Raw genomic sequence first — 71410 nt, 5'->3', positions numbered from 1 at the left:
CTGAATTGTCACAGAACAGAGGGATTGCGGCCCATTGTCCACCGATGTTCTGGCCACTTTAACTCCGTTACTGTTGGTGCTGCTCAACCCTGTAGCGTCCCGGGATGTGCGCCCCACACCCGGCGTCCCTGCCCTCCCTTCCAGGGCAGGCGCGTCTCTGTCCTTTGTGTTTCTAATGCCGCCAGCCGCCAGCCGCCAGCCGCCCCCGCGCGCTCCCGGATCTCCCGGTCTCAGTCTGGATCCCGTGAGCACACCAGGATTCCGGAGTTCCGTGAGAAGCCTGGTGGCGCGCGCACCCGGTTCAGGGTCTCGGTCTGCTGTTTCGTGGGTGCCGACCGCGAGTCCGCCCGCTCCCCCGTGCAGGTGGCCCGCCAACCGCCAGCCGCCCTGCGCGCGCTCCAGAAGCTCCTGGTCTCAGTCTGGATCCCGTGAGCACACCGGGATTCAGGAATTCCGTGAGAAGCCTGGTGGCGCGCGCACCCGGTTCAGGGTCTCAGTCTGCTGTTTCGCGGGTGCCGACCGTGAGTCCGCCCGCTCCCCCGTGCAGGTGGCCTGCCAGCTGCCAGCTGCCCCGCATGCGCTCCGGGAGCTCCCGGTCTCAGTCTGGATCCCGTGAGCACACGGGATTCCCGGGTTCCGCGAGATGCCTGGTGGCGCGCGCTCCCGGCTCACCGGTCTCAGTCCGCTCTCTCGCGGGTGCCCTCTGTGAGTGCGCCCGCTCCCCCCGTGCAGGTGGCTGCCGCTTCCCGGCGCCCGAACGCGGCGGCTCCCTCCCCCTTCCGTTTATCTTCCGATATCTGTGCCCGGTTTCACGGCTCCCCGCTTCGTACCTCAATACTCAGCGCTGGAGATGTTCATTTGTAGAGATCCAGATGTATCTTCCTGCGTCTCAGGCTGATTCCGTGGTTGTTTAGGCTGGTCTGGTACCTATCCAGCTCGACTCAGGGGACCTGTGAAAAAGGGGTCCCCTACTCCTCCGCCATCTTAACTCGTCTCTTGTACCTGAAATAGTATTTAAAAACACTCAGCTCAGCCTCTTCTACAAAGTGAGCCAATGCTTATAAACAAGGCTAAAATATTCCCTTACCGGCGATGACTTCCCAGCCATCGTAGTGTTTAACTGGTATGACTGTGACTTACATTAGTCAACATTTGCAGAGAAAGAACTTAGTGCATCCAGGGGGCACTTCATGTTGAAATTAGTTTGTGACAATGAGCTACTGTGTTTTATACTGTAGTCCAAGGGAACGGTGCCAGACATCTCTAAGGTGTCTAGCAGTTCTACAATTCTGATTTTAAGTGGTCTGTGTGCTTCAGAGATTTGGGCAGGAGAAGGGCAGGAGTCCAGAGACTGTGAACACTTCTGTTACCTGTGCTGACCATGGAGCAGGTAGCCTTCTGTGGGCATCATTTTGATTTCTTGGTACTCTTGTGAAAGGTGCTTTTGTCTCAAATTCCTCCATTTAGGAGCAATTATAATGATAAAAGTAATGTTTATCTTATATCATCTGTGGGCCCTGATCCTGGGCTCCCAGGGAAGCTATCCTTTAACATTTTACCCGGCTCAAAATGACTGGGCAAAACCTCAAAGCATGGGCCCTATTTCTGCCCCAAGCACATGTTGTACATCTGTTTCGAGAAGAAAACAATAACCAAAAATGCCAACATGAAGATAAGAAAAAATCAAGAACCTCTTTGGCTCCCATAAGATTAAAGTCATACTGACATGTACATACTGAAAATGCATGAAATCATTGCATGTCCTAAAGCCCAAGCCTTGGAGGGTCTGAGAGCCACTGACCTTGCCCAGAACCAGGCACACCCCAGCAGGGAGGGCTGGTGCAGAAAGGGAAGGGGCAGGACGCTGAGGGTGGTCTGCCGCTAGAGGGGTCCCTGGAAGGGGCCAGGTGTGTGGGGGGAGCCCGGCCCACGACCCCACCCATGCCTGTGCTGGGTGTTGAGTAGAGGAGGCGCCTCTTGGACCCCCTGCACTTTCAGGGTTCCAGGGGCTTGAGGGCGGGTTGCCCGGCATCCAAGGGGCTAGGGCACCACCCTCCCCGACCAATCACCGCTTGGGGGTGGAGCTACGTCTCTGTGGGCGGTCCCAGAGTTGCAGCGGGTTGCAGACCTGGGGCAGAAGAAGGGGCACTGGGAGAGAGAGAGTTGCCCTGCGGAGGTCCGGGCTGGTGAGTGAGCAGCATGCCCCGGGGTGGGGGTCGGGGGGTAGGGTGCGCCCCAGGTGGGAGGCAGGGTTCTGGAAGGGCACGTGGAGAGGGTTCATTGTGGGGACTCAGGTGAGTTTTCTTTTTCCCTTTAAAGTCTCTTCCGCCCCATGTCCTCAACTGGCCTTATTCCCCATACCCGTGAACTCCAGGGCGCCCACTCACCTGAGCTTTTGTGGGATGGGTTGCAGAATTTCAGGGTTTCCCCTGTTCCCCGGGAAGAGTGCGGGCAAGGACCTCACAGAATCCCCACCTTCAGTGGGGTGTCCCCCGGTTCTCTGACACAGTGCAGGTGATGCATCTTGAGCAGTACCCCGAGTTCAGCAGGGTGTGCCCTGGTCCCCCAGGCACAGGTGTGGCAGTAGCAAGCCCCAGAGCCATCCCCCAACTTCAGCATTATGCCCCGTGTGCCCCCGAGTTAGTGGTAATTGGCTGTTAGAATCATGCAGGAAAATCCTCCAGGTGGGGGCCTGGAGGCGGGCGTAAACCAGACCCCACTCTAGTTGCATTGGGAATAGACGAATTGAGGGTTTCTTTAGAAGAGTAAGTCTGCTTTCCAGAAAAGGCAAGGTCATTGGTCTATTGAGAATGAAGATAATTAGTGCTAAACAACAAGTATGTGTTGCCCCTTCGTCCAGAAACCGAAGCAGGTGTGCAGGCTTTAGGTCAGAGGTGCCTTCTTCTCCCCAGCTGACAGCACTTCTCTGCTCTGGCTCCATGAGACTCGAGGTTTTGAACGTCAGCATCTGAGTCAGGGAGGCAGCTTGTCACAGGACGCCAGTGTTCAGAGAAAACACAGCTATTTTGGCATAATGTCCTATCTATGTCAGGACTGGAGGTAAAACCTCTCATTATCCCAAAACCTCCTGGGCTTTTCTCTTTTCTCTAGTTGAGCCACAAAGTAAAATTGAAGTAGCTGTCAGCATTCTGGGTTTGGTGCAAGAATTACTTAGTTTCCCTGCAGGTAGAACTTTGCAGGGGATCACAATTTCTCTGTCCATTTATTGCTTACAAATGTATTTTGACTATCTGTTTCCTAGGAACCCTCTTTTATTAGAAAGGGAAGGTGAGATTCACTCTGTGCCTGTTTGTAACATCTAATTTGTTCCTTCGTCTAACAATGTTTATTCAATTGGGCCTAAGATATGGTTGAGTGGCCAGCATCTAGAGTTAGGTGGCTTTTTTTCATCTGATACAGACTTGGATGATGTCATTTGACAAAGGTGATGTTTCATCATTGATTAGTTTATTCACCAGAAGAGTTAAAATTAGGGTGGAGGGAAAATTCAAAATTATCCAAATGGGCCTGTTCCTGTTTAAAAGTTGAGCTTGACTTTCTAGTTTTACTATTATCTCGATATGTTGAGGTGCCATATTCTGTCTGTAGTTTCTTTGGTGGTGGAGTCAGAAGGAGAGTCTGGGAATTCTTTTGGATAGTGGCATGCTGGTGGCTTCAAGGGGCTTGGCGTCAGGAGCCTTGGGGTGAATTCTGCAACTGCTTGCCTGACCCTGGGTGCATCTCGCAGAGGTTTTGTTTCCTCTTATGAAATTGCCAGCAGATAATGTTCTGCTTAAAGGGGAACCCTCCCATCCTGTTGGTGGGAATGCAGAGTGGTGCAGACAGTCTGGGAAACAGTGTGGGGGTTCCTCAAAAAGTTAAACATTGAACAACCACATGATCCAGCAATTGCTCTCCTAGGTGCTTACCCAAAAGATACAAAAATGCACATTCGAAGGGGGTACATGCACCATGATGTTTATAGCAACAATGTCCACAGTAGCCAAACTATGGAGAGAATCCCAAAGTCCATGCACTGATGAATGGATAAAGCAGATGTGGGATACGTATATATATGTATATGTGTGTGTATATATATATATATATGGGAATATGACCCAGCTTCAAAAAGAATGAAATCTTACCATTTGCAAGGATGTGGATGGATCTAGAGTGTATTAAGCTAAGCAAAATTAGTGAGGAAAGACAAATATCCTATGCTCTCACGCTTGTGGAATTTCAGAAAGAAAACAGATGAACAGAGTTGAGGGGTGATGAGAAAGGCAAACAAGGAAATAGACTCAACCTTGGAGAACAAACTGAGTGTTGCTGCAGGACAGGGGCGTGGGGGGAAGAGTTAAGTGGGTGAGGGGTATTAAGGAGGGCGCTTGTGATGAGCACTGGGTACTGTATGCAGGTGAGGAATCACTAAATCCTACCCCTGAAGCGAATATTCCATGGCATGTGAACTAACTGGAATTTAAGTAAAAGAAGAAAGGAAAAAGTGTTCTGCTTCATGAAGAGTGAGGTAAAATTGTAGTGATTTGGGCTGTACTGTTCTATAGATGATAGTTGTAAAACACCCTGTTGTAAGATACACTAGTTTCTTATGACATAAGGAGTCCTCAGAAAGCTGCAATGAAAGATTCAGATCTCAGAGCATGTTCATGTTCCACTGATATGTTACAGTTTGCACAGGTAGGACCGAAGGAGAGAAAGGCAACAGAAGGGGAAAGTAGGTGTGAACCTTTCATTAGTTAGCATTATAGCTTTCTCATGAAAGCCTTGCGCCAGTGTGATTTTGCAAGAAGAGGGGGAATCCGGGAGCTTTGCAGGAGACGGGGGAGTTCCAGGTCTGGGTAAAGCTGACAGGGGTCCCAGAGGAGAGCTGAATGCATTCTGCAGCAGGGTGTGGGCAGGGTGGGCTCCAGGGGTGGCTGTGGGTCTCCTGTGTGAGAGTTGTGACAGGTGAGGGCTGTGTGCAAGTTCCTGGCTGAGGACAAGTGAGGCACAGGTGGAGAGCTGGCAGAAAACCTTTTTCTGGGCCTCCAGCCTCACCCAACACACACAGCCTCACCTTCTGTCCCTGTCACTCCAATTCAGACTTCTCAGAAGGCGAGTGAGAACACATCAAGAGCATTCTAAACAGAAGGGAAAGCATGTGCAAAGGCTCTGGGGCAGGAGAATTCCAGATATGTCCAGGAGCAGCAAGAAGGCCCTGTGGCCACAGGGGACAGCTTAGGACATGACCTCAGGGAGGTGACAGAGGGCGACAGAAAGCCATTCCAGGGCTATAACCCCATGAGACCCTGTTTCACTAGGCCATCGTGGCTACAGCGTTGAGAACAGATGACAGAGGGTTGAAGATGGCAAGGCAGGTCAATGACGAAGCTTTTCCAGGAACTCAGGCACTGTGGACCAGACAGGTGGCCTTGGATGGAGTGGTTAGACCTATTCTGGGTCCATTTTGAAGATGGAGCTCACAGGATTTGCTGATGAGTTAGCTATTAGGAGCAGGAGAACGGAGGAATTGGGGTAACTCCCAGCTGTTGTGGGTTGTCCTGATCGAGGGGAAGGAGAGGGTTTCTGGGGGTAAGGAGGTAGTCCGTGTTCCGCATGCTGAGGAAGGTGCCTTTCCCGGTGGATCTGCTGAGGTTTGTGTCTGGGAGAACCTTTCACATCTCCTCCCTCAGCAATGCTCAAGTACAAGTATCCCCCAGCTTTTAAACGTTCACAGTAAGACGCTTGGCTTTCTTGAAAGAACTACGTTATTACCCAGCTTCAGTGAGAGGAAGAGACCTAAAGAGGATTTCCCTCTTATGAAAAAAGGTGAACAGTGAGAATCGCGTTCAGCATCTGTTTTGGGGAGAAGCACGACAGAGGCGGCGTGCACCCCAACCAGCTCCTTCCGCTGGGAACCGCTCTCCGCATCCAGCCACCAGCACTTTGAATTGTGTCTGTGAGCCTCTGCTGTGCTTTATCTTCATTTATGCTGGGCCTCCGTTAGAAACTTGTGTCCTGAGGCCTAAGAAAAGCCAAAGAGAAGGAATCTTGGAGTCTGAGCACACTGTCCAATTTTTCCGTGTAAATGAACGGTCATCCCTTCTTTACACCATTTCTGCTGTGCAAGGTTTCTCAGAAGCCCTGTACTTTCAAAGAGCAGGGAAACCTATACCCCATGCTGCGGGGTTAGTTTTAGTCTCCATGCTGGACAGAACATTTCATGACTGTCGGATTTTCTCACTCAAACATTGAGACTTGGACCACCTTCACCCGTTTCTACCACCCCATCCCCGAATCTGGCACCTACCAATCTGCTCTCAGTATCTATGTGTTCAGTATTTGTTTATTCCACGTGGAATGTACATGAGAGCATCTGGTATTTGTCTTTCTGTGTCTGAGTTACTTGGCATAAGGCCCCCAAGGTCTGTGTTTCCATGTCTGGTTATTGTGAATAATGCTGCAGTGAACGTGGGAGTGCATCTGTCTTTTTGAGGCAGTATTTTTGTGTTCTCCAAATCAATACTCAGTAGAGCCATTACTGGGTCATGTGGTAGTTGTATTTATTTTTTCAGGAACCTCCATACCGTTTGTCACAGTGGCTGCACCAATTTCCATTCCCACCAACAGCGCACAGTGTCTCCTCGTCTGCACGCCCTTGACCCCACCTGGTGTCTGTCTCTGGGACAATTGCTGTTCCAACAGTTGTGAGGGGATAGCCGATTGTGGGTTTGACTGATGTTTCCCTGACGATGCTCAGTGATGTCGAACAACTTTTTCTGTCTGTTGGCACCTGTGTGCCATCTTTGGACAGTATCTATTCACATATTCACCCCATTTTTTATACAGTTTTTTTTTGTTTTGATTTGTATGAGTGTTGTGTGCATTTTGGATATTAGCCTCTTCTCACACATATGATTCGCAGATATTTTTTTCTTATTGGGTCAGTGGCCTTTTAAGTTTTTGATGGTTTCTTTTGCCGTGTGGAAGATTTCAGTTTGATGTTGTTCCACTTGTTTATTTTTGCTTTTGTTGCCTTTGCATTTGGTGTCCGATCTGAAGACTCTTTGCCAAAACCAATGTCGAGAGACTTAGTACCTGTGTCTTCTTGGAGGTTTATGGATTCGGGTCTTATGTTCAAATCATTCATCCATTAAAAATTTTGTGTGTGGTGTAAGAAAGTGACCCAGTTATATTCTTCTGCATTTAGTGTCCAGTTTGCCTGTTACCGCTCACTGAAGAGACAGTCCTTCCCTCATGGCATATCTTCTGCTGCTGTGTCGTAAGTTAGGGTCATCTACGTGTGGGTAAGTTTCTGAGCTTTCTGTTCTGTTCCACTGACCTGGTGTCTGTGTTTCTGCCAGTACCATCCTGTTTAGATGACAACAGCTTTGTAATCTAGCTTGAAATCCAGGAGTGTGTTGACTGCACCTTTCTTTCTCCAGGTTGCTTTGGGTATTTGGGGTCTTTTGTGATTCCATACAAGTTTGAGGACTGTTTTCTATTTCCTCGAATAATGCCACTGGAATTCAGATGGGGATTTCATCACATCTGTCGATTGCTTTGGGTGCGATGGACATGTTCACATAATTAACTCTTCCAGTTAAGGAGCATGGCGTATGCTTCCATTTGTTTGTGTTGCCTTCCAAATCTTTGACCCATACATTCTGCCCCCCTCGACACACATGTTTTTCATTTCTTTTCTGCCATGTGTTGAGTGTACTATGTCTTTCTCATTGTTGGTTACTTTTATTCCTAGATTTTTTTTTTGATGCAATTGTAAATGGCATTGCTTTTTTAATTTCTCTTTGCGAAAGTGTGTCATCAGTATACAGAAATGCAAGAAGTTGGGTCATCTGGGTGGCTCCATAGGTGAAGCGTCTGCCTTCTGCTCAGGTCAGAGTTCTGGGATCGAGCCCCGTGTTGGGCTCCCCGCTTAGCGAGGGTCTGCTTCTCCGTCTTTCTGACACTCCCCCGGCTCGTGCTTTTTCTCTTCCTGTCAAATAAATAAATAAAATCTGAAAAAAAATAAAGACAACAGGTCTCTGTATATTGACTTTATATCCTGCAGCTTTCTTGAATTTGTTTATTCTAACAGTTTTTTTTTGTTTTTTTTTTTGTGGAATCTTTTGGGATTTCATGTCATTTGCAAATAGTGACCGTTTTCCTGTATGGATTTCATATCTTTCTCTTTTTTTAAAATGATGTTAGTCACCCTACAGTACTTCATTTGTTTTTGATGTAGTGTTCCAGGATTCATCGTTTGCATATAACACCTAGTGCTCATTATGACACGTGCCCTCCTTAATACCCATCACCAGGATAACCCATTCCCCTACCCCTCCCTTTCTGCAACCTTCAGTTTGTTTCCCAGTGTCAATAGTCTCTCATGGTTCATCTCCCCCTCTCATTCCCCAACTTCACTTTTCCCTTCCTTCTCCTAATGTCCTCCATGCTATTCCTTCCATTCCACATAGGAGTGAAACCATATGATAATTGTCTTTCTCTGCTTGACTTAATTTCACTTAGCATAATCCCCTCCTGGTCCATCCACGTTGGTGCAAATGGTGGGTATTCATCCTTTCTGATGACTGAGTAATATTCCATTGTATAGATGAACCACATCTTCTTTGTCCATTCATCTGCTGAAGGACATCTTGGCTCCTTCCACAGTTTGGCTATTAGGGACATTGCTGCTATGAACATTGGGATACAGGTGCCCCTTCTTTTCATTACTCTGTGTCTATGGGGTAAATACCCAGTAGTGCAATTGGTGGGTCGTAGGATAGCTCTGTGTTCAACGTCTTGAGGAATCTCCATATTGTTTTCAAAAGTGGCTGTACCAGCTTGAATTCTCACGAGTAGTGGTAGAGGGCTCCCCTTTCTCCACATCCTCTCTGACTTTTTTTTATTTCCTGTCTTGTTAATTTCTTCTCAAGATTTTATTTATTTATTCCACAGAGATAGAGACAGCCAGCGAGAGAGGGAACACAAGCAGGGGGAGTGGGAGAGGAAGAAGCAGGCTCATAGCGGAGGAGCCTGATGTGGGGCTCCATCCCATAATGCTGGGATCACGCCCTGAGCCGATGGCAGACGCTTAACTGCTGTGCCACCCAGGTGCCCCCGGCCTTGTTAATTTTAACCATTCTAACTGGTGTAAGGTGGTATCTCATTGTAGTTTTGATTTGTATTTGCCTGATGGCAAGTGATGTGGAGCATTTTTTCATGTGTCTGTTGGCCATTTGTATGTCTTCTCTGGACAAGTATCTCTTTGTGTCTTCTGCCCATTTTTTGGGTGTCGAGTTTGAGGAGTTCTTTATAGATCTTGGATACCAGCCCTTTATCTGTAATATCATTTGCAGATATCTTCTTCGATTCCATAGGTTGCCTTTTTGTTTTGTTGATCGTTTGCTTTGCCGTGCAGAAACTTTTTATCTTGATGAAGTGCCAATAGTTCATTTTTGCTTTTATTTCCTTTGCCTTTAGAGACGTGGCTTGCAAGAAGTTGTTGTGTCCAAGGTTGAAGAGTTCTTTTGATTTTGATATGAGACAGGAATCCATTATCTTTCTTTCCTGATTGCATTCGAGTCCTCTGTCTTTCTTGGTGAGTCTAGCTAAGTTTGTCAGTTTTGTTTATCTTTCCAAAAAAGGCAGCTCTCATTTTCATTGTGTGTGTTTTTTTTTTTTTGTCTTTTTAGTCTCTGTTGGATTTATTTATGCATTCCTTTTTGTTATTTCCTTATTTCTACTAATTTGGGGCTTTGTTTGCTGTTTTTTTTTTTCTACTTCTTTACCACAGAAATCAGGTTGTTTATTGGAGAGCATTCTCATGGATTGATGAAGACTTGAATTTCTATGAACGTCCCCCCCGTAGAGCTACTTTTGCTGCATCCCATAAGTTTTTGTAGGTTGTCTTTTTCATCAGTGTCAAGGTACTTCTAAATTTTTTTTGATTTCTTCTTTGACTGTTGGTTGTTCAGTAGCATGTTGTTAAATCTCCACATATATTTTTAAGATTATTTAAGTATCTGGCAGAGAGTGAGACAGCGAGAGAGGGAACGCAAGCAGGGGGGTGGGAGAGGGAGAAGCGGGCTTCCCACTGAGCAAGGAGCCTGATTCGGGGCTAGATCCCAGGCTCCTGGGATCACGACCTGAGCTGAAGGCAGATCCTTAATGACTGAGCCACCCAGGCCCCCCAATCTCCACCTGTTTTTGACTGTCCCATTTTTTTCTTGAGACTGATTTCTAGTTTCATATCATTGTGGTTGGACAAGATTTGTAGCAGAAGGTGAAGAGAGCATTCAGATGAAAGGTTTGTTTCCTGGAGGGTTTTCTGAGGGCAGACCATGAGTTCCGTGGGGACGGAGGAAGGTTTTGTGAGACGGGGGGGTGGGGTTAACCCTTGTTAGAATTACTGACTACTACCATGCAGGCTGTGTGCTACCGTTCACACCGTAGTCCTGATGGGCTTGTACTTCATTAGAAATATTTTCTAGGAGGTGTAGGCATAGGCTTCTCTAAAAGAAAGGTGCCATGTGGGTTCATGGCATGACCCCAGGTCAGCAACCAGGATGTATGGTATTGTGGGGGATCAGAACCAGGCTTTCTGTGGGAAGTGACGGAAATAGGGTATGGTGAGCTCCATGACCTCATAGGTGAGGTCCCGAGTGACCCACTGGGTGTTGGGTTCCGTGGATCTGTTTCATCAGGTGCTGTGGAATTCAGGGACACCCTCCTGTCTGTGGATTTGTGTGGAGACAGGTAGACATCAGTGTCTGGCCAGGCACGAGGGTCGCACTGGACCACCACCAGAGGTGCAGCATGCGGGGGAGCCACTGCTTGGTTTCCACGAAAGCTGACCAGGGTCTGTGACCGTGATTCCTAGCAGCTGCAAGGGGAGAGGAGGCCGGGGGTGGTGCACACTTCCTAGACTTGTGGTCAGGACTAGTCTGGAGCCCACTGAAGTCAGCCACACCTGGCACAGAAGGCCCCCAGTCAGTGTAGCTGTGGGCACTGCTCCCATGGCACTTTCGGGCCGGCTCCATGCTGCCACCTCCTGCTTTTCATCATCATCTTCAAGGTCGTGTGCCTCTGCTCTTGCCCCATGGCCTCCGGGGTATTGTCCGTCCTCCATCTGGCCCTCGTCCCTGGTGCCCTGTGCAGTCCGATGCCAGGGTAGCCTTCTGGAGACAAACATCTGGCCCTGATGGAACACTTCAATGGATCTCGTGTGATGCGAGGATGATGTCCTGCCCTGGAAGGGGGCTGCAGGTCCCCAATCAGGAGAGCCATGTCTCCCTTTTCAGCATGGCCTGCCCTCCCCTCAGTCTTCTTCAGGGAAGCTCTCCCCACTTCCTGAGATGACAGCTCTGAACTTAAAAGTGAATGTTATTTTACATATCCCTATGCCTTAGTTCATCCATGGCATGTCTTTCAACGCCGTTAGTGGTTTTTTTTTTTTTTTTTTTTTTTTTTTTTTTTTTAGCAGTTCCGAAGGGCTGTCTGCTCAAGGAGGGGATGACCTGGGTGGGGCAGCTTTCCCTCTCATCTCCCTCAGCCTGTCCCTGAGCCCTGGGGCCAGCTGTCCCACTGAGGATTGAGGGACCCGAGCCAGCCCATCCTGAGCCCAGGCTGTGTGTCAGCTGTGTAGACTGATGCGTGTCGGAGCGGTGGGCAGCTGGCATAGGCCAGGGGCAGGCAGTGTCTCCCCATTCCTTCCCTCCCTTCCTCCCAGAGGTAGCTCAGAGCAGCCTTCAACCCCTGCATCTCCAGATCCCTTGACCTATGCCTCCTGTGTTCAGCTGGTGACCTTGGAGTTTCGCATGGATTCTACCTCCCATACCCTCTCCTGTAGCAGTTCCTGGATCAGGGGAGGGGTCGGACCCTTGTCTGATTTTGGTCTTCTTCCTGTCCCGCACCAAGCCCACTCACCTTTGCATCTTCCATGTATGTGCTTGGAAGCAAGTCCATCCACAGGGAACCTATTAGCCAAATGGATCCAGGTAATGAACATTGAAGTAGAGATCCAGGATCCATAATAAACCTGCTCTGAAACCTGTCCCAAAGTCTGTGACTCTCTCACACTGAAACAGAAACAATAATAGCTTTCTGGACTGTGAAGTGACATGTGTCTCTACTTCCAATCTTGAAGGCATAGGTGCTGAGCCTGGACAGAAAAGGACCATGGCTCCCGTGGGCTGGGATCCACAGTAAGAACTCAGTGAAATCTGAATTCGAGGCATAGAATGAATAATTATTGTAGAGTGAATCCTCCCAAGTAGGGCTTATGCACATTGCAGAGGAAAAGCTTTTTCAAAGAGGTTCCTGAAAGAAAAATCTTTTTAAAAAATTTATTTTAATTCCAGTAGAGCTAACATACAGTGTTACATTCGTTTCAGGTGTACAAGAGAGTGATTCAGTAATTCTATATATTACTCAGTGGTCATCCAGAAAAGTGTCCTCTTCATCCGCTTCATCTATTTCACTCATCCCTCTATGCACCTCCTCCTCTCTGGTAACCATCCGTTTGTTTTCTCTTGTTAAGAGTTTGTATTTTGGTGTGTCTCCTTTTTCTCTTTTATTTATTTAGTTTTGTTTGTTTTTTAAGTTCCGTATAAGAGTGACATCATATGGGATTTGTCTTTCTCTGACTGACTGATTTCAGTTAGTATAATACTCTCTAGCTCCATCCATGTGGCTGCAAATGGCAAGGTTTCATTCAAGCCTAGTAATACTCCATTGTGTGTGTGTGTGTGTGTGTGTGTGTGTGTGTGTGTGTGTGTGAATACACACATCTTTTTTTTTTTTAATAATGATTTTTTATTATATTATGTTAGTCACCATACAGTACATCCCCGGTTTTCGATGTAAGGCTCGATGATTCATTAGTTGTGTATAACACCCAGTGCACCATGCAATACGTGCCCTCCTTACTACCCATCACCAGTCTATCCCATTCCCCCACCCCCCTCCCCTCTGTAGCCCTCAGTTTGTTTCTCATAGTCCATAGTCTCTCATGTTTCATTCCCCCTTCTGATTACCCCCCTTTTCTTTATCCCTTTCTTCCCCTACTGATCATTCTAGTTCTTATGTTCCATAGATGAGAGAAATCATATGATAGTTGTCTTTCTCTGTTTGACTTATTTCACTAAGCATTATCTCCTCCAGTGCCGTCCATGTTGTAGCAAATGTTGAGAACTCATTCTTTCTGATTGCTGAGTAATATTCCATTGTATATATGGACCACAACTTCTTAATCCAGTCATCTGTTGAAGGGCATCTCGGCTCCTTCCACGATTTAGCTATTGTGGACGTTGCTGCTATGAACATTGGGGTGCATATGGCCCTTCTCTTCACTACGTCTGTATCTTTGGGGTAAACACCCAGTAGTGCAATGGCTGGATCATAGGGTAGCTCAATTTTTAACTTTTTAAGGGACCTCAACACGGTTTACCAGAGTGGCTGTACCAACTTGCATTCCCACCAACAATGTAGGAGGGATCCCCTTTCTCCACATCCTCTCCAACATTTGTTGTTTCTTGCCTTGTCTATTTTTGCCATTCTAACTGGCGTAAGGTGGTATCTCAGTGTGGTTTTGATTTGAATTTCCTTGATGGCTAATGATTTTGAACATTTTTTCATGTGTCTGTTAGCCATTTGTATGTCTTCATTGGAAAAGTGTCTGTTCATATCTTCTGCCCATTTTTTGATTTGTTTATTTGTTTCTCGTGTATTGAGTTTGAGAAGTTCTTTGTAGATCTTGGATACCAGTCCTTTATCTGTAGTGTCATTTGCAAATATCTTCTCCCATTCCGTGGGCTGCCTCTTAGTTTTTCTGACTCTTTCCTTGGCTGTGCAGAAACTTTTAATCTTGATGAAGTCCCATAAATTCATCGTATCTTTTGTTTCTCTTGCCTTTGGGGATGTATCATGAAAAAGGTTGCTTTGGCCGATGTCGTAGAGGTTGCTGCCTATGTTCTCCTCTAGAATTTTGATGGATTCGAGGTCTTCATCCATCGAGGTCTTTCATCCATTTGGAGTTTATTTTTGTGTATGGTGTGAGATAGTGGTCAAGTTTCTTTCTTTTGCATGTAGCTGTCCAATTTTCCCAGCACCATTTATTGAAGAGACTGTCTTTTTCCCACCGGATGTTTTTTCCTGCTTTATCAAATATTAGTTGCCCAAAGAGCTGAGGGTCCATTTCTGGGCTCTCTATTCTTTTTTTTTTTTTTTTTTTTTTTTTTTTTTTTTTAAAGATTTTATTTATTTATTTGACAGAGAGAGAGAGACAGCCAGCGAGAGAGGGAACACAAGCAGGGGGAGTGGGAGAGGAAGAAGCAGGCTCCTAGTGGAGGAGCCTGATGTGGGGCTCGATCCCATAACGGCAGGATCACGCCCTGAGCCAAAGGCAGACGCTTAACCGCTGTGCCACCCAGGCGCCCCTGGGCTCTCTATTCTGATCCATTGGTCTATGTGTCTGTTTTTGTGCCAGTACCATGCTGTCTTTGTGATCACAGCTTTGTAGTACAGCTCGAAATCCGGCATTGTGATGCCCCCAGCTTTGTTTTTCCTTTTCAACAGTTCCTTGGAGATTCGGGGTCTTTTCTGGTTCCATACAAATTTAAGGACTATTTGTTCCAGTTCTTTGAAAAACGTTCTCGATATTTTGATCGGGATAGCATTGAAAGTGTAGATTGCTCTGGGTAGCGTGGACATTTTAACTATGTTAATTCTTCCAATCCATGAGCATGGAATATCTTTCCATCTTTTTATGTCTTCCTCAATGTCTTTTGAGAGTGATTTATAGTTTCTAGAATAAAGGTCCTTTACATCTCTGGTTAAGTTAATTCCAAGGTAACGTATGGTTTTTGGTGCTATTGTAAATGGGATGGATTCCCTGATTTCTCTTTCTTCGTTCTCGTTATTCGTGTACAGAAATGCAACTGATTTCTGAGCATTGATTTTGTATCCCGCCACGTTACTGAATTGCTCTATAACTTCTAATAGTTTGGGAGTGGCTTCTTTTGGGTTTTCCATATAGAGTATCATGTCATCTGCGAAGAGAGACATTTTGACTTCTTCTTTGCTGATTTGAATACCTTTGATCCCTTTTTGTCGTCTGATTGCTGTTGCAAGGACTTCTAGTACTATGTTGAATAATAGTGGCGAGAGTGGGCATCCTTGTCGTGTTCCTGATCTTAAGGGAAAGGCTTCCAGCTTTTCCCCATTGAGAATAATATTTGCAGTAGGCTTTTCATAGATGGCTTTTATGAGATTGAGAAATGTACCTTCTATTCCTACACTCTGAAGGGTTCTAATCAGGAAAGATGCTGTATTTTGTCAAATGCTTTTTTGGCATCGATTGAGAGGATCATATGGTTCTTGAGTCTTTTCTTGTTGATATGATGTATCATGCTGATTGATTTGCGAATATTGAAACACGCTTGCATCCCAGGTATGAATCCCACTTGATCGTGGTGGATAATCCTTTTAATGAACTGTTGGATTCTATTAGCAAGTATCTTGTTGAGGATTTTGGCGTCCATATTCATTAGGGAAATCGGTCTGTCATTCTCCTTTTTGAGGGGGTCTTTGCCTGGTTTGGGGATCAAGGTAATATTGGCCTCATAGAATGAGTTTGGTAGCTTTCCTTCTGTTTCTATTTTTTGAAATAGCTTTAGGAGAATAGGTATTATTTCTTCTTTGAATGTTTGGTAGAATTCCCCAGGAAAACCGTCCGGGCCTGAAGTTTTGTTATTTGGAAGGTTGTTTATCACTGACTCAATTTCTTCATCATTAATTGGCCTGTTTAAGAAATCAATTTCTTCCTCTTTCAATCTTGGTAGTTTATAGGTTTCCAGGAAGGATTCCATCTCTTCCAGATTGCTTAGTTTATTGGCATATAGCTGTTGATAAAAATTTCTAATAATCCTTCCAATTTCAATGGTGTTCGTCGTGACCTCTCCTTTTTCATTCATAATTTTAATAATCTGGGTCCTTTCTTTTTTCTTTTGGATAAGTCTTGCCAGTGGTCTGTCAATTTTATTGATTCTCTCCAAGAACCAGCTTCTAGTCCTGTTGATCTGCTCTACTGTACTTCTGGTTTCTGCTTGATTGATTTCAGCTCTAATTTTGGTCAACTGCTTCCTCGTGCGTGGATTAGGCCTGGCCCTCTGTTGCTGTTCCAGCTTCTTGAGGTGAGAATATAAAAACTGCATTTTAGATTTTTCTATTCTTTTGAGTGAGGCTTGGATGGCTATGTATTTCCCCCTTAGGACTGCCTTTGCAGTATCCCATAGGTTTTGGACTATTGTATTTTCATTCTCATTGGTCTCCATAAATTGTTTAATTTGATTTTTGATTTCCTGGTTTATCGAGTCATTCCTGAGCAGGATGGTTCTTAGTCTCCAAGTGTTTGAGTTTCTTCCAAATTTTTACTTGTGGTTGAGTTCCAATTTCAGAGCGTTGTGGTCTGAGAATATGCAGGGGATAATTTCAATGTTTTGGTATCGGCTGAGACCTGTTTTGTGTCCCAGAACATGGTCTATTCTTGAGAATGTTTCATGGGCATTAGAATAGAATGAGTATTCTTTGGTTCTGGGGTGTAGTGTTCTATATATATCTAAGAGGTCCAACTCGTCGAGTATGGAATTCAAAGCCTTTGATTCTTTGCTTAGTTTTTGCCAGGGTGTTCTGTCTATTTCTGAGAGCAGAGTGTTGAAGTCCCCTACTATTAATGTATTTTTATCTATATGTCTCTTTATTCTGGTTAAGAGTTGGCTTGTGTATCTTGCTGCTCCTCTGTTGGGGGCATATATATTTATAATTGTCATATCCACTTGTTGAATACTTCCTTTAAGAATAATATAGTGCCCTTCTGCGTCTCTAACTATAGTCTGTAGTTTAAAATCCAATTTATCTGATATGAGAATTGCTACCCCAGCTTTCTTTTGAGGTCCATTTGCGTGAAAGATGGTACTCCATCCCCTTACTCTCAGTCTGAATGCATCTTTGGGTTCGAAATGAGTCTCTTGTAGACAGCAAATGGATGGGTCATTTCTTTTTATCCAATCTGCAACCCTGTGGCGTTAAAGCAAGAATTTAAACCATTAATGTTAAGGCTGAGTACTGAGAGGTATGCTTTTAATTCTGCCATGTTGTCAGTAAAGTCTTTGTTTGTATTGGCTGTGACTTTCTGTTTTGTATCACTCTTGGGGCCTTTTTACTTTTATAGAACCCCCCGTAATATCTCCCGTAGGGCTGGTTTCGTGGTTACGAAATTGGCTAGTGACTGTCGATTCTGAAATGTCTTTATTTCTCCATCAATTCTGAATGACAGCCTTGCTGGATAAAGGATCCTTGGCTGCATGTTTTTCTCTGAAAGACCTTTAAAAATGCTCCCCCAACCCTTTCTCTCATTCCAGGTCTGTGTAGACAGGTCAGACGTAATTCTGATGCCTTTGCCTTGGTACGTGAGAAATTTCTTTGCCCTGGCCGCTTTCAATACTGTATCCTTGGATCTCATATTTGCGAAATGCACTATGACGTGACGTGGTGTAGGTCTGTCATGGTTGAGCTTGGGAGGGGTCATCTCTGCCTCTTGGACACGAATTTTTGTTTCCCTTGTTAGATTAGGGAAGTTTTCAGCTACAATTTGTTCAAATATCTCTTCTAGACCTCTGTTTTTCTCCACCCCCTCGGGGATACTGATGATTTTAACATTGGATCGTTTCGTTGAGTCAGTAATCTCCCGTAGCCAACATTCGTGGGCGTGGATTTTTTTAAGACCATCTTCTATTTTTATTTTTTCCTCTATTAACCCATCCTCCAATTCACTAACCCTTTCCTCCGCTTTGGTGACCCTGGCCGTCAGAGCCTCTAGTTTTGCCTGCATTTGGCTCATAGAATTTTTAATTTCTGTCAAATTTGCTCTCATTTCCGCCCTTAGGGATTCTATATTCTCAGTAATATTTTCCTGAATACTTTTTTCAAGTCTACTCATTATCTTGACCATTGTTACTCTGAATTCCATTTCTGATAATTTGGTTACATCCATATCCGTTACTTCTGTGGCAGAGGCCACTGACTCACTGTCTTTTCTTTGCTGGGGGGGGCTTCTCCTTCTTGTCATTTTAATGAGGGGAGGTTGCGGGGTTGTCCAGAGCCCAAAATTATTGACTGGGTCCCAGGCCGTGCCCCTTGTTTTATAGGGATCTTAGAGATGTGGGCTTCTTCTTTAAAGATTTTATTTATTTACTTATCTGAGAGAGGGAGACAGACAGTCAGCAAGAATGGAACAGAAGCAGGGGAGTGAGAGAGGAAGACGCAGGCTCCCAGCGGAGGAGCCCGATGAGGGACTCCTTTCCGGAACGCTGGGATCACGCCCTAAGCCGGAGACAGGCGCTCAATGACTGCGCCACCCAGGCGCCTCCGGTTGTGGGCTTCTTGATTTTTCAGCCTGCCTTCTGTGTTCTGGGGGAGGGGCCTGCCGCGCCGATACTCAGGCAACCCTGTTTGGTTAGAGTCTCCGTGTCCCCCACGAGGGAGGATGGGGATGGGCATGCTGTGAGCCGGTATTTCCAGGCTTTTGTTCTCTGGCGGCTTTCCCTGGCTGTCGGCTATGCCTCTTCTGAGAGTCAGAGCAGCAGAGGCTGCATTGTCACAGAACAGAGGGATTGCGGCCCGTTCTCCACTGATGTTCTGGCCACTTTAACTCTATTACTGTTGGTGCTGCTCAACCCTGCAGCGACCCGGGATGTGCGCACCAACTCGGCGACCCTGCCCTCACTTCCAGGGCCCGCGCATCTCTGTCCTTTGTGTTTCTAATGCCGCCAGCCACTGGCCGCCCAGTCTCTGTCCTTTGTGTTTCTAATGCCGCCAGCCACCGGCCGCCCCTGGCGCTCCCGGGTCTCCTGGTCTCAGTCTATGCCCGGTGAGCACACCAGGATTCCGGAGTTTCGTGAGAAGCCTGGTGGCGCGCGCACCCGGTTCAGGGTCTCAGTCTGCTGTTTTGCGGGTGCCGACCGCGAGTCTGCCCGCTCCCCCGTGCAGGTGGCCCGCCAGCCGCCAGCCGCCCCACGCGCGCTCCGGGAGTTCCCGGTCTCAGTCCGGATCCCGTGAGCACACCGGGATTCCGGTGTTCCGGGAGATGCCTGGTGGAGCGCGTTCACGGTTCACTGGTCTCAGTCCACTCTCGCGGGTGCCCTCCATGAGTCCGCCCGCTCCCCCGTGCAGGTGGCTGCCGCTTTTCGGCGCCCAAACGCGGCGGCTCCCTCCCCTTCCGTTTATCTTCCGATATCTGTGCACGGTTTACAGCTCCCCTCTTGGTACCTCAATACTCAGCGCTGGAGATGTTCATTTGTAGAGATCCAGATGTATCTTCCTGCGTCTCAGGCTGATTCTGTGGTTATTTAGGCTGGTCTGTTACCTATCCAGCTCGACTCAGGGGACCGGCTGAAAAAGGGGTCCCCTACTCCTCCGCCATCTTAACCCCTCCTGCCTGGACCACAACTTCTTAATCCAGTCATCTGTTGAAGGGCATCTTGGCTCCTTCCACGATATAGCTATTGTGAACAGCCCTGCTATGAACATTGGGGTTCATATGGCCCTTCTCCTCACTACGTCTGTATCTTTGGTTTAAATACCCAGTAGTGCAATGGCTGGACACAGGTTAGCTCTATTTTTAATCTTTTAAGGGACCTCCAAACTTTTTCCAAAGTGGCTGTTCCAACTTGCATTCCCACCAACAATGTAGGAGGGATCCCCTTTCTCCACATCCTCTCTAACAATTGTTTCTTGCCTTGTCAATTTTTGCCATTCTAACTGGCTTAAGTTTGTATCTCCGTGTGATTTTGATAAGAATTTCCCTGATGGCTAATGATTTTGAACATTTTTTAAAGTGTCTGTTAGCCATTTCTATGTCTTCACTGGAAAAGTGTCAGTTCATATCTTCTGCCCATTTTATGATGTTTATTTGTTTCTCACGTATTGAGTTTGAGAACTTCTTTATAGATCTTGGATACCTGTCTTTTCTCTGTAGTATCATTTGCAAATGTATTCTCCCATTCCGTGGGCTGCCTCTTTGTTTTTCTGTTTCCTTGGCTGTGCAACAGTTTTTATATTGATGAAATCCCACAAGTTCATTTTATCTTTTGTCTCTCTTGCCTTTGGAGATGTGTCATAAAAAAGGTTGCTATGGCTGATGTCATAGAGGTTGTTGCCTATGCTCTTCTCTCGGATTTTGATGGATTTCTGTCTCACATTGAGGTCTTTCATCCATTTAGAGTTTATCTTTGTGTATGGTGTTAGGGAGTGGTCACGTTTCATTCTTTTGCATGTAGCTGTCCAATTTCCCCAGCACCATGTATTGAAGAGACTGTCTTTTTTCCACTGGATGTTGTTTCCTGCTTTGTCAAAAATCAGTTGCCCAGAGTCGAGGGCCCATTTCTGGGTTCTCTATTCTGTTCCATTGGTCTATGTGTCTGCTTTTGTGCCAGTACCATGCTGTCTTTGTGATCACAGCTTTGTAGTACAGCTTGAAATCTGGCATTGTGATGCCCCCAGCTTTGTTTTTCCTTTTCAACAATTCCTTGGCGATTCGGGGCCTTTTCTGGTTCCATACAAATTTAAGGGCTGTTTTTTCGAGTTCTTTGTAAAATCTCATCGGTATTTTGATCGGGATAGCATTGAAAGTGTAGATTGCTCTGGGTAGCATGGACATTTTAACTATGTTAATTCTTCCGATCCATGAGCATGGAGTATTTTTCCATCTCTTTGTGTCTTCCTCTATGTCTTTCAAAAGTGATTTATAGTTTCTAGAATATAGGTCCTTTACATCTCTGGTTAATTCCTAGGTAACATATGGTTTTTGGTGCTATTGTAAATGGGCTGGATTCCCTAATTTCTCTTTCTTCAGTCTCATTATTCGTGTATAGAAATGCAACTGATTTCTGAGCATTGATTTTCTATCCCACCCCATTACTGAATTGCTCTATAACTTCTCATATTTTGCGCGTGTATTCTATTGGGTTTTCCATATAGAGTATCATGTCATCTGCGAAGAGAGACATTTTGACTTCTTTGCTGATTTGGATACCTTTTATCCCTTTTTGTTGTCTGCTGTTGCAAGGACTTCTAGTACTATGTTGAATAATAGTGGCGAGAGTGGGTATCCTTGTTGAGTTCCTGATCTTAAGGGAAAGGCTTCCAGCTTTTCCCCATTGAGAATATTTTCTGTAGCCTTTCCATAGATGGCTTTTATGAGATTGAGAAATGAACCCTCTATTCCTACACTCTGAAGGGTTTTAATCAGGAAAGGATGCTGTATTTTATCAAATGTTTTTTCTGGATCAGTTGAGGGGATCATATGGTTCCTGAGTCTTTTCTTGTTGATATGATGTATCACGCTGATCGATTTGCGAATATTGAACCACGCTTTCATCCCAGGGATGAATCCCACTTGTTCATGATGGATAATCGTTTTAATGTACTGTTGGATTCTATTAGCCAGAATCTGGTTGAGGATTTTGGCATCTATATTCATTAGGGAAATTGGTCTGTAATTCTTCTTTTTGAGGGGGTCTTTGCCTGTTTTGCGGATCAAGGTAATATTGGCCTCATAGAATGAGTTTGGTAGCTTTCCTTCTGTTGCTATTTTTTGAAATAGCTTTAGGAGAATAGGTATTATTTCTTCTTTGAATGATTGGTAGAATTCCCCAGGAAAACCGTCCGGGCCTGGAGTTTTGTTATTTGGAAGGTTGTTTATCACTGGCTCAATCTATTCATAATTAATTGGCCTGTTTAAAAAGTCAATTTCTTCCTGTTTCAGTCTTGGTAGTATATACGTTTCTAGGAAGGCCTCCATCTCTTCCAGATTGCTTAATTTATTGGCATATAGCTGTTTGTAAAAGTTTCTAATAATCATTCCAATTTCATTGGTGTTGGTCATGACCTCTCCTTTTTCATTCATAATTTTATTAATTTAGGTCCTTTCTCTATTCATTTGTATAAGTCTTGCCAGTGTTTTGTAAATATTATTGATTCTCTCAAAGAACCAGCTTCTAGTCCTGTTGATCTGCTCTACTGTACTTCTGGTTTCTGGTTCATTGATTTCTGCTCTAGTTTTGGTCAACTGCTTTCTCGTGAGTGGATTAGGCATGTCCCTCTGTTGCTGTTCCAGCTTCTTGAGGTGAGAATATAAAAACTGCATTTTAGATTTTTCTATTCTTTTGAGTGAGACTTGGATGGCTATGTATTTCCCCCTTAGAACTGCCTTTGCAGTATCCCATAGGTTTTGGACCATTGTGTTTTCATTCCCGTTGGTCTCCATAAATTGTTTAAATATATTTTTTATTTCCTGGTTCATTGGGTCATTCCTGAGCAGGATGGTTCTTAGTTTCCAAGTGTTTGAGTTTTTTTCCAAAATCTTCCTTGTTTTTGAGTTCCAATTTCAGAGTGTTGTGCTCTGAGAATATGAGGGGATAATTTCAGTTTTTCATATCAGTTGAGACCTGATTTGTGTCCCAGAACATGGTCTAATCTTGAGAATGTTCCATGGGCATTAGAATAGAATGAGTATTCTTTGGTTCTGGGGTACAGTGTTCTATATATATCTATGAGGTCTAACTCGTCTAGCATGGCATTCAAAGCTCTTGTTTCTATGTTGGTTTTCTGCTCCGGTGCTCTGTCTGTTGCTGATAGTGGAGTGTTGAGGTTCCTACTTTTAATGTATTTTTATCTATATATCTCTTTATTCCGGTTAAGAGTTGGCTTGTGTATCTTGCTGCTCCCCTGTTGGGGGCATATATATTTATAATTATCATATCCACTTGTTGGATACATCCTTTAAGAATAATATAGTGCCCTTATGTGTCTCTAACTATAGTCTTTAGTTTCAAATCCAATCTGTCTGACATGAGAATTGCTACCCCAGCTTTCTTTTCAGGTCCATTGGCGTGAAAGATGGTATTCCATCCTTTTAGTCTGAATGTATCTTTAGGTTCAAAATGAGTGTTTGTAGACAGCAAATGGATGGGTCATGTCTTTTTATCCAATCAGCAACCCTGTGGTGTTTTATGGGAGCATTTAGGCCATTTACATTGAGACGGATTATTGAGAGATGTGATTTTAATGATGCCATATTGCCAGTAAAGTCTTTGTTTCCATAGATTGTGACTTTATGCTCTGTATCACTCTTGGGGCCTTTTTACTTTTATAGAACCCCCCCCCCCTTAATATCTCCTGTAGGGCTGGTTTTGTGGTTAAAAAAATTGGTCAATGACCACGATTCTGGAAGGTCTTCATTTCTCCATCAATTCTGAATGACAGCCTTGCTTGATAAAGGATCCTTGGCTGCATGTTTTTCTCTGAAAGAGATTTAAAAATGCCTCCCAACCCTTTGTCTCATTCCAGGTCTGTGGAGAGAGGTCAGACGTAATTCTGATATCTTTGCCTTGGTACGTGAGAAATTTCTTTGCCCTGGCCGCTTTCAATACTGTATCCTTGCATCTAATATTTGCGAAATGCACTATGACGTGACATGGCGTGGGTTTGTCGTGGTTGAGCTTGGAAGGGGTCCTCTCTGCCTCTTGGACACGAATGTTTGTTTCCCTTGCTAGATTAGGGAAGTTTTCAGCTACAATTTGTTCAAATATCTCTTCTAGACCTCTGTTTTTCTCTACGTCCTCAGGAATGCCGATGATTCTGACACTGGAACGTTTTATTGAGTCAGTCATTTCCCGTAACCCACATTCCTGTGTGTGGATTTTTTTGAGTCCAGATTCTTTTAGCTTTTTCCTCTACTAACCCATCTTCCAATTCGCTGATACGTCCTTCTGCCTCATTCACCCTGGCCAACAGAGCCTCTAGTTTTGACTGCATTTGGCTCCTAGAATTTTTAATTTCTGCCAGATTCGCTCATATTTCTGCCCTTAGAGATTCTATGTTCTCATTAACAATTTTGTCAATATTTTTTTCAAGTCTACAAATCATCTTGACCATTGTTACTCTGAATTCCATTTCTGATAATTTGGTTATATCCATATCCATAAGTTCTGTGGCAGAGGCCACAAACTCATTGTCTTTTCTTTGCTGGGGGGGGGGGGACTTCTCCTCATATTCAGATGAGGAGAGGTTGTGGTGTTGTACAGAGCCCAAATTATTGACCACGACCCAGGCCGTGCGCCCTTGTTTTATAGGGATCTTAGGTATGGGGGCTTCTTGATTTTTCAGCCTGCCTTCTGAGGTAGGGGCCTGCCGTGCCGATACTTGGGCAACCCTGTTTGGGTAGAGTCTCTGTGTACCCTGCGAAGGGGGATGGGGGTGGGCACACTGTGAGCCGGTCTTTCCAGGCTTCTTTTCTCTGGCGGCTTTCCCTGGTGGTTTGCTGTGCTTCTTCTGAGAGTCAGAGCAGCAGTGGCCGAATCTCAGCCTCTGTCTCAGAACAGATGGATTGCGGACCATTCTCCACTGATGTTCTGGCCACTTTAACTCTGTTTCTGTTGGTGCTGCTCAACCCTGCACTGTCCAGGATGTGAGCCCCACACCTGGCTTCCCAGCTCTCACCTACAGGGCCAGTGTCTCTCTGTCTGTGTTTCTAACACCGCCAGCCGCCCCTGCATGCTCCAGGAGCTTTATGTGTCTCTTTCTTACACACATTTGCACAAGCTTCCGTTTTCATGACAGAGGAGTGTGAGATGCCAGATGGTTTCTCTACGGTGTTCCTTCGTAGATTCAGTACATGGCACTTTCCTTATGTTTTCTTAGGCACTTGTACAAACGGTTTCATCTTCAAGACTGAAGACATGACTTCAAAGATGGCTTCGGTACAATGTTCTTTCCTAAAGTTGGTTCACCTCCCTTTCCTTATGCTTTTATTCCCAATCAGACACATGCTTCCATCATCATGACAGATTATGGGACTTGGAAAACCCTTTCCATACCCTCTTCTTCCTGAGATTACGGCTATGGCTGTTTCCTTAAGGTTCAACACACGTATTGGTAAACCCTGCTGTTTTCACTGATCAACGTTGCCTTGTCTCTACAAAAACATGGTTCGCTGAATTGACTGATGGCACTTTCCTTTCGTTTTCACACAACTTTTGAAGGGCTTTCCTCCTCATGACTGATGTGAGTTGAGAGATGCTTTCCTTGTAGTGTTCTTACATGGTTCAACAAAAGGCATTATCTTGATGCTTGCAGGCACAGTTTTGTACAACGCTCCCAATTCATGACACCAGATGTGAGGTGCAAGACGCTTTTATATAGAGTGTTCTCTCCTTGAGTAAAGTAGGTGTCCCTTTCCCTATGCATTTGTAGACACTTTCGAAAATCTTGACATCTTCCTAACAGAAGATGTGACTTGGATGAGGGTGTCCATTCGGTGTTCTGACTGAGATTTGGGTATATTGTTCTTTCCTTAAGGTTCAACGCACGTATTGGACAACGCATATATATTCCTGGGTCACCACGTTACTTCGATGTTGCCTATCAACACTGACCTGGTACTCACAACTACTTAGGACCTCTCCTTATGCTTTCACTCACACTTCTGCATGTACTTCCATCTTCATTACAGAAGATGTGAGTTGGGAGATCTTTTCCAAGGGTGTTCTTACCTGAGCATACAGCATGTTCCTTAGGTTTTCATACAGTTTTGGAACATACATCCATCTTCATGAAGGTAGTTGTGATTTGGAAGGTTGTCTCTAGATGGTGCTCTTTCTTAGTGTTAAGCATATGGCACTTCTCTTACGATTCAACAGAGATATTTGAAAATCTCTCTTCATACATCAGGATGTTTGAAATCTCTTCCTCTATACAGAACATTGGTGCTCAGAGTCGAGTAAATGGCATTTCTTTACACATTCCCTCACCCTTTAGCCAATGCTTCCAGGGTCATGTGAAAAGGTGTTTCAGAGGGTATTCTATGGAGTTCTCTTGTAAAGTTAAGCATACGATAATTCCCTTAAGCTGAGAAACACTCTCTTGTATATGCTTCCAGCTTCATGAAAGAACACGTGCCTTTAAAGATGGATTAGGTACTGTCCTTTTTTGGAGCCATGTCTCTGCCACTTTCCTTATGTTTTCACCACAACGTTGCAAACATTTTCGTCTTCATGACAGAAGCCGTGGTTTGTAAGATGCTATCTACCCAGTGCTCTCACCTACTAAGTTTATGGCACTTTCCTTAAGTTTCAACACATAGGGAAGAAAACCCTGGTTGATCCATTTGTCAGGAGGTGGGTTCGATATCGTTTTCTATCTAGACAGATTTGGTTCTCAGAATTAAGTAGACAGCCCTTTCTCTACGTGCTTGCACACACTCTTGCCAAGGCTTCCATCTTCACAACAGAAGTTGTGAGTTGAGACATGATGTCTATACAGTGTTCTTCTATAGAGTGAGGCAACGCGCTTTATGCATCTCTTTTTGTACACACTTTTTCACATGCTTCCTTTTTCATGCCAGAAAACAGTGAGATGCAGGGCGCCTGGGTGGAAGAGCAGTTAAGCGTCTGCCTTCAGCCAGGGCGTGATCCCGGCATTGTGGGATCGAGCCCCACATCAGGCTCCTCTGCTGTGAGCCTGCTTCTTCCTCTCCTACTCCCCCTGCTTGTGTTCCCTCTCTCACTGGCTGTTTTGCTGTCAAATTAATAAATGAAATCTTAAAACAAAAGAAAAAGAAGGGTTGCAGATTGGATAAAAAGAAATGACCCATCCATTTGCTGTCTACAAGAGACTCATTTCGAACCCAAAGATGCATTCAGACTGAGAGTAAGGGGATGGAGTACCATCTTTCACGCAAATGGACTTCAAAAGCAAGCTGGGGTAGCAATTCTCATATCAGATAAATTGGATTTTAAACTACAGACTATTGTTAGAGATGCAGAAGGGCACTATATTATTCTTAAAGGAAGTATTCAACAAGTGGATATGACAATTATATATGCCCCCAACAGGGGAGCAGCAAGATACACAAGCCAACTCTTAACCAGAATAAAGAGACATATAAATAAAAATACATTAATAGTAGGGGACCTCAACACTCCACTATCAGAAATAGACAGAACACCCTGGCAAAAACTAAGCAAAGAATCAAAGGCTTTGAATGCCATACTTGACAAGTTGGACCTCATAGATATATATAGAACACTACACCCCAGAACCAAAGAATACTCATTCTATTCTAATGCCCATGGCACATTCTCAAGAATAGACCATGTTCTGGGACACAAAACAGGTCTCAGCCGATACCAAAACATTGAAATTATCCCCTGCATATTCTCAGACCACAACGCTCTGAAATCAAAACTCAACCACAAGGAAAAATTTGGAAGAAGCTCAGACACCTGGAGACTAAGAACCATCCTGCTCAGGAATGACTCGATAAACCAGGAAATCAAAAATCAAATTAAACAATTTATGGAGACCAATGGGAATGAAAATACAACAGTCCAAAAATCTATGGGATACTGCAAAGGCAGTCCTAAGGGGGAAATACATAGCCATCCAAGCCTCACTCAAAAGAATAGAAAAATCTAAAATGCAGTTTTTACATTCTCACCTCAAGAAGGTGGAACAGCAACAGAGGGACAGGCCTAATCCACACACGAGGAAGCAGTTGACCAAACTTAGAGCTGAAATCAATCAAGCAGAAACCAGAAGTACAGTAGAGCAGATCAACAGGACTAGAAGCTGGTTCTTGGAGAGAATCAATAAAATTGACAGACCACTGGCAACGCTCATTCAAAAGAAAAGAGAAAGGACCCGAATATTAATATTATGAATGAAAAAGGAGAGGTCACGACGAACACCATTGAAATTGGAAGGATTATTAGAAATTTTTATCAACAGCTATATGCCAATAAACTAAGCAATCTGGAAGAGATGGAATCCTTCCTGGAAACCTATAAACTACCAAGATTGAAAGAGGAAGAAATTGATTTCGTAAACAGGCCAATTAATGATGAAGAAATTGAGTCAGTGATAAACAACCTTCCAAATAACAAAACTCCAGGCCCGGACGGTTTTCCTGGGGAATTCTACCAAACATTCAAAGAAGAAATAATACCTACTCTCCTAAAGCTATTTCAAAAAATAGAAACAGAAGGAAAGCTACCAAACTCATTCTATGAGGCCAATATTACCTTGATCCCCAAACCAGGCAAAGACCCCCTCAAAAAGGAGAATTACAGACCGATTTCCCTAATGAATATGGACGCCAAAATCCTCAACAAGATACTTGCTAATAAAATCCAACAGTACATTAAAAGAATTACCCATCACGATCAAGTGGGATTCATACCTGGGATGCAAGCGTGGTTCAATATTCGCAAATCCATCAGCGTGATATATCATATCAACAAGAAAAGACTCAGGAACCATATGATCCTCTCAATTGATGCCGAAAAAGCATTTGACAAAATACAGCATCCTTTCCTGATTAAAACCCTTCAGAGTGTAGGAATAGAAGGTACATTTCTCAATCTCATAAAAGCCATCTGTGAAAAGCCTACTGCAAATATTATTCTCAATGGGGAAAAGCTGGAAGCCTTTCCCTTAAGATCAGGAACTCGACAAGGATGCCCACTCTCGCCACTATTATTCAACATCGTACTGGAAGTCTTTGCAACAGCAATCAGACGACAAAAAGGGATCAAAGGTATTCAAATCGGCAAAGAAGAAGTCAAAATGTCTCTCTTCGCAGATGACATGATACTCTATATGGAAAACCCAAAAGAAGCCACTCCCAAACTATTAGAAGTTATAGAGCAATTCAGTAATGTGGTGGGATACAAAATTAATGCTCAGAAATCAGTTGCATTTCTGTACACGAATAACGAGACCGAAGAAAGAGAAATTAGGGAATCCATCCCATTTACAATAGCACCAAAAACCGTACGTTACCTTAGAATTAACCAGAGACGTAAAGGACCTATATTCTAGAAACTGTAAATCACTCTTGAAAGACATTAAGGAAGACATAAAAAGATGGAAAGGTATTCCATGCTCAAGGATCAGAAGAATTAACATAGTTAAAATGTCCATACTACCCTGAGCCATCTACACTTTCAATGCTATCCCGATCAAAATACTGAGGACATTTTTCAAAGAACTGGAACAAATAGTCCTTAAATTTGCATGGAACCAGAAAAGACCCCGAATCTCCAAGGAACTGTTGAAAAGGAAAAATAAAGCTGGGGGCATCACAATGCCAGATTTCGAGCTGTACTACAAAGCTGTGATCACAAAGACAGCATGGTACTGGCACAAAAGCAGACACATAGACCAATGGAACAGAATAGAGAACAGAGAAATGGACCCTCGGCTCTTTGTGCAGCTAATATTTGAGCAAGGAGGAAAAAACATTCGGTGGGAAAAAAGTCTCTTCAATAAATGGTGCTGGGAAAATTGGACAGCTACATGCAAAAGAAAGAAACTTGACCACTATCTCACACCATACACAAAAATAAACTCCAAATGGATGAAAGACCTCGATGGGAATCCATCAAAATTCTAGAGGAGAACATAGGCAGCAACCTCCACGACATCGGCCAAAGCAACCTTTTTCATGATACATCCCCAAAGGCAAGAGAAACAAAAGATACAATGAATTTATGGGACTTCATCAAGATTAAAAGTTTCAGCACAGTCAAGGAAACAGTCAGAAAAACTAAGAGGCAGCCCACGGAATGGGAGAAGATATTTGCAAATGACACTACAGATAAAGGACTGGTATCCAAGATCTACAAAGAACTTCTCAAACTCAATACACGAGAAACAAATAAACAAATCAAAAAATGGGCAGAAGATATGAACAGACACTTTTCCAATGAAGACATACAAATGGCTAACAGACACATGAAAAAATGTTCAAAATCATTAGCCATCAAGGAAATTCAAATCAAAACCACACTGAGATACCACCTTACGCCAGTTAGAATGGCAAAAATAGACAAGGCAAGAAACAACAAATGTTGGAGAGGATGTGGAGAAAGGGGATCCCTCCTACATTGTTGGTGGGAATGCAAGTTGGTACAGCCACTCTGGAAAACCGTGTTGAGGTCCCTTAAAAAGTTAAAAATTGAGCTACCCTATGATCCAGCCATTGCACTACTGGGTGTTTACCCCAAAGATACAGACGTAGTGAAGAGAAGGGCCATATGCACCCCAATGTTCACAGCAGCAATGTCCACAATAGCTAAATCGTGGAAGGAGCCGAGATGCCCTTCACAGATGACTGGATTAAGAAGTTGTGGTCCATATATACAATGGAATATTACTCAGCAATCAGAAAGAACGAGTTCTCAACATTTGCTACAACATGGATGGCACTGAAGGAGCTAATGCTAAGTGAAATAAGTCAAGCAGAGAAAGACAAGTATCATATGATTTCTCTCATCTATGGAACAAAAGAACTAGGAAGATCGGTAGGAGAAGAAAGGGATAAAGAAAGGGGGGGTAATCAGAAGGGGGAATGAAACATGAGAGACTATGGACTATGAGAAACAAACTGAGGGCCTCAGAAGGGAGGGGGGTGGGGGAATGGGATAGACCGGTGATGGGTGGTAAGGAGGGCACGTATTGCATGGTGCACTAGGTGTTATACGCAACTAATGAATCATCGAGCCTTACATCGGAAACCGGGGATGCACTGTATGTTGACAAACATAATAAAACATTAAAAAAAGAAAAAAAAAAGAAAAACTGTGAGATGCAAGATGCTTTCTCTATGGTGTTCTTTCAGAGACTTCAGTATATGGCACTTTCCTTATGTTTTCTTAGACGCCTGTTGAAATGCTTTCATCTTCATGATAGAATACGTGAGGTGAAAGATGGCTTCGATACAATATTCTGTCTTAAATATTCGTTATTGGCCCTTTCCCTATGCTTTTATTCCCACTCTGAAACATTCTTCCATCATCATGACAGACGACGGGAGTTGGAAGACTGTTTCCATGCACTCCTATTACTGAGAGTTACATCTGGGGCTGTTTCCTTAAGTGAACCTTAAGGAAACATAGGGAAGCCCTAGTGTCTTCACTGATCAAAGTTGCCGTCTCTCTACACAAACTCTTTAGCTAATTGACTGATTGCACTTTCTTTTTGTTTTCACACAACCTTTTCGAATGGCTTTCATCCTCATGAAAGAAGTGAGTTGAGTGATGCTTTCTGTGTAGTATTATTACAGTTTTAAATGAAGTGCATTATCTTGATGCTCGCAGGCACTGTTTTGCACAATGCTCCCACTTCATGAGAAAAGATGTGAGATGCAAGATGCTTTTAGATAGAGTATTCTCTCCTAGTGTAAAGTAGGTGACACCTTCCTTATGCATTCGTAGACACTTGAAAAACTTGCGATCATCCTCACAGAAGCTGTGACTTGGAAGATGGTGTCCATTTGGTGTTCTGACTGAGATTTGTATATAGTGCCCTCTTCCTTAAGGTTCAAGGCACGTGCTGGACAACGGGTGTATATTCATGGGTCACCATGTTACTTCAATGTTGCCTTCTATCAACACGGAGTTGTTTCTCACAACTACTTAGATAGGACCTCTCCTTATGCTTTCACTTGCACTTCTGCAAGTACTCCCATCTTCATTACAGAAGATGTGAGTTGAAAGATTTTTTCCAAGGGTGTTCTTACCTGAGCATACAGAATGTTCCTTAGGTTTCATGCAGATTTTGGAACATACATCCACCCTCATGAACTTGATTTGGAAAGTTGTCTCCAGATGGTGCTCTTTAATAGTGCTAAGCGTATGGCACTTCTTTTACCGTTCAACACAGATATTTGAAAAAGCTTCTCTCTTCATCAGGATGTTTGAAGTTTCATTCTCTATACAGAACCTTGGTGCTCAGAGTGGAGTAAACGTCATTTCTTTACAAGTTCCTTTACCCTTGAGCCAATGCTTTCAGCCTCATGAGAAAAGATCTGAGTTTCAGACAGTGTCCTACGGATTTCCCTCATAAAGTTAAGCGTACGATAATTCCCTTATGCTGAGAAACACTTCTGAGAATGCTTCCAACTTCGTAAAAGAAGATGTGCCTTGAAGGATGGATTCGGTACGGTCGTTTCTTGAAGCTAAGTCTCTGCCACTTTCCTTATGCTTTCAGGGCAATGATGCAAACGTTTCCATCTTCATGACAGAATTTGTTGGTTGAAAGATGCTATCTACCCAGTGCTCTCACCTACTATTAAGTTTATGGCACTTTCGTTAAGGTTCAACACACAGGAAAGAAACCCCGGTTGATCCATTTGTCAGGAGGTTGGTTTGATATTGTTTTCTATCTACACAGATTTGGTTCTTAGAATTAAGTAGACGGCACTTCTTTATGAGCTCGCACACATTCTTACTACACTTCACTACAGAAGTTGTGAGTTGAGACATGGTGTCAATACAGTGTTCCTGTATAGAGTGAAACAACGCGCTTTATGCGTCTGTTTTCACAGACAGTTTTGCACATACTTCCGTTTTTATGACAGAAGACTGTGAGATGCAAGATGCTTTCTCTATGGTGTTCTTTCGTGGACTTCAGTATATGGCACTTTCCCTACGTTTTCTTAGACACCTGTGCCAATAGTTTCATCTTCACGACCGAAGATGTCAGGTGAATGTTGGCTTTGATACAATGTTCTTCCTTGAAGATTGGTTAGTGGCCCTTATGCTTTCATTCCCACTCTGCAACATGCTTCCATCATCATGACAGAGGATGGGAGTTGGAAGACCCTTACCATGCTCTTCTTACTGAGAGTTACGTCTATGGCAGTTTCCTTAAGGTTCAACACACATATTGGAAAACCCTGGTGTCTTCAGTGATCAACGTTACCGTCTCTCTGCACAAACCTGATTCACTGAATGGAGTGATGGCACTTTCTTTTCCTTTTCACACAACATTTTTGATCGGCATCCTCTTTTTTTGGAAATTTTGTTTGGAAATTTTAATATGCCTTTCTCAATATCTGATGGAAAAAGCAGACAAAACATTGGTAACAAATGTGACCTAATTGACGTCTATGTAATATTGCATAATACGTGCAGAATACATTATTTCCAGTGGTCATAGACTATTTACCCAAACAGATGATATGTTGTTCCATGAATCATGTCTACATTTTAACATCCTGAAACTAACTAGATTCTATTCGTAGGCCACCAAGGAATAGAGCCCGAGTCCTCATGAAAAGAAGACCAGGAAATCCCTCCATGTTTAAAAATTCAATGTAACTTTGCTGCATATCCTAAGGGTCAGAGAGGGAATCGCAATGGACATTTTCCACCTTTTCTACATCAGGGCTCACACACAATGGCCCTTTGTCTCTGAAGAGCACTGACTATCCTAACATAGACAGGACTTAAGCCTCCTATCAGAGTTCTGCATGTCCCAGGCACACCTGGCAGCCTTGGCCTGTGCCCACACACACCTCCCTCCAGCTTTCCTTTCTGGTGGCATTGTGTTAAGGTAGTCAACATAGCCATATGGAGATGAGAAGCTCCCCACTCCTAGTGATGATGTTGCTATTGTCCCCACCAAGCTAATAACATGATTTCTGAGAGAATTACAACAAAATAGCAGTTTCTTGACCTTCATGAAAGTGTGAAAATCATCTTGTGAGTCATCTTTTCGAAACACGGTTTCACCATGTGTTCTTTTCTCTGGAAAAGATATAGACCCAATGGTAATTATGGCTCCTGAGCACCTGCTCTTGGGAGAATCCATACTGGCTCTGAGTAGCATTCTCCCTCGTAAACTTCTCAACTGGGGTGTAGATAGAATGAGTCCCATTTTTAGATGGATAGACAAAGGCTCAGAAATGATATGAATTACAGAGGATTTTAGTGTCAGAAACCTAAGTGTGATCTCCAAACTGACTCCAAGTCCCTTGTTCTTCCATACAAGGTACCATTTCGCTCTACCCCAGGTCTTCTCAATCTGGAAACCTAGGAAGTATTAGGATTTTCTTGTTGTGTGGCCAAATGGAATGAATTCGGCTGCCTTTTCACCTCTGCCCATCATGATCATGAAGATAATTCTCTCAGTGGAGGACCTTTGAGTCGGAGACTTAAAGATCCCTAGGAATAGAGATACTATACTATTTTTCTGATATTAAAGTGACTGAAAGAACTATGCTTTTTTAATTGATGGAGGCTCTGGTCTGTAGAGTGTCCTGTAAGGTCGGAAATAGTATTTAAAGCAGTTAGCCTCTTCTATAGAGTGAGACAATGCTTCTAAAGATTTCCTAAATATTCCCTTACCTGTGATTATTTATTCCCAACCATCGTAGTGTTTCTATGTTACGATTATGATTTCATTAAGGCCAACGTTGCGGAGAAAGAACTTAGTGTATCCAGGGGCACTTTCGTGTTGTGACAGTGAGCTATTCTGTTGTATTCTGTAGTCCAAGGGAATGGTGCCAGACATCTCTAAGATGTGTAAAATTCTGACTGTAAATGATCTCTATGCTTCAGAGATTTGGGCAGGACAAGGGGAGGAGTCCAGAGACCATGAACGCCTCTGTTACCTGTGTTGACCATGGAGCAGGTAACCTTCTGTAGGGGTCCTTTGATGTCTCTTGACTATTGGAAAGGTGCTTTCATCTCACGTTCCACCATTTGGTAGTGATGATAAGGATAAGAGTAATTTTTATGTCATACCATCTGTGAGGCCTGATCTTGGCCTCCCAGGAAAGCTCTCCTTTAACATTTTACCCAGCTCAAAATGACTGGGCAAACCCTCAAAGCATGGGCCCTATTTCTGCCCCCAGCACTTATTGTCCATATGCATCAAAAAGAAAAAGAGAACCAAAAAATGCCTTTGCCAACATCAAGGTGAGAACACAAAAGAACCTTTCTTGCTCCCATAAGATTAAAGTCATACTGATTTGTACATAATGAAAACATAAGAAAAAGTCTGTCACTTTCTGGAACCTTCTTCCTCATCGTGATGTATAACTGTACGTAGCACAACTCAGAACAAATATATGACCCTGCCCTAAATGTTCCTTCCCTGGAGCACTCCCTTCTTTGTGAATATTGTGTCTCCCAGGCAGCTGTCCTTGACTTGGGTTTGAATAAAACTCTCTTCCTTCCTCTCTAAAATGTTTTAAAAGGTTCCTTCATTTAGTGTCGACAATAACACTCTGTTTTCAAGTGAAAAATAAATGTTCCTGGTTCACAACCGCGACAGAACAGAAGGCCGGCTTTTCCTTCCTTCCCTGTAGAACTAAGCATGTGTATATAGATTGCAGCACAAATGGGCTCACCCTAGAAGGATGTTTTGAAGGTCTGAGAAGCACTATCCACTCCATGGGTGAGACAAGAAGGCAAAGCTATTCCCGCTTGGAGCATTCCTTTTGGCGCTTAAAATTGCCTTGGATATGCATAAAAGCATTGCATTTCCTAAAGCCCAAGGCTGGAACAGTCTGAGAGCAGCTGACCTTGCCAGGAACCAGGCACACCCTTGCAGGAAGGGTTGGTGCAGAAGGGAAGGGGCAGGGCTCTGAGGGTGGTCTGCAGCTAGAGGGGTCCGCGAAAGGGGCCGTGTGTGTGTGTGTGTGTGTGTGTGTGTGTGATTGCAGCCCTGCCCATGATCCCTGTCATGCCTGCTCAGGGCGTTTAGCCAAGGAGGTGCCTCCTGGACCTCTGCACTCCCAGAGTTGTGAGTCATGGGGCCGGTTGCCTGGCATTCAAGGAGTTGGAAGCATCATACTCCCCAAGCAATCACCCCATGGGGGTGGAGCTACGTCTCTGTGTGCAGATCCGGAGCAGCCCAAGGACGCAGACCAGGAGCCAAGGAAGTGGAGTTTTGAGAGAGTGGACCTGTGGAGTTCCTGGCTGGGTGAATGCATGCTGTGTGGCCATAGGTGGGCTTTCTGGGAGTAGGGGCACCCCGGGTAAGAGGCAGGGTTCTGGAAGGGCATGTTGAGAGAGTTCATCATGGAGACTCAGTTTTCTTTCCTTTTTCCCTTGAAAGTCTCTTCTGCCTAGTCTCCGTCAACTGGCCATACACTCCAGACCCAGGAACTCCAGGGCACCCGCTCAGCAAAGCTTTTGTGGGATGGTTCGCAGACATTCCAGGGTTTCCCGTGTTCCCCAAGAAGAGCGAGAGAAAGGACCGCACAGTCCCCAACTTCAGTGCGGTGCCCCTGTCCCCCGACACAGTGCAGGTAATGGACCTTGAGCAGTTCCCCGAGTTCAGCAGGGTATTCCCTGTTCCCTCAGGCACAGGTGGGGCGCTAGGAAGGCCCAGAGCCCTTACCCAACTTCAGCATTGTGCTAGCTGTTTCCTGGGAATGGTGGCAATGGGCTGGGAGATAATTACTACTAAAAGACAAGTCTATGTTTCCCCTTCTCCCAGAAACCACAGCAGGTGTGCAGGCTTTAGGTCCGAGGAGCTGCTTCTACCCATCTGACAACACTTCTCTGCTCTGGCTCCGCGACACCCTACGTTCTGAACGTCTGCATCTGAGTCAGTGAGGCAGCTTGACACGGGATCCAGCATTCAGAGAAAGCGGCAGGTCCATTTGGAGAAATGTCATATCCACATCAGGACTGGAAGTAAAACCTCTCATGAACCCACCATCTCCTGGGTTTTTCTCTTTTCTCTAGTTGAGCCATGAAGTAAAACTTAAGTAATAGTTGTCAGCGTTCTGAATTTGGTGAAGGAGGTACTTAGTTTCTGAGCTTGGAGCACTTTGCAGGGGATCCCATTTTCTCTGTTCATTGACTGCTTATGAATGTATTTTGAACAGCTGTTTCCTAGAAACACTCTTTCATTAGAAAGGGAAGGTGAGGTTTACTCTTTGTCTATTTTTAAGATATACGTTTGACAGTGTTTATACAGTTGGGCCTAAGATATGGGTGAGTGGCCACCATTTAGTGTTAGATGGCCTTTTGTCGTCACATACAAATATGGATGATGTCTTTCCAATTGTCAAAGGTGATGTTTCATCACTGATTAGTCTTTTCATCCCAAGAGTTACAATGGGGGTCGAGGGAAAATTCAAAATTATTCAGAGCAGCATTTTGCTGTTTAAAATATATGCTGGTGTTGGGTAGTAAGGAGGGCACATATTGCATGGTGCACTGGGTGTTATATGCAACTAATGTATCATCGAAATTTACTATACTGTATGGAGACTATAACATTATGTAATAAAAAACGATAAAAAAATAAAGGTAAACCTTGTGTATCTAACTATACCAGATGTATCATCTCGATATTTTGAAGTGCCATATTCAATCTGCTGTTTCTTTGGTAGTGGAGTCAGAGGAGAGTCTTTCGGAATTCCTTTCGATAGAGGCATGGTGGTGGCTACAATTGGGTAGGCGACAGGGGCCCTGGGCTGAGTTCTGGAACTGCTTTCCTGATGCTGGGTGAGTCAGGTTATGCCAAAGAGTTTCTGTTTCTTCCCTATGAGATTGACAAAAACCGGCTTCCAACGGAAAAATCTTTCGTAACGTGCAAACATGCTCACAAGTGCCTGTGCCAAGGTGAAGTAAATGCCATACACTGATCTGTAAGAGACCACAGTTTGCTAGCAGGAGATAAACCCGAACGAACACAGCATGGGACACTTGGGGCAGAAACGGCTTCCGAAGAAAAAAAAGTTCTTGATGTGGAAAACCTATCCAAAGTGGTTGTAGCAAAGTAAAAAGAATGCCACACACTTATGTGCAAGAAACAACATTCCCCAGGCATGGTCTAAGCCCAGACATCGTCACTGTGCTTTTGGTAGCATGAGGGAAACCCGAGCCCCACAGCCCTGACCCATTAGGTAAAAAGCCGGCTTCCAAAGGAAACAGTTTTCCTAAGGTGCAGACCCTCTCACAAGTGGTTGTGGCAAGGTAAAGCAAAGGCCATCAACTTCTCTGGAAGAAACCACAGTGCCCAGCCATGTTCTAAGCCCTAACATCATCACTGGGCTTCTGGAAGCATGAGTGAAAACAGAGGAGCACAACACGGAGACCCATTTGAGAAAAACCGGCTTCCAACGGAAAAATCTTTCATAACGTGCAAACATGCTCACAACTGCCTGTGGCAAGGTGAAGTAAATGCCGTACACTGATCTGTAAGAGACCACAGGGCCCAGGCACCGACTGAGCCCTTCCCTCATCCCGGCGGGTTTGCTAGCAGGAGTTCAACCCCAACGAACACAGCCCGGAGACCCCTGGGGCAAAGACGGCTTCCGACGAACAATAGGTGCTTGCTGTGGAAAACCTATCCCAAGTGGGGGTAGCCAGGTCAACAAAATGCCTCACACCCAGGTGTAAGAAGCAACATTGCCCAGGCATGGTCTAAGCCCCTCACCTCGTCCCTGTGCTTTGGGGAGCCGGAGGGACACCCGAGGCTCACGGCCCTGAGACCCCTTTGCAAAAAGCCGGCTTCCCACGGAAAGAGTTTTCCTGAGGTGCAGACCCTCTCACAAGTGGTTGTGGCAAGGTAAAGCCAATGCCCTCCACTTCTCTGGAAGAAACCCCAGTGCCCAGGCATGTTCTAAGCCCTCCCATCCTCCCTGGGCTTCTGGCAGCAGGAGTGAAAAGAGAGCAGCAGAGCACTGGGACCCGTTTGACAAAAACCGGCTTCCCACGGGAAAGTCTTTCTCCACGTGCAGACATGCACCCAGGTGCCTGTGGCAAGGGGAAGGAAATGCCATACACTGACCTGGAAGAGACCACAGGGCCCAGGCACAGTCTGAACCCTTCCCTCAACCCGGCGGTTTTGCTAGCAGGAGTTCAACCCCAACGAACACAGCCCGGAGACCCCTGGGGCAAAAACGGCTTCTGACGAACAATAGGTGCTTGCTGTGGAACACCTATCCCAAGTGGGGGTAGCCAGGTAAACAAAATGCCACACACCCAGGTGTAAGAAACAACATTGCCCAGGCATGGTCTAAGCCCCTCACCTCGTCCCTGTGCTTTGAGGAGCCGGAGGGACAGCCGAGGCTCACGGCCCTGACACCCCTTTCAAAAAGCCGGCTTCCCACGGAAACAGTTTTCCTGAGGTGCAGACCCTCTCACAAGTGGTTGTGGCAAGGTAAAGCCAATGCCCTCCACTTCTCTGGAAGAAACCACAGTGCCCAGCCATGTTCTAAGCCCTCCCATCCTCCCTGGGCTTCTGGCAGCAGGAGTGAAAAGAGAAGAGCAGAGCACTGGGACCCGTTTGACAAAAACCGGCTTCCCACGGGAAAGTCTTTCTCCACGTGCAGACATGCTCCCAGGTGCCTGTGGCAAGGGGAAGGAAATGCCATGCACTGACCTGGAAGAGACCACAGGGCCCAGGCACAGTCTGAACCCTTCCCTCATCCCGGCGGTTTTGCTAGCAGGAGTTCAAGCCCAACGAACACAGCCCGGAGACCCCTGGGGCAAAAACGGCTTCCGACGAACAGTAGGTGCTTGCTGTGGAACACCTATCCCAAGAGGGGGTAGCCAGCTCAACAAAATGCCACACACCCAGGTGTAAGAAACAACATTGCCCAGGCATGGTCTAAGCCCCTCACCTCGTTCCTGTGCTTTGGGGAGCCGGAGGGACAGCCGAGGCCCACGGCCCTGAGACCCCTTTGCAAAAAGCCGGCATCCCACGGAGACAGTTTTCCTGAGGTGCAGACCCTCTCACAAGTGGTTGTGGCAAGGTAAAGCCAATGCCCTCCACTTCTCTGGAAGAAACCCCAGTGCCCAGCCATGTTCTAAGCCCTCCCATCCTCCCTGGGCTTCTGGCAGCAGGAGTGAAAAGAGAGGAGCAGAGCACTGGGACCCGTTTGACAAAAACCGGCTTCCCACGGGAAAGTCTTTCTCCACGTGCAGACATGCTCCCAGGTGCCTGTGGCAAGGGGAAGGAAATGCCATACACTGACCTGGAAGAGACCACAGGGCCCAGGCACAGTCTGAACCCTTCCCTCAACCCGGCGGTTTTGCTAGCAGGAGTTCAAGCCCAAGGAACACAGCCCGGAGACCCCTGGGGCAAAAACGGCTTCCGACGAACAATAGGTGCTTGCTGTGGAACACCTATCCCAAGTGGGGGTAGCCAGCTCAACAAAATGCCACACACCCAGGTGTAAGAAACAACATTGTCCAGCCATGGTCTAAGCCCCTCACCTCGTCCCTGTGGTTTGGGGAGCCGGAGGGACACCCGAGGCCCACGGCCCTGAGAACCTTTGCAAAAAGCCGGCTTCCCACGGAAACAGTTTTCCTGAGGTGCAGACCCTATCCCAAGTGGTTGTGGCAAGGTAAAGCCAATGCCCTCCACTTCTCTGGAAGAAACCACAGTGCCCAGGCATGTTCTAAGCCCTCCCATCCTCCCTGGGCTTCTGGCAGCAGGAGTGAAAAGAGAGGAGCAGAGCACTGGGACCCGTTTGACAAAAACCGGCTACCCACGGGAAAGTCTTTCTCCACGTGCAGACATGCTCTCAGGTGCCTGTGGCAAGGGGAAGGAAATGCCATACACTGACCTGGAAGAGACCACAGGGCCCAGGCACAGTCTGAACCCTTCCCTCAACCCGGCGGTTTTGCTAGCAGGATTTCAAGCCCAAGGAACACAGCCCGGAGACCCCTGGGGCAAAAACGGCTTCCGACGAACAATAGGTGCTTGCCGTGGAACACCTATCCCAAGTGGGGGTAGCCAGCTCAACAAAATGCCACACACCCAGGTGTAAGAAACAACATTGCCCAGGCATGGTATAAGCCCCTCACCTCGTCCCTGTGCTTTGGGGAGCCGGAGGGACACCCGAGGCCCACGGCCCTGAGACCCCTTTGCAAAATGCCGGCTTCCCACGGAAACAGTTTTCCTGAGGTGCAGACCCTATCCCAAGTGGTTGTGGCAAGGTAAAGCCAATGCCCTCCACTTCTCTGGAAGAAACCCCAGTGCCCAGGCATGTTCTAAGCCCTCCCAACCTCCCTGGGCTTCTGGCAGCAGGAGTGAAAAGACAGGAGCAGAGCACTGGGACCCGTTTGACAAAAACCGGCTTCCCACGGGAAAGTCTTTCTCCAAGTGCAGACATGCTCCCAGGTGCCTGTGGCAAGGGGAAGGAAATGCCATACACTGACCTGGAAGAGACCACAGGGCCCAGGCACAGTCTGAACCCTTCCCTCAACCCGGCGGTTTTGCTAGCAGGAGTTCAAGCCCAACGAACAGAGCCCGGAGACCCCTGGGGCAAAAACGGCTTCCGACGAACAATAGGTGCTTGCTGTGGAACACCTATCCCAAGTGGGGGTAGCCAGCTCAACAAAATGCCACACACCCAGGTGTAAGAAACAACATTGCCCAGGCATGGTCTAAGCCCCTCACCTCGTCCCTGTGCTTTGGGGAGCCGGAGGGACAGCCGAGGCCCACGTACCCTGAGACCACTTTGCAAAAAGCCAGCTTCCCACGGAGACAGTTTTCCTGAGGTGTAGACCCTCTCCCAAGTTGTTGTGGCAAGGTAAAGCCAATGCCCTCCACTTCTCTGGAAGAAACCCCAGTGCCCAGCCATGTTCTAAGCCCTCCCATCCTCCCTGGGCTTCTGGCAGCAGGAGTGAAAAGAGAGGAGCAGAGCACTGGGACCCGTTTGACAAAAACAGGCTTCCCACGGGAAAGTCTTTCTCCACGTGTAGACATGCTCCCAGGTGCCTGTGGCAAGGGGAAGGAAATGCCATACACTGACCTGGAAGAGACCACAGGGCCCAGGCACAGTCTGAACCCTTCCCTCAACCCGGCGGTTTTGCTAGCAGGAGTTCAAGCCCAACGAACACAGCCCGGAGACCCCTGGGGCAAAAACGGCTTCCGACGAACAATAGGTGCTTGCTGTGGAACACCTATCCCAAGTGGGGGTACGCAGCTCAACAAAATGCCACACACCCAGGTGTAAGAAACAACATTGTCCAGCCATGGTCTAAGCCCCTCACCTCGTCCCTGTGCTTTGGGGAGCCGGAGGGACAGCCGAGGCCCACGGCCCTGAGACCCCTTTGCAGAAAGCCGGCTTCCCACGGAGACAGTTTTCCTGAGGTGTAGACCCTCTCCCAAGTGGTTGTGGCAAGGTAAAGCCAATGCCCTCCACTTCTCTGGAAGAAACCACAGTGCCCAGGCATGTTCTAAGCCCTCCCATCCTCCCTGGGCTTCTGGCAGCAGGAGTGAAAAGAGAGGAGCAGAGCACTGGGACCCGTTTGACAAAAACCGGCTTCCCACGGGAAAGTCTTTCTCCACGTGCAGACATGCTCCCAGGTGCCTGTGGCAAGGGGAAGGAAATGCCATACACTGACCTGGAAGAGACCACAGGGCCCAGGCACAGTCTGAACCCTTCCCTCAACCCGGCGGTTTTGCTAGCAGGAGTTCAAGCCCAACGAACACAGCCCGTAGACCCCTGGGGCAAAAACGGCTTCCGACGAACAATAGGTGCTTGCTGTGGAACACCTATCCCAAGTGGGGGTAGCCAGCTGAACAAAATGCCACACACCCAGGTGTAAGAAACAACATTGCCCAGGCATGGTCTAAGCCCCTCACCTCGTCCCTGTGCTTTGGGGAGCCGGAGGGACAGCTGAGGCCCACGTACCCTGAGACCACTTTGCAAAAAGCCGGCTTCCCACGGAGACAGTTTTCCTGAGGTGTAGACCCTCTCCCAAGTTGTTGTGGCAAGGTAAAGCCAATGCCCTCCACTTCTCTGGAAGAAACCCCAGTGCCCAGCCATGTTCTAAGCCCTCCCATCCTCCCTGGGCTTCTGGCAGCAGGAGTGAAAAGAGAGGAGCAGAGCACTGGGACCCGTTTGACAAAAACCGGCTTCCCACGGGAAAGTCTTTCTCCACGTGTAGACATGCTCCCAGGTGCCTGTGGCAAGGGGAAGGAAATGCCATACACTGACCTGGAAGAGACCGCAGGGCCCAGGCACAGTCTGAACCCTTCCCTCAACCCGGCGGTTTTGCTAGCAGGAGTTCAAGCCCAAGGAACACAGCCCGGAGACCCCTGGGGCAAAAACGGCTTCCGAGGAACAATAGGTGCTTGCTGTGGAACACCTATCCCAAGTGGGGGTAGCCAGCTCAACAAAATGCCACACACCCAGGTGTAAGAAACAACATTGCCCAGGCATGGTCTAAGCCCCTCACCTCGTCCCTGTGCTTTGGGGAGCCGGAGGGACACCCGAGGCCCACAGCCCTGAGACCCCTTTGCAAAAAGCCGGCTTCCCACGGAAACAGTTTTCCTGAGGTGCAGACCCTATCCCAAGTGGTTGTGGCAAGGTAAAGCCAATGCCCTCCACTTCTCTGGAAGAAACCACAGTGCCCAGCCATGTTCTAAGCCCTCCCCTCCTCCCTGGGCTTCTGGCAGCAGGAGTGAAAAGAGAGGAACAGAGCACTGGGACCCGTTTGACAAAAACCGGCTTCCCACGGGAAAGTCTTTCTCCACGTGTAGACATGCTCCCAGGTGCCTGTGGCAAGGGGAAGGAAATGCCATACACTGACCTGGAAGAGACCGCAGGGCCCAGGCACAGTCTGAACCCTTCCCTCAACCCGGCGGTTTTGCTAGCAGGAGTTCAAGCCCAACGAACACAGCCCGGAGACCCCTGGGGCAAAAACGGCTTCCGACGAACAATAGGTGCTTGCTGTGGAACACCTATCCCAAGTGGGGGTAGCCAGCTCAACAAAATGCCACACACCCAGGTGTAAGAAACAACATTGCCCAGGCATGGTCTAAGCCCCTCACCTCGTCCCTGTGCTTTGGGGAGCCGGAGGGACAGCCGAGGCCCACGGCCCTGAGACCCCTTTGCAGAAAGCCGGCTTCCCACGGAGACAGTTTTCCTGAGGTGTAGACCCTCTCCCAAGTGGTTGTGGCAAGGTAAAGCCAATGCCCTCCACTTCTCTGGAAGAAACCACAGTGCCCAGGCATGTTCTAAGCCCTCCCATCCTCCCTGGGCTTCTGGCAGCAGGAGTGAAAAGAGAGGAGCAGAGCACTGGGACCCGTTTGACAAAAACCGGCTTCCACGGGAAAGTCTTTCTCCACGTGCAGAGAAGCTCCCAGGTGCCTGTGGCAAGGGGAAGGAAATGCCATACACTGACCTGGAAGAGACCACAGGGCCCAGGCACAGTCTGAACCCTTCCCTCAACCCGGGGGTTTTGCTAGCAGAAGTTCAAGCCCAACGAACACAGCCCGGAGACCCCTGGGGCAAAAACGGCTTCCGACGAACAATAGGTCCTTGCTGTGGAACACCTATCCCAAGTGGGGGTAGCCAGCTCAACAAAATGCCACACACCCAGGTGTAAGAAACAACATTGCCCAGGCATGGTCTAAGCCCCTCACCTCGTCCCTGTGCTTTGGGGAGCCGGAGGGACACCCGAGGCCCACGGCCCTGAGACCCCTTTGCAAAAAGCAGGCTTCCCACGGAAACAGTTTTCCTGAGGTGCAGACCCTATCCCAAGTGGTTGTGGCAAGGTAAAGCCAATGCCCTCCACTTCTCTGGAAGAAACCACAGTGCCCAGCCATGTTCTAAGCCCTCCCATCCTCCCTGGGCTTCTGGCAGCAGGAGTGAAAAGAGAGCAGCAGAGCACTGGGACCCGTTTGACAAAAACCGGCTTCCCACGGGAAAGTCTTTCTCCACGTGTAGACATGCTCCCAGGTGCCTGTGGCAAGGGGAAGGAAATGCCATACACTGACCTGGAAGAGACCGCAGGGCCCAGGCACAGTCTGAACCCTTCCCTCAACTCGGCGGTTTTGCTAGTAGGAGTTCAAGCCCAAGGAACACAGCCCGGAGACCCCTGGGGCAAAAACGGCTTCCGACGAACAATAGGTGCTTGCTGTGGAACACCTATCCCAAGTGGGGGTAGCCAGCTCAACAAAATGCCACACACCCAGGTGTAAGAAACAACATTGCCCAGGCATGGTCTAAGCCCCTCACCTCGTCCCTGTGCTTTGGGGAGCCGGAGGGACAACCGAGGCCCATGGCCCTGAGACCCCTTTGCAGAAAGCCGGCTTCCCACGGAGACAGTTTTCCTGAGGTGTAGACCCTCTCCCAAGTGGTTGTGGCAAGGTAAAGCCAATGCCCTCCACTTCTCTGGAAGAAACCACAGTGCCCAGGCATGTTCTAAGCCCTCCCATCCTCCCTGGGCTTCTGGCAGCAGGAGTGAAAAGAGAGGAGCAGAGCACTGGGACCCGTTTGACAAAAACCGGCTTCCCAGGGGAAAGTCTTTCTCCACGTGCAGACATGCTCCCAGGTGCCTGTGGCAAGGGAAAGGAAATGCCATACACTGACCTGGAAGAGACCACAGGGCCCAGGCACAGTCTGAACCCTTCCCTCAACCCGGCGGTTTTGCTAGCAGGAGTTCAAGCCCAAGGAACACAGCCCGGAGACCCCTGGGGCAAAAACGGCTTCCGACGAACAATAGGTGCTTGCTGTGGAACACCTATCCCAAGTGGGGGTAGCCAGCTCAACAAAATGCCACACACCCAGGTGTAAGAAACAACATTGCCCAGGCATGGTCTAAGCCCCTCACCTCGTCCCTGTGCTTTGGGGAGCCGGAGGGACAGCCGAGGCCCACGGCCCTGAGACCCCTTTGCAGAAAGCCGGCTTCCCACGGAGACAGTTTTCCTGAGGTGTAGACCCTCTCCCAAGTGGTTGTGGCCAGGTAAAGCCAATGCCCTCCACTTCTCTGGAAGAAACCACAGTTCCCAGCCATGTTCTAAGCCCTCCCATCCTCCCTGGGCTTCTGGCAGCAGGAGTGAAAAGAGAGGAGCAGAGCACTGGGACCCGTTTGACAAAAACCGGCTTCCCACGGGAAAGTCTTTCTCCACGTGCAGACATGCTCCCAGGTGCCTGTGGCAAGGGGAAGGAAATGCCATACACTGACCTGGAAGAGACCACAGGGCCCAGGCACACTCTGAACCCTTCCCTCAACCCGGCGGTTTTGCTAGCAGGATTTCAAGCCCAACGAACACAGCCCGGAGACCCCTGGGGCAAAAACGGCTTCCGACGAACAATAGGTGCTTGCCGTGGAACACCTATCCCAAGTGGGGGTAGCCAGCTCAACAAAATGCCACACACCCAGGTGTAAGAAACAACATTGCCCAGGCATGGTCTAAGCCCCTCACCTCGTCCCTGTGCTTTGGGGAGCCGGAGGGACACCCGAGGCCCACGGCCCTGAGACCCCTTTGCAAAAAGCCGGCTTCCCACGAAAACAGTTTTCCTGAGGTGCAGACCCTATCCCAAGTGGTTGTGGCAAGGTAAAGCCAATGCCCTCCACTTCTCTGGAAGAAACCCCAGTGCCCAGCCATGTTCTAAGACCTCCCATACTCCCAGGGCTTCTGGCAGCAGGAGTGAAAAGAGAGGAGCAGAGCACTGGGACCCGTTTGACAAAAACCGGCTTCCCACGGGAAAGTCTTTCTCCACGTGCAGACATGCTCCCAGGTGCCTGTGGCAAGGGGAAGGAAATGCCATACACTGACCTGGAAGAGACCACAGGGCCCAGGCACAGTCTGAACCCTTCCCTCAACCCGGCGGTTTTGCTAGTAGGATTTCAACCCCAACGAACACAGCCCGGAGACCCCTGGGGCAAAAACGGCTTCCGACGAACAATAGGTGCTTGCTGTGGAACACCTATCCCAAGTGGGGGTAGCCAGCTCAACAATATGCCACACACCCAGGTGTAAGAAACAACATTGCCCAGGCATGGTCTAAGCCCCTCACCTCGTCCCTGTGCTTTGGGGAGCCGGAGGGACAGCCGAGGCCCACGGCCCTGAGACCCCTTTGCAAAAAGCCGGCTTCCCACGGAAACAGTTTTCCTGAGGTGCAGACCCTCTCACAAGTGGTTGTGGCAAGGTAAAGCCAATGCCCTCCACTTCTCTGGAAGAAACCCCAGTGCCCAGCCATGTTCTAAGCCCTCCCATTCTCCCTGGGCTTCTGGCAGCAGGAGTGAAAAGAGAGGAGCAGAGCACTGGGACCCGTTTGACAAAAACCGGCTTCCCACGGGAAAGTCTTTCTCCACGTGCAGACATGCTCCCAGGTGCCTGTGGCAAGGGGAAGGAAATGCCATACACTGACCTGGAAGAGACCACAGGGCCCAGGCACAGTCTGAACCCTTCCCTCAACCCGGCGGTTTTGCTAGCAGGAGTTCAACCCCAACGAACACAGCCCGGAGACCCCTGGGGCAAAAACGGCTTCCGACGAACAATAGGTGCTTGCTGTGGAACACCTATCCCAAGTGGGGGTAGCCAGCTCAACAAAAGGCCACACACCCAGGTGTAAGAAACAACATTGCCCAGGCATGGTCTAAGCCCCTCACCTCGTCCCTGTGCTTTGGGGAGCCGGAGGGACACCCGAGGCCCATGGCCCTGAGACCCCTTTGCAAAAAGCCGGCTTCCCACGGAAACAGTTTTCCTGAGGTGCAGACCCTATCCCAAGTGGTTGTGGCAAGGTAAAGCAAATGCCCTCCACTTCTCTGGAAGAAACCACAGTGCCCAGCCATGTTCTAAGCCCTCCCATCCTCCCTGGGCTTCTGGCAGCAGGAGTGAAAAGAGAGGAGCAGAGCACTGGGACCCGTTTGACAAAAACCGGCTTCCCACGGGAAAGTCTTTCTCCACGTGCAGACATGCTCCCAGGTGCCTGTGGCAAGGGGAAGGAAATGCCATACACTGACCTAGAAGAGACCACAGGGCCCAGGCACAGTCTGAACCCTTCCCTCTACCCGGCGGTTTTGCTAGCAGGTGTTCAACCCCAACGAACACAGCCCGGAGACCCCTGGGGCAAAAACGGCTTCCGACGAACAATAGGTGCTTGCTGTGAAACACATATCCCAAGTGGGGGTAGCCAGCTCAACAAAATGCCACACACCCAGGTGTAAGAAACAACATTGCCCAGCCATGGTCTAAGCCCCTCACCTCGTCCCTGTGCTTTGGGGAGCCAGAGGGACACCGGAGCCCCACGGCCCTGAGACCCCTTTGCAAAAAGCCGGCTTCCCACGAAAACAGTTTTCCTGAGGTGCAGACCCTATCCCAAGGGGTTGTGGCAAGGTAAAGCCAATGCCCTCCACTTCTCTGGAAGAAACCCCAGTGCCCAGCCATGTTCTAAGACCTCCCATCCTCCGAGGGCTTCTGGCAGCAGGAGTGAAAAGAGAGGAGCAGAGCACTGGGACCCGTTTGACAAAAACCGGCTTCCCACGGGAAAGTCTTTCTCCACGTGCAGACATGCTCCCAGGTGCCTGTGGCAAGGGGAAGGAAATGCCATACACTGACCTGGAAGAGACCACTGGGCCCAGGCACAGTCTGAACCCTTCCCTCAACCCGGCGGTTTTGCTAGCAGGATTTCAAGCCCAACGAACACAGCCCGGAGACCCCTGGGGCAAAAACGGCTTCCGACGAACAATAGGTGCTTGCTGTGGAACACCTATCCCAAGTGGGGGTAGCCAGCTCAACAAAAGGCCACACACCCAGGTGTAAGAAACAACATTGCCCAGGCATGGTCTAAGCCCCTCACCTCGTCCCTGTGCTTTGGGGAGCCGGAGGGACAGCCGAGGCCCACGGCCCTGAGACCCCTTTGCAGAAAGCCGGCTTCCCACGGAGACAGTTTTCCTGAGGTGTAGACCCTCTCCCAAGTGGTTGTGGCAAGGTAAAGCCAATGCCCTCCACTTCTCTGGAAGAAACCACAGTGCCCAGGCATGTTCTAAGCCCTCCCATCCTCCCTGGGCTTCTGGCAGCAGGAGTGAAAAGAGAGGAGCAGAGCACTGGGACCCGTTTGACAAAAACCGGCTTCCACGGGAAAGTCTTTCTCCACGTGCAGAGAAGCTCCCAGGTGCCTGTGGCAAGGGGAAGGAAATGCCATACACTGACCTGGAAGAGACCACAGGGCCCAGGCACAGTCTGAACCCTTCCCTCAACCCGGGGGTTTTGCTAGCAGAAGTTCAAGCCCAACGAACACAGCCCGGAGACCCCTGGGGCAAAAACGGCTTCCGACGAACAATAGGTCCTTGCTGTGGAACACCTATCCCAAGTGGGGGTAGCCAGCTCAACAAAATGCCACACACCCAGGTGTAAGAAACAACATTGCCCAGGCATGGTCTAAGCCCCTCACCTCGTCCCTGTGCTTTGGGGAGCCGGAGGGACACCCGAGGCCCACGGCCCTGAGACCCCTTTGCAAAAAGCAGGCTTCCCACGGAAACAGTTTTCCTGAGGTGCAGACCCTATCCCAAGTGGTTGTGGCAAGGTAAAGCCAATGCCCTCCACTTCTCTGGAAGAAACCACAGTGCCCAGCCATGTTCTAAGCCCTCCCATCCTCCCTGGGCTTCTGGCAGCAGGAGTGAAAAGAGAGCAGCAGAGCACTGGGACCCGTTTGACAAAAACCGGCTTCCCACGGGAAAGTCTTTCTCCACGTGTAGACATGCTCCCAGGTGCCTGTGGCAAGGGGAAGGAAATGCCATACACTGACCTGGAAGAGACCGCAGGGCCCAGGCACAGTCTGAACCCTTCCCTCAACTCGGCGGTTTTGCTAGTAGGAGTTCAAGCCCAAGGAACACAGCCCGGAGACCCCTGGGGCAAAAACGGCTTCCGACGAACAATAGGTGCTTGCTGTGGAACACCTATCCCAAGTGGGGGTAGCCAGCTCAACAAAATGCCACACACCCAGGTGTAAGAAACAACATTGCCCAGGCATGGTCTAAGCCCCTCACCTCGTCCCTGTGCTTTGGGGAGCCGGAGGGACAACCGAGGCCCATGGCCCTGAGACCCCTTTGCAGAAAGCCGGCTTCCCACGGAGACAGTTTTCCTGAGGTGTAGACCCTCTCCCAAGTGGTTGTGGCAAGGTAAAGCCAATGCCCTCCACTTCTCTGGAAGAAACCACAGTGCCCAGGCATGTTCTAAGCCCTCCCATCCTCCCTGGGCTTCTGGCAGCAGGAGTGAAAAGAGAGGAGCAGAGCACTGGGACCCGTTTGACAAAAACCGGCTTCCCAGGGGAAAGTCTTTCTCCACGTGCAGACATGCTCCCAGGTGCCTGTGGCAAGGGAAAGGAAATGCCATACACTGACCTGGAAGAGACCACAGGGCCCAGGCACAGTCTGAACCCTTCCCTCAACCCGGCGGTTTTGCTAGCAGGAGTTCAAGCCCAAGGAACACAGCCCGGAGACCCCTGGGGCAAAAACGGCTTCCGACGAACAATAGGTGCTTGCTGTGGAACACCTATCCCAAGTGGGGGTAGCCAGCTCAACAAAATGCCACACACCCAGGTGTAAGAAACAACATTGCCCAGGCATGGTCTAAGCCCCTCACCTCGTCCCTGTGCTTTGGGGAGCCGGAGGGACAGCCGAGGCCCACGGCCCTGAGACCCCTTTGCAGAAAGCCGGCTTCCCACGGAGACAGTTTTCCTGAGGTGTAGACCCTCTCCCAAGTGGTTGTGGCCAGGTAAAGCCAATGCCCTCCACTTCTCTGGAAGAAACCACAGTTCCCAGCCATGTTCTAAGCCCTCCCATCCTCCCTGGGCTTCTGGCAGCAGGAGTGAAAAGAGAGGAGCAGAGCACTGGGACCCGTTTGACAAAAACCGGCTTCCCACGGGAAAGTCTTTCTCCACGTGCAGACATGCTCCCAGGTGCCTGTGGCAAGGGGAAGGAAATGCCATACACTGACCTGGAAGAGACCACAGGGCCCAGGCACACTCTGAACCCTTCCCTCAACCCGGCGGTTTTGCTAGCAGGATTTCAAGCCCAACGAACACAGCCCGGAGACCCCTGGGGCAAAAACGGCTTCCGACGAACAATAGGTGCTTGCCGTGGAACACCTATCCCAAGTGGGGGTAGCCAGCTCAACAAAATGCCACACACCCAGGTGTAAGAAACAACATTGCCCAGGCATGGTCTAAGCCCCTCACCTCGTCCCTGTGCTTTGGGGAGCCGGAGGGACACCCGAGGCCCACGGCCCTGAGACCCCTTTGCAAAAAGCCGGCTTCCCACGAAAACAGTTTTCCTGAGGTGCAGACCCTATCCCAAGTGGTTGTGGCAAGGTAAAGCCAATGCCCTCCACTTCTCTGGAAGAAACCCCAGTGCCCAGCCATGTTCTAAGACCTCCCATACTCCCAGGGCTTCTGGCAGCAGGAGTGAAAAGAGAGGAGCAGAGCACTGGGACCCGTTTGACAAAAACCGGCTTCCCACGGGAAAGTCTTTCTCCACGTGCAGACATGCTCCCAGGTGCCTGTGGCAAGGGGAAGGAAATGCCATACACTGACCTGGAAGAGACCACAGGGCCCAGGCACAGTCTGAACCCTTCCCTCAACCCGGCGGTTTTGCTAGTAGGATTTCAACCCCAACGAACACAGCCCGGAGACCCCTGGGGCAAAAACGGCTTCCGACGAACAATAGGTGCTTGCTGTGGAACACCTATCCCAAGTGGGGGTAGCCAGCTCAACAATATGCCACACACCCAGGTGTAAGAAACAACATTGCCCAGGCATGGTCTAAGCCCCTCACCTCGTCCCTGTGCTTTGGGGAGCCGGAGGGACACCCGAGGCCCACGGCCCTGAGACCCCTTTGCAAAAAGCCGGCTTCCCACGGAAACAGTTTTCCTGAGGTGCAGACCCTCTCACAAGTGGTTGTGGCAAGGTAAAGCCAATGCCCTCCACTTCTCTGGAAGAAACCCCAGTGCCCAGCCATGTTCTAAGCCCTCCCATTCTCCCTGGGCTTCTGGCAGCAGGAGTGAAAAGAGAGGAGCAGAGCACTGGGACCCGTTTGACAAAAACCGGCTTCCCACGGGAAAGTCTTTCTCCACGTGCAGACATGCTCCCAGGTGCCTGTGGCAAGGGGAAGGAAATGCCATACACTGACCTGGAAGAGACCACAGGGCCCAGGCACAGTCTGAACCCTTCCCTCAACCCGGCGGTTTTGCTAGCAGGAGTTCAACCCCAACGAACACAGCCCGGAGACCCCTGGGGCAAAAACGGCTTCCGACGAACAATAGGTGCTTGCTGTGGAACACCTATCCCAAGTGGGGGTAGCCAGCTCAACAAAAGGCCACACACCCAGGTGTAAGAAACAACATTGCCCAGGCATGGTCTAAGCCCCTCACCTCGTCCCTGTGCTTTGGGGAGCCGGAGGGACACCCGAGGCCCATGGCCCTGAGACCCCTTTGCAAAAAGCCGGCTTCCCACGGAAACAGTTTTCCTGAGGTGCAGACCCTATCCCAAGTGGTTGTGGCAAGGTAAAGCAAATGCCCTCCACTTCTCTGGAAGAAACCACAGTGCCCAGCCATGTTCTAAGCCCTCCCATCCTCCCTGGGCTTCTGGCAGCAGGAGTGAAAAGAGAGGAGCAGAGCACTGGGACCCGTTTGACAAAAACCGGCTTCCCACGGGAAAGTCTTTCTCCACGTGCAGACATGCTCCCAGGTGCCTGTGGCAAGGGGAAGGAAATGCCATACACTGACCTAGAAGAGACCACAGGGCCCAGGCACAGTCTGAACCCTTCCCTCTACCCGGCGGTTTTGCTAGCAGGTGTTCAACCCCAACGAACACAGCCCGGAGACCCCTGGGGCAAAAACGGCTTCCGACGAACAATAGGTGCTTGCTGTGAAACACATATCCCAAGTGGGGGTAGCCAGCTCAACAAAATGCCACACACCCAGGTGTAAGAAACAACATTGCCCAGCCATGGTCTAAGCCCCTCACCTCGTCCCTGTGCTTTGGGGAGCCAGAGGGACACCGGAGCCCCACGGCCCTGAGACCCCTTTGCAAAAAGCCGGCTTCCCACGAAAACAGTTTTCCTGAGGTGCAGACCCTATCCCAAGGGGTTGTGGCAAGGTAAAGCCAATGCCCTCCACTTCTCTGGAAGAAACCCCAGTGCCCAGCCATGTTCTAAGACCTCCCATCCTCCGAGGGCTTCTGGCAGCAGGAGTGAAAAGAGAGGAGCAGAGCACTGGGACCCGTTTGACAAAAACCGGCTTCCCACGGGAAAGTCTTTCTCCACGTGCAGACATGCTCCCAGGTGCCTGTGGCAAGGGGAAGGAAATGCCATACACTGACCTGGAAGAGACCACTGGGCCCAGGCACAGTCTGAACCCTTCCCTCAACCCGGCGGTTTTGCTAGCAGGATTTCAAGCCCAACGAACACAGCCCGGAGACCCCTGGGGCAAAAACGGCTTCCGACGAACAATAGGTGCTTGCTGTGGAACACCTATCCCAAGTGGGGGTAGCCAGCTCAACAAAATGCCACACACCCAGGTGTAAGAAACAACATTGCCCAGGCATGGTCTAAGCCCCTCACCTCGTCCCTGTGCATTGGGGAGCCGGAGGGACACCCGAGGCCCACGGCCCTGAGACCCCTTTGTAAAAAGCCGGCTTCCCACGGAAACAGTTTTCCTGAGGTGCAGACCCTCTCACAAGTGGTTGTGGCAAGGTAAAGCCAATGCCCTCCACTTCTCTGGAAGAAACCCCAGTGCCCAGCCATGTTCTAAGCCCTCCCATTCTCCCTGGGCTTCTGGCAGCAGGAGTGAAAAGAGAGGAGCAGAGCACTGGGACCCGTTTGACAAAAACCGGCTTCCCACGGGAAAGTCTTTCTCCATGTGCAGACATGCTCCCAGGTGCCTGTGGCAAGGGGAAGGAAATGCCATACACTGACCTGGAAGAGACCACAGGGCCCAGGCACAGTCTGAACCCTTCCCTCAACCCGGCGGTTTTGCTAGCAGGAGTTCAAGCCCAAGGAACACAGCCCGAGACCCCTGGGGCAAAAACGGCTTCCGACGAACAATAGGTGCTTGCTGTGGAACACCTATCCCAAGTGGGAGTAGCCAGCTCAACAAAATGCCACACACCCAGGTGTAAGAAACAACATTGCCCAGGCATGGTCTAAGCCCCTCACCTCGTCCCTGTGCTTTGGGGAGCCGGAGGGACACCCGAGGCCCACGGCCCTGAGACCCCTTTGCAAAAAGCCGGCTTCCCACGGAAACAGTTGTCCTGATGTGCAGACCCTATCCCAAGTGGTTGTGGCCAGGTAAAGCCAATGCCCTCCACTTCTCTGGAAGAAACCACAGTGCCCAGGCATGTTCTAAGCCCTCCCATCCTCCCTGGGCTTCTGGCAGCAGGAGTGAAAAGAGAGGAGCAGAGCACTGGGACCCGTTTGAGAAAAACCGGCTTCCCACGGGAAAGTCTTTCTCCACGTGCAGACATGCTCCCAGGTGCCTGTGGCAAGGGGAAGGAAATGCCATACACTGACCTGGAAGAGACCACAGGGCCCAGGCACAGTCTGAACCCTTCCCTCAACCCGGCGGTTTTGCTAGCAGGAGTTCAACCCCAACGAACACAGCCCGGAGACCCCTGGGGCAAAAACGGCTTCCGACGAACAATAGGTGCTTGCTGTGGAACACCTATCCCAAGTGGGGGTAGCCAGCTCTACAAAATGCCACACACCCAGGTGTAAGAAACAACATTGCCCAGGCATGGTCTAAGCCCCTCACCTCGTCCCTGTGCTTTGGGGAGCCGGAGGGACACCCGAGGCCCACGGCCCTGAGACCCCTTTGCAAAAAGCCGGCTTCCCACGGAAACAGTTTTCCTGAGGTGCAGACCCTATCCCAAGTGGTTGTGGCAAGGTAAAGCCAATGCCCTCCACTTCTCTGGAAGAAACCACAGTGCCCAGCCATGTTCTAAGCCCTCCCATCCTCCCTGGGCTTCTGGCAGCAGGAGTGAAAAGAGAGCAGCAGAGCACTGGGACCCGTTTGACAAAAACCGGCTTCCCACGGGAAAGTCTTTCTCCACGTGCTGACATGCTCCCAGGTGCCTGTGGCAAGGGGAAGGAAATGCCATACACTGACCTGGAAGAGACCACAGGGCCCAGGCACAATCTGAACCCTTCCCTCAACCCGGCGGTTTTGCTAGCAGGAGTTCAAGCCCAACGAACACAGCCCGGAGACCCCTGGGGCAAAAACGGCTTCCGACGAACAATAGGTGCTTGCTGTGGAACACCTATCCCAAGTGGGGGTAGCCAGCTCAACAAAATGCCACACACCCAGGTGTAAGAAACAACATTGCCCAGGCATGGTCTAAGCCCCTCACCTCGTCCCTGTGCTTTGGGGAGCCGGAGGGACACCCGAGGCCCACGGCCCTGAGACCCCTTTGCAAAAAGCCGGCTTCCCACGGAAACAGTTTTCCTGAGGTGCAGACCCTCTCACAAGTGGTTGTGGCAAGGTAAAGCCAATGCCCTCCACTTCTCTGGAAGAAACCCCAGTGCCCAGCCATGTTCTAAGCCCTCCCATTCTCCCTGGGCTTCTGGCAGCAGGAGTGAAAAGAGAGGAGCAGAGCACTGGGACCCGTTTGACAAAAACCGGCTTCCCACGGGAAAGTCTTTCTCCACGTGCTGACATGCTCCCAGGTGCCTGTGGCAAGGGGAAGGAAATGCCATACACTGACCTGGAAGAGACCACAGGGCCCAGGCACAGTCTGAACCCTTCCCTCAACCCGGCGGTTTTGCTAGCAGGAGTTCAAGCCCAACGAACACAGCCCGGAGACCCCTGGGGCAAAAACGGCTTCCGTCGAACAATAGGTGCTTGCTGTGGAACACCTATCCCAAGTGGGGGTAGCCAGCTCAACAAAATGCCACACACCCAGGTGTAAGAAACAACATTGCCCAGGCATGGTCTAAGCCCCTCACCTCGTCCCTGTGCTTTGGGGAGCCGGAGGGACACCCGAGGCCCACGGCCCTGAGACCCCTTTGCAAAAAGCCGGCTTCCCACGGAAACAGTTTTCCTGAGGTGCAGACCCTCTCACAAGTGGTTGTGGCAAGGTAAAGCCAATGCCCTCCACTTCTCTGGAAGAAACCCCAGTGCCCAGCCATGTTCTAAGCCCTCCCATTCTCCCTGGGCTTCTGGCAGCAGGAGTGAAAAGAGAGGAGCAGAGCACTGGGACCCGTTTGACAAAAACCGGCTTCCCACGGGAAAGTCTTTCTCCACGTGCAGACATGCACCCAGGTGCCTGTGGCAAGGGGAAGGAAATGCCATACACTGACCTGGAAGAGACCACAGGGCCCAGGCACAGTCTGAACCCTTCCCTCAACCCGGCGGTTTTGCTAGCAGGAGTTCAAGCCCAACGAACACAGCCCGGAGACCCCTGGGGCAAAAACGGCTTCCGACGAACAATAGGTGCTTGCTGTGAAACACCTATCCCAAGTGGGGGTAGCCAGCTCAACAAAATGCAACACACCCAGGTGTAAGAAACAACATTGCCCAGGCATGGTCTAAGCCCCTCACCTCGTCCCTGTGCTTTGGAAGCCGGAGGGACACCGGAGCCCCACGGCCCTGAGACCCCTTTGCAAAAAGCCGGCTTCCCACGAAAACAGTTTTCCTGAGGTGCAGACCCTATCCCAAGGGGTTGTGGCAAGGTAAAGCCAATGCCCTCCACTTCTCTGGAAGAAACCCCAGTGCCCAGCCATGTTCTAAGACCTCCCATCCTCCCAGGGCTTCTGGCAGCAGGAGTGAAAAGAGAGGAGCAGAGCACTGGGACCCGTTTGACAAAAACCGGCTTCCCACGGGAAAGTCTTTCTCCACGTGCAGACATGCTCCCAGGTGCCTGTGGCAAGGGGAAGGAAATGCCATACACTGACCTGGAAGAGACCACTGGGCCCAGGCACAGTCTGAACCCTTCCCTCAACCCGGCGGTTTTGCTAGCAGGAGTTCAAGCCCAACGAACACAGCCCGGAGACCCCTGGGGCAAAAACGGCTTCCGACGAACAATAGGTGCTTGCTGTGGAACACCTATCCCAAGTGGGGGTAGCCAGCTAAACAAAATGCGACACACGCAGGTGTAAGAAACAACATTGCCCAGGCATGGTCTAAGCCCCTCACCTCGTCCCTGTGCTTTGGGGAGCCGGAGGGACTCCCGAGGCCCACGGCCCTGAGACCCCTTTGCAAAAAGCCGGCTTCCCACGGAAACAGTTTTCCTGAGGTGCAGACCCTATCCCAAGTGGTTGTGGCAAGGTAAAGCCAATGCCCTCCACTTCTCTGGAAGAAACCACAGTGCCCAGCCATGTTCTAAGCCCTCCCATCCTCCCTGGGCTTCTGGCAGCAGGAGTGAAAAGAGAGCAGCAGAGCACTGGGACCCGTTTGACAAAAACCGGCTTCCCACGGGAAAGTCTTTCTCCACGTGCTGACATGCTCCCAGGTGCCTGTGGCAAGGGAAGGAAATGCCATACACTGACCTGGAAGAGACCACAGGGCCCAGGCACAATCTGAACCCTTCCCTCAACCCGGCGGTTTTGCTAGCAGGAGTTCAAGCCCAACGAACACAGCCCGGAGACCCCTGGGGCAAAAACGGCTTCCGAGGAACAATAGGTGCTTGCTGTGGAACACCTATCCCAAGTGGGGGTAGCCAGCTCAACAAAATGCCACACACCCAGGTGTAAGAAACAACATTGCCCAGGCATGGTCTAAGCCCCTCACCTCGTCCCTGTGCTTTGGGGAGCCGGAGGGACACCCGAGGCCCACGGCCCTGAGACCCCTTTGCAAAAAGCCGGCTTCCCACGGAAACAGTTTTCCTGAGGTGCAGACCCTCTCACAAGTGGTTGTGGCAAGGTAAAGCCAATGCCCTCCACTTCTCTGGAAGAAACCCCAGTGCCCAGCCATGTTCTAAGCCCTCCCATTCTCCCTGGGCTTCTGGCAGCAGGAGTGAAAAGAGAGGAGCAGAGCACTGGGACCCGTTTGACAAAAACCGGCTTCCCACGGGAAAGTCTTTCTCCACGTGCAGACATGCTCCCAGGTGCCTGTGGCAAGGGGAAGGAAATGCCATACACTGACCTGGAAGAGACCACAGGGCCCAGGCACAGTCTGAACCCTTCCCTCAACCCGGCGGTTTTGCTAGCAGGAGTTCAACCCCAACGAACACAGCCCGGAGACCCCTGGGGCAAAAACGGCTTCCGACGAACAATAGGTGCTTGCTGTGGAACACCTATCCCAAGTGGGGGTAGCCAGCTCAACAAAATGCCACACACCCAGGTGTAAGAAACAACATTGCCCAGGCATGGTCTAAGCCCCTCACCTCGTCCCTGTGCTTTGGGGAGCCGGAGGGACACCCGAGGCCCATGGCCCTGAGACCCCTTTGCAAAAAGCCGGCTTCCCACGGAAACAGTTTTCCTGAGGTGCAGACCCTCTCCCAAGTGGTTGTGGCAAGGTAAAGCAAATGCCCTCCACTTCTCTGGAAGAAACCACAGTGCCCAGCCATGTTCTAAGCCCTCCCATCCTCCCTGGGCTTCTGGCAGCAGGAGTGAAAAGAGAGGAGCAGAGCACTGGGACCCGTTTGACAAAAACCGGCTTCCCACGGGAAAGTCTTTCTCCACGTGCAGACATGCTCCCAGGTGCCTGTGGCAAGGGGAAGGAAATGCCATACACTGACCTGGAAGAGACCACAGGGCCCAGGCACAGTCTGAACCCTTCCCTCAACCCGGCGGTTTTGCTAGCAGGAGTTCAAGCCCAACGAACACAGCCCGGAGACCCCTGGGGCAAAAACGGCTTCCGACGAACAATAGGTGCTTGCTGTGAAACACCTATCCCAAGTGGGGGTAGCCAGCTCAACAAAATGCCACACACCCAGGTGTAAGAAACAACATTGCCCAGGCATGGTCTAAGCCCCTCACCTCGTCCCTGTGCTTTGGAAGCCGGAGGGACACCGGAGCCCCACGGCCCTGAGACCCCTTTGCAAAAAGCCGGCTTCCCACGAAAACAGTTTTCCTGAGGTGCAGACCCTATCCCAAGGGGTTGTGGCAAGGTAAAGCCAATGCCCTCCACTTCTCTGGAAGAAACCCCAGTGCCCAGCCATGTTCTAAGACCTCCCATCCTCCCAGGGCTTCTGGCAGCAGGAGTGAAAAGAGAGGAGCAGAGCACTGGGACCCGTTTGACAAAAACCGGCTTCCCACGGGAAAGTCTTTCTCCACGTGCAGACATGCTCCCAGGTGCCTGTGGCAAGGGGAAGGAAATGCCATACACTGACCTGGAAGAGACCACTGGGCCCAGGCACAGTCTGAACCCTTCCCTCAACCCGGCGGTTTTGCTAGCAGGAGTTCAAGCCCAACGAACACAGCCCGGAGACCCCTGGGGCAAAAACGGCTTCCGACGAACAATAGGTGCTTGCTGTGGAACACCTATCCCAAGTGGGGGTAGCCAGCTAAACAAAATGCGACACACGCAGGTGTAAGAAACAACATTGCCCAGGCATGGTCTAAGCCCCTCACCTCGTCCCTGTGCTTTGGGGAGCCGGAGGGACTCCCGAGGCCCACGGCCCTGAGACCCCTTTGCAAAAAGCCGGCTTCCCACGGAAACAGTTTTCCTGAGGTGCAGACCCTATCCCAAGTGGTTGTGGCAAGGTAAAGCCAATGCCCTCCACTTCTCTGGAAGAAACCACAGTGCCCAGCCATGTTCTAAGCCCTCCCATCCTCCCTGGGCTTCTGGCAGCAGGAGTGAAAAGAGAGCAGCAGAGCACTGGGACCCGTTTGACAAAAACCGGCTTCCCACGGGAAAGTCTTTCTCCACGTGCTGACATGCTCCCAGGTGCCTGTGGCAAGGGAAGGAAATGCCATACACTGACCTGGAAGAGACCACAGGGCCCAGGCACAATCTGAACCCTTCCCTCAACCCGGCGGTTTTGCTAGCAGGAGTTCAAGCCCAACGAACACAGCCCGGAGACCCCTGGGGCAAAAACGGCTTCCGAGGAACAATAGGTGCTTGCTGTGGAACACCTATCCCAAGTGGGGGTAGCCAGCTCAACAAAATGCCACACACCCAGGTGTAAGAAACAACATTGCCCAGGCATGGTCTAAGCCCCTCACCTCGTCCCTGTGCTTTGGGGAGCCGGAGGGACACCCGAGGCCCACGGCCCTGAGACCCCTTTGCAAAAAGCCGGCTTCCCACGGAAACAGTTTTCCTGAGGTGCAGACCCTCTCACAAGTGGTTGTGGCAAGGTAAAGCCAATGCCCTCCACTTCTCTGGAAGAAACCCCAGTGCCCAGCCATGTTCTAAGCCCTCCCATTCTCCCTGGGCTTCTGGCAGCAGGAGTGAAAAGAGAGGAGCAGAGCACTGGGACCCGTTTGACAAAAACCGGCTTCCCACGGGAAAGTCTTTCTCCACGTGCAGACATGCTCCCAGGTGCCTGTGGCAAGGGGAAGGAAATGCCATACACTGACCTGGAAGAGACCACAGGGCCCAGGCACAGTCTGAACCCTTCCCTCAACCCGGCGGTTTTGCTAGCAGGAGTTCAACCCCAACGAACACAGCCCGGAGACCCCTGGGGCAAAAACGGCTTCCGACGAACAATAGGTGCTTGCTGTGGAACACCTATCCCAAGTGGGGGTAGCCAGCTCAACAAAATGCCACACACCCAGGTGTAAGAAACAACATTGCCCAGGCATGGTCTAAGCCCCTCACCTCGTCCCTGTGCTTTGGGGAGCCGGAGGGACACCCGAGGCCCATGGCCCTGAGACCCCTTTGCAAAAAGCCGGCTTCCCACGGAAACAGTTTTCCTGAGGTGCAGACCCTCTCCCAAGTGGTTGTGGCAAGGTAAAGCAAATGCCCTCCACTTCTCTGGAAGAAACCACAGTGCCCAGCCATGTTCTAAGCCCTCCCATCCTCCCTGGGCTTCTGGCAGCAGGAGTGAAAAGAGAGGAGCAGAGCACTGGGACCCGTTTGACAAAAACCGGCTTCCCACGGGAAAGTCTTTCTCCACGTGCAGACATGCTCCCAGGTGCCTGTGGCAAGGGGAAGGAAATGCCATACACTGACCTGGAAGAGACCACAGGGCCCAGGCACAGTCTGAACCCTTCCCTCAACCCGGCGGTTTTGCTAGCAGGAGTTCAAGCCCAACGAACACAGCCCGGAGACCCCTGGGGCAAAAACGGCTTCCGACGAACAATAGGTGCTTGCTGTGAAACACCTATCCCAAGTGGGGGTAGCCAGCTCAACAAAATGCCACACACCCAGGTGTAAGAAACAACATTGCCCAGGCATGGTCTAAGCCCCTCACCTCGTCCCTGTGCTTTGGAAGCCGGAGGGACACCGGAGCCCCACGGCCCTGAGACCCCTTTGCAAAAAGCCGGCTTCCCACGAAAACAGTTTTCCTGAGGTGCAGACCCTATCCCAAGGGGTTGTGGCAAGGTAAAGCCAATGCCCTCCACTTCTCTGGAAGAAACCCCAGTGCCCAGCCATGTTCTAAGACCTCCCATCCTCCCAGGGCTTCTGGCAGCAGGAGTGAAAAGAGAGGAGCAGAGCACTGGGACCCGTTTGACAAAAACCGGCTTCCCACGGGAAAGTCTTTCTCCACGTGCAGACATGCTCCCAGGTGCCTGTGGCAAGGGGAAGGAAATGCCATACACTGACCTGGAAGAGACCACTGGGCCCAGGCACAGTCTGAACCCTTCCCTCAACCCGGCGGTTTTGCTAGCAGGAGTTCAAGCCCAACGAACACAGCCCGGAGACCCCTGGGGCAAAAACGGCTTCCGACGAACAATAGGTGCTTGCTGTGGAACACCTATCCCAAGTGGGGGTAGCCAGCTAAACAAAATGCGACACACGCAGGTGTAAGAAACAACATTGCCCAGGCATGGTCTAAGCCCCTCACCTCGTCCCTGTGCTTTGGGGAGCCGGAGGGACTCCCGAGGCCCACGGCCCTGAGACCCCTTTGCAAAAAGCCGGCTTCCCACGGAAACAGTTTTCCTGAGGTGCAGACCCTATCCCAAGTGGTTGTGGCAAGGTAAAGCCAATGCCCTCCACTTCTCTGGAAGAAACCACAGTGCCCAGCCATGTTCTAAGCCCTCCCATCCTCCCTGGGCTTCTGGCAGCAGGAGTGAAAAGAGAGGAGCAGAGCACTGGGACCCGTTTGACAAAAACCGGCTTCCCACGGGAAAGTCTTTCTCCACGTGCAGACATGCTCCCAGGTGCCTGTGGCAAGGGGAAGGAAATGCCACACACTGACCTGGAAGAGACCACAGGGCCCAGGCACAGTCTGAACCCTTCCCTCAACCCGGCGGTTTTGCTAGCAGGAGTTCAAGCCCAACGAACACAGCCCGGAGACCCCTGGGGCAAAAACGGCTTCTGACGAACAATAGGTGCTTGCTGTGGAACACCTATCCCAAGTGGGGGTAGCCAGCTCAACAAAATGCCACACACCCAGGTGTAAGAAACAACATTGCCCAGGCATGGTCTAAGCCCCTCACCTCGTCCCTGTGCTTTGGGGAGCCGGAGGGACAGCCGAGGCCCACGGCCCTGAGATCTCTTTGCAAAAAGCCGGCTTCCCACGGAGACAGTTTTCCTGAGGTGTAGACCCTATCCCAAGTGGTTGTGGCAAGGTAAAGCCAATGCCCTCCACTTCTCTGGAAGAAACCCCAGTGCCCAGCCATGTTCTAAGCCCTCCCATCCTCCCTGGGCTTCTGGCAGCAGGAGTGAAAAGAGAGGAGCAGAGCACTCGGACCCGTTTGACAAAAACCGGCTTCCCACGGGAAAGTCTTTCTCCACGTGCAGACATGCTCCCAGGTGCCTGTGGCAAGGGGAAGGAAATACCATACACTGACCTGGAAGAGACCACAGGGCCCAGGCACAGTCTGAACCCTTCCCTCAACCCGGCGGTTTTGCTAGCAGGAGTTCAAGCCCAACGAACACAGCCCGGAGACCCCTGGGGCAAAAACGGCTTCCGACGAACAATAGGTGCTTGCTGTGGAACATCTATCCCAAGTGGGGGTAGGCAGCTCAACAAAATGCCACACACCCAGGTGTAAGAAACAACATTGCCCAGACATGGTCTAAGCCCCTCACCTTGTCCCTGTGCTTTGGGGAGCCGGAGGGACACCCGAGGCCCACGGCCCTGAGACCCCTTTGCAAAAAGCCGGCTTCCCACGGAGACAGTTTTCCTGAGGTGTAGACCCTCTCCCAAGTGTTTGTGGCAAGGTAAAGCCAATGCCCTCCACTTCTCTGGAAGAAACCACAGTGCCCAGCCATGTTCTAAGCCCTCCCATCCTCCCTGGGCTTCTGGCAGCAGGAGTGAAAAGAGAGGAGCAGAGCACTGGGACCCGTTTGACAAAAACCGGCTTCCCACGGGAAAGTCTTTCTCCACGTGCAGACATGCTCCCAGGTGCCTGTGGCAAGGGGAAGGAAATGCCACACACTGACCTGGAAGAGACCACAGGGCCCAGGCACAGTCTGAACCCTTCCCTCAACCCGGCGGTTTTGCTAGCAGGAGTTCAAGCCCAACGAACACAGCCCGGAGACCCCTGGGGCAATAACGGCTTCCGACGAACAATAGGTGCTTGCTGTGGAACACCTATAACAAGTGGGGGTAGCCAGCTCAACAAAATGCCACACACCCAGGTGTAAGAAACAACATTGCCCAGGCATGGACTAAGCCCCTCACGTCGTCCCTGTGCTTTGGGGAGCCGGAGGGACACCCGAGGCCCACGGCCCTGAGACCCCTTTGCAAAAAGCCGGCTTCCCACAGAAACAGTTTTCCTGAGGTGCAGACCCTATCCCAAGTGGTTGTGGCAAGGTAAAGCCAATGCCCTCCAATTCTCTGGAAGAAACCACAGTGCCCAGCCATGTTCTAAGCCCTCCCATCCTCCCTGGGCTTCTCGCAGCAGGAGTGAAAAGAGAGGAGCAGAGCACTGGGACCCGTTTGACAAAAACCGGCTTCCCACGGGAAAGTCTTTCTCCACGTGCTGACATGCTCCCAGGTGCCTGTGGCAAGGGGAAGGAAATGCCATACACTGACCTGGAAGAGACCACAGGGCCCAGGCACAGTCTGAACCCTTCCCTCAACCCGGCGGTTTTGCTAGCAGGAGTTCAAGCCCAACGAACACAGCCCGGAGACCCCTGGGGCAAAAACGGCTTCTGAGGAACAATAGGTGCTTGCTGTGGAACACCTATCCCAAGTGGGGGTAGCCAGCTCAACAAAATGCCACACACCCAGGTGTAAGAAACAACATTGCCCAGGCATGGTCTAAGCCCCTCACCTCGTCCCTGTGCTTTGGGGAGCCGGAGGGACACCCGAGCCCCACGGCCCTGAGACCCCTTTGCAAAAAGCCGGCTTCCCACGGAGACAGTTTTCCTGAGGTGTAGACCCTCTCCCAAGTGGTTGTGGCAAGGTAAAGCCAATGCCCTCCACTTCTCTGGAAGAAACCCCAGTGCCCAGCCATGTTCTAAGCCCTCCCATCCTCCCTGGGCTTCTGGCAGCAGGAGTGAAAAGAGAGGAGCAGAGCACTCGGACCCGTTTGACAAAAACCGGCTTCCCACGGGAAAGTCTTTCTCCACGTGCAGACATGCTCCCAGGTGCCTGTGGCAAGGGGAAGGAAATACCATACACTGACCTGGAAGAGACCACAGGGCCCAGGCACAGTCTGAACCCTTCCCTCAACCCGGCGGTTTTGCTAGCAGGAGTTCAAGCCCAACGAACACAGCCCGGAGACCCCTGGGGCAAAAACGGCTTCCGACGAACAATAGGTGCTTGCTGTGGAACATCTATCCCAAGTGGGGGTAGGCAGCTCAACAAAATGCCACACACCCAGGTGTAAGAAACAACATTGCCCAGACATGGTCTAAGCCCCTCACCTTGTCCCTGTGCTTTGGGGAGCCGGAGGGACACCCGAGGCCCACGGCCCTGAGACCCCTTTGCAAAAAGCCGGCTTCCCACGGAGACAGTTTTCCTGAGGTGTAGACCCTCTCCCAAGTGTTTGTGGCAAGGTAAAGCCAATGCCCTCCACTTCTCTGGAAGAAACCACAGTGCCCAGCCATGTTCTAAGCCCTCCCATCCTCCCTGGCCTTCTGGCAGCAGGAGTGAAAAGAGCGGAGCAGAGCACTGGGACCCGTTTGACAAAAACCGGCTTCCCACGGGAAAGTCTTTCTCCACGTGCAGACATGCTCCCAGGTGCCTGTGGCAAGGGGAAGGAAATGCCATACACTGACCTGGAAGAGACCACAGGGCCCAGGCACAGTCTGAACCCTTCCCTCAACCCGGCGGTTTTGCTAGCAGGAGTTCAAGCCCAACGAACACAGCCCGGAGACCCCTGGGGCAATAACGGCTTCCGACGAACAATAGGTGCTTGCTGTGGAACACCTATAACAAGTGGGGGTAGCCAGCTCAACAAAATGCCACACACCCAGGTGTAAGAAACAACATTGCCCAGGAATGGTCTAAGCCCCTCACCTCGTCCCTGTGCTTTGGGGAACTGGAGGGACACCCGAGGCCCACGGCCCTGAGACCCCTTTGCAAAAAGCCGGCTTCCCACGGAAACAGTTTTCCTGAGGTGCAGACCCTCTCACAAGTGGTTGTGGCAAGGGAAAGCCAATGCCCTCCACTTCTCTGGAAGAAACCCCAGTGCCCAGCCATGTTCTAAGCCCTCCCATCCTCCCTGGGCTTCTGGCAGCAGGAATGAAAAGAGAGGAGCAGAGCACTGGGACCCGTTTCACAAAAACCGGCTTCCCACGGGAAAGTCTTTCTCCACGTGCAGACATGCTCCCAGGTGCCTGTGGCAAGGGGAAGGAAATGCCATACACTGACCTGGAAGAGACCACAGGGCCCAGGCACAGTCTGAACCCTTCCCTCAACCCGGCGGTTTTGCTAGCAGGAGTTCAAGCCCAAGGAACACAGCCCGGAGACCCCTGGGGCAAAAACGGCTTCCGACGAACAATAGGTGCTTGCTGTGGAACACCTATCCCAAGTGGGGGTAGCCAGCTCAACAAAATGCCACACACCCAGGTGTAAGAAACAACATTGTCCAGCCATGGTCTAAGCCCCTCACCTCGTCCCTGTGCTTTGGGGAGCCGGAGGGACACCCGAGGCCCACGGCCCTGAGACCCCTTTGCAAAAAGCCGGCTTCCCACGGAAACAGTTGTCCTGATGTGCAGACCCTATCCCAAGTGGTTGTGGCAAGGTAAAGCCAATGCCCTCCACTTCTTTGGAAGAAACCACAGTGCCCAGGCATGTTCTAAGCCCTCCCATCCTCCCTGGGCTTCTGGCAGCAGGAGTGAAAAGAGAGGAGCAGAGCACTGGGACCCGTTTGACAAAAACCGGCTTCCCACGGGAAAGTCTTTCTCCACGTGCAGACATGCTCCCAGGTGCCTGTGGCAAGGGGAAGGAAATGCCGTACACTGACCTGGAAGAGACCACAGGGCCCAGGCACAGTCTGAACCCTTCCCTCAACCCGGCGGTTTTGCTAGCAGGAGTTCAACCCCAACGAACACAGCCCGGAGACCCCTGGGGCAATAACGGCTTCCGACGAACAATAGGTGCTTGCTGTGGAACACCTATCCCAAGTGGGGGTAGCCAGCTCTACAAAATGCCACACACCCAGGTGTAAGAAACAACATTGCCCAGGCATGGTCTAAGCCCCTCACCTCGTCCCTGTGCTTTGGGGAGCCGGAGGGACACCCGAGGCCCACGGCCCTGAGACCCCTTTGCAAAAAGCCGGCTTCCCACGGAAACAGTTTTCCTGAGGTGCAGACCCTCTCACAAGTGGTTGTGGCAAGGTAAAGCCAATGCCCTCCACTTCTCTGGAAGAAACCACAGTGCCCAGCCATGTTCTAAGCCCTCCCATCCTCCCTGGGCTTCTGGCAGCAGGAGTGAAAAGAGAGCAGCAGAGCACTGGGACCCGTTTGACAAAAACCGGCTTCCCACGGGAAAGTCTTTCTCCACGTGCTGACATGCTCCCAGGTGCCTGTGGCAAGGGGAAGGAAATGCCATACACTGACCTGGAAGAGACCACAGGGCCCAGGCACAGTCTGAACCCTTCCCTCAACCCGGCGGTTTTGCTAGCAGGAGTTCAAGCCCAACGAACACAGCCCGGAGACCCCTGGGGCAAAAACGGCTTCCATCGAACAATAGGTGCTTGCTGTGGAACACCTATCCCAAGTGGGGGTAGCCAGCTCAACAAAATGCCACACACCCAGGTGTAAGAAACAACATTGCCCAGGCATGGTCTAAGCCCCTCACCTCGTCCCTGTGCTTTGGGGAGCCGGAGGGACACCCGAGGCCCACGGCCCTGAGACCCCTTTGCAAAAAGCCGGCTTCCCACGGAAACAGTTTTCCTGAGGTGCAGACCCTCTCACAAGTGGTTGTGGCAAGGTAAAGCCAATGCCCTCCACTTCTCTGGAAGAAACCACAGTGCCCAGCCATGTTCTAAGCCCTCCCATCCTCCCTGGGCTTCTGGAAGCAGGAGTGAAAAGAGAGGAGCAGAGCACTGGGACCCGTTTGACAAAACTGGCTTCCCACGGGAAAGTCTTTCTCCACGTGCAGACATGCTCCCAGGTGCCTGTGGCAAGGGGAAGGAAATGCCATACACTGACCTGGAAGAGAACACAGGGCCCAGGCACAGTCTGAACCCTTCCCTCAACCCGGCGGTTTTGCTAGCAGGAGTTCAAGCCCAACGAACACAGCCCGGAGACCCCTGGGGCAAAAACGGCTTCCGATGAACAATAGGTGCTTGCTGTGGAACACCTATCCCAAGTGGGGGTAGACAGCTCAACAAAATGCCACACACCCAGGTGTAAGAAACAACATTGCCCAGGCATGGTCTAAGCCCCTCACCTCGTCCCTGTGCTTTGGGGAGCCGGAGGGACACCCGAGGACCACGGCCCTGAGACCCCTTTGCAAAAAGCCGGCTTCCCACGGAAACAGTTTTCCTGAGGTGCAGACCCTCTCACAAGTGGTTGTGGCAAGGTAAAGCCAATGCCCTCCACTTCTCTGAAAGAAACCCCACTGCCCAGCCATGTTCTAAGCCCTCCCATTCTCCCTGGGCTTCTGGCAGCAGGAGTGAAAAGAGAGGAGCAGAGCACTGGGACCCGTTTGAGAAAAACCGGCTTCCCACGGGAAAGTATTTCTCCACGTGCAGACATGCTCCCAGGTGCCTGTGGCAAGGGGAAGGAAATGCCATACACTGACCTGGAAGAGACCACAGGGCCCAGGCACAGTCTGAACCCTTCCCTCAACCCGGCGGTTTTGCTAGCAGGAGTTCAACCCCAACGAACACAGCCCGGAGACCCCTGGGGCAATAACGGCTTCCGACGAACAATAGGTGCTTGCTGTGGAACACCTATCCCAAGTGGGGGTAGCCAGCTCTACAAAATGCCACACACCCAGGTGTAAGAAACAACATTGCCCAGGCATGGTCTAAGCCCCTCACCTCGTCCCTGTGCTTTGGGGAGCCGGAGGGACACCCGAGGCCCACGGCCCTGAGACCCCTTTGCAAAAAGCCGGCTTCCCACGGAAACAGTTTTCCTGAGGTGCAGACCCTATCCCAAGGGGTTGTGGCAAGGTAAAGCAAATGCCCTCCACTTCTCTGGAAGAAACCACAGTGCCCAGCCATGTTCTAAGCCCTCCCATTCTCCCTGGGCTTCTGGCAGCAGGAGTGAAAAGAGAGGAGCAGAGCACTGGGACCCGTTTGACAAAACTGGCTTCCCACGGGAAAGTCTTTCTCCACGTGCAGACATGCTCCCAGGTGCCTGTGGCAAGGGGAAGGAAATACCATACACTGACCTGGAAGAGACCACAGGGCCCAGGCACAGTCTGAACCCTTCCCTCAACCCGGCCCTTTTGCTAGCAGGAGTTCAAGCCCAACGAACACAGCCCGGGGACCCCTGGGGCAATAACGGCTTCCGACGAACAATAGGTGCTTGCTGTGGAACACCTATCCCAAGTGGGGGTAGCCAGCTCAACAAAATGCCACACACCCAGGTGTAAGAAACAACATTGCCCAGGCATGGTCTAAGCCCCTCACCTCGTCCCTGTGCTTTGGGGAGCCGGAGGGACACCCGAGGCCCACGGCCCTGAGATCCCTTTGCAAAAAGCCGGCTTCCCACGGAAACAGTTGTCCTGAGGTGCAGACCCTATCCCAAGGGGTTGTGGCAAGGTAAAGCAAATGCCCTCCACTTCTCTGGAAGAAACCACAGTGCCCAGCCATGTTCTAAGCCCTCCCATCCTCCCTGGGCTTCTGGCAGCAGGAGTGAAAAGAGAGGAGCAGAGCACTGGGACCCGTTTCACAAAAACCGGCTTCCCACGGGAAAGTCTTTCTCCACGTGCAGACATGCTCCCAGGTGCCTGTGGCAAGGGGAAGGAAATGCCATACACTGACCTGGAAGAGACCACAGGGCCCAGGCACAGTCTGAACCCTTCCCTCAACCCGGCGGTTTTGCTAGCAGGAGTTCAAGCCCAACGAACACAGCCCGGAGACCCCTGGGGCAAAAACGGCTTCCGTCGAACAATAGGTGCTTGCTGTGGAACACCTATCCCAAGTGGGGGTAGCCAGCTCAACAAAATGCCACACACCCAGGTGTAAGAAACAACATTGCCCAGGCATGGTCTAAGCCCCTCACCTCGTCCCTGTGCTTTGGGGAGCCGGAGGGACACCCGAGGCCCACGGCCCTGAGACCCCTTTGCAAAAAGCCGGCTTCCCACGGAAACAGTTTTCCTGAGGTGCAGACCCTATCCCAAGTGGTTGTGGCAAGGTAAAGCCAATGCCCTCCACTTCTCTGGAAGAAACCACAGTGCCCAGCCATGTTCTAAGCCCTCCCATCCTCCCTGGGCTTCTGGAAGCAGGAGTGAAAAGAGAGGAGCAGAGCACTGGGACCCGTTTGACAAAACTGGCTTCCCACGGGAAAGTCTTTCTCCACGTGCAGACATGCTCCCAGGTGCCTGTGGCAAGGGGAAGGAAATGCCATACACTGACCTGGAAGAGACCACAGGGCCCAGGCACAGTCTGAACCCTTCCCTCAACCCGGCGGTTTTGCTAGCAGGAGTTCAAGCCCAACGAACACAGCCCGGAGACCCCTGGGGCAAAAACGGCTTCCGATGAACAATAGGTGCTTGCTGTGGAACACCTATCCCAAGTGGGGGTAGACAGCTCAACAAAATGCCACACACCCAGGTGTAAGAAACAACATTGCCCAGGCATGGTCTAAGCCCCTCACCTCGTCCCTGTGCTTTGGGGAGCCGGAGGGACACCCGAGGCCCACGGCCCTGAGACCCCTTTGCAAAAAGCAGGCTTCCCACGGAAACAGTTTTCCTGAGGTGCAGACCCTCTCACAAGTGGTTGTGGCAAGGTAAAGCCAATGCCCTCCACTTCTCTGAAAGAAACCCCACTGCCCAGCCATGTTCTAAGCCCTCCCATTCTCCCTGGGCTTCTGGCAGCAGGAGTGAAAAGAGAGGAGCAGAGCACTGGGACCCGTTTGAGAAAAACCGGCTTCCCACGGGAAAGTATTTCTCCACGTGCAGACATGCTCCCAGGTGCCTGTGGCAAGGGGAAGGAAATGCCATACACTGACCTGGAAGAGACCACAGGGCCCAGGCACAGTCTGAACCCTTCCCTCAACCTGGCGGTTTTGCTAGCAGGAGTTCAACCCCAACGAACACAGCCCGGAGACCCCTGGGGCAATAACGGCTTCCGACGAACAATAGGTGCTTGCTGTGGAACACCTATCCCAAGTGGGGGTAGCCAGCTCTACAAAATGCCACACACCCAGGTGTAAGAAACAACATTGCCCAGGCATGGTCTAAGCCCCTCACCTCGTCCCTGTGCTTTGGGGAGCCGGAGGGACACCCGAGGCCCACGGCCCTGAGACCCCTTTGCAAAAAGCCGGCTTCCCACGGAAACAGTTTTCCTGAGGTGCAGACCCTATCCCAAGTGGTTGTGGCAAGGTAAAGCCAATGCCCTCCACTTCTCTGGAAGAAACCACAGTGCCCAGCCATGTTCTAATCCCTCCCATCCTCCCTGGGCTTCTGGAAGCAGGAGTGAAAAGAGAGCACCAGAGCACTGGGACCCATTTGACAAAAACCGGCTTCCCACGGCAAAGTCTTTCTCCACGTGCTGACATGCTCCCAGGTGCCTGTGGCAAGGGGAAGGAAATGCCATACACTGACCTGGAAGAGACCACAGGGCCCAGGCACAGTCTGAACCCTTCCCTCAACCCGGCGGTTTTGCTAGCAGGAGTTCAAGCCCAACGAACACAGCCCGGAGACCCCTGGGGCAAAAACGGCTTCCGACGAACAATAGGTGCTTGCTGTGGAACACCTATCCCAAGTGGGGGTAGCCAGCTCAACAAAATGCCACACACCCAGGTGTAAGAAACAACATTGCCCAGGCATGGTCTAAGCCCCTCACCTCGTCCCTGTGCTTTGGGGAGCCGGAGGGACACCCGAGGCCCACGGCCCTGAGACCCCTTTGCAAAAAGCCGGCTTCCCACGGAAACAGTTTTCCTGAGGTGCAGACCCTATCCCAAGGGGTTGTGGCAAGGTAAAGCCAATGCCCTCCACTTCTCTGGAAGAAACCACAGTGCCCAGCCATGTTCTAAGCCCTCCCATTCTCCCTGGGCTTCTGGCAGCAGGAGTGAAAAGAGAGGAGCAGAGCACTGGGACCCGTTTGACAAAACTGGCTTCCCACGGGAAAGTCTTTCTCCACGTGCAGACATGCTCCCAGGTGCCTGTGGCAAGGGGAAGGAAATACCATACACTGACCTGGAAGAGACCACAGGGCCCAGGCACAGTCTGAAC

At 50.3% G+C, this 71410-nt stretch overlaps 1 long non-coding RNA gene across 1 annotated transcript; it reads left to right on the top strand.

Annotated features, from left to right (window-relative positions):
• The first annotated feature begins 35665 nt into the window (after positions 1-35665).
• Positions 35666-37189, top strand: LOC148106751 (uncharacterized). The gene is made up of 3 exons (XR_015723553.1): positions 35666-35860; positions 35971-36163; positions 36355-37189. It is a non-coding gene; the product is annotated as an uncharacterized LOC148106751 (long non-coding RNA).
• Positions 37190-71410: the final 34221 nt, after the last annotated feature.

Source organism: Ursus americanus, unplaced genomic scaffold (assembly GCF_024610735.1).
Source record: "Ursus americanus isolate L20-20 unplaced genomic scaffold, mUrsAme1.1.p SCAF_67, whole genome shotgun sequence".
Taxonomy (NCBI): domain Eukaryota; kingdom Metazoa; phylum Chordata; class Mammalia; order Carnivora; family Ursidae; genus Ursus; species Ursus americanus.
The sequence above is the reverse complement of the archived record's forward strand: the minus strand, read 5'-3'. Positions and strand labels throughout refer to the sequence as shown.